The sequence below is a fragment of the Cnephaeus nilssonii genome (assembly GCF_951640355.1).
Source record: "Cnephaeus nilssonii genome assembly, chromosome: 10".
Lineage (NCBI taxonomy): Eukaryota > Metazoa > Chordata > Mammalia > Chiroptera > Vespertilionidae > Cnephaeus > Cnephaeus nilssonii.
In genome coordinates, this window is record NC_137081.1 from 35,095,208 (window position 1) to 35,166,003 (window position 70,796).

The window sequence follows — 70,796 nt, forward strand, 5'->3', positions numbered from 1 at the left end:
TTTGAGAGGGAAAGGATCCTTACTGACTTTAATGAGGTTTCACTACAGCCCATCAAACCACTGTCATATTTGGGCAAAGTCAGGTATGGAGCCCTGGTGAAGGTGAACCTTTCAGGAAAATTAAGCAAATATAGCAAATAAGCAAATCCAATTGCCTATAAAGACAGGGACTCCACAGGCCAGACTTGAGCCAGAAAAGCCAACAGCATTAATGGGACTGCAAACTCCGAGCCACTCGGCCCCAGCTTTGAACTGACCCTTGGCAACTAACTGGTCCAGGAGGAAGCTGTCACGGGTTCCCATCACGGCTGTAATGAATTACAAGCTTAGAGGCTTAAAACAGCACACACTTATGATCTTACGCTTCTGGAAGTAAGAAGCCTGAAGGGGGTCTCAGGGGACTAAAGCCAAGGTGTAGGCAAGGCTGTGCTCCTTCCTGAGGCTCCAGGGGAGAATCCATTTCCTTCATTTTCCAGCTTCGAGAGGCCGCCCGCATTCCTTGGCTCGCGGCCACATCGCATCATCTGACCTCGGCTTCTGTTGTCCCATTTCCATCTGTCTGACTCAGATGGCCCTGCCTCCCTAGGAGAAGGAGCCCTGTGAGTACAATGGACCCACCCAGAAAATCTAGGGTCCCCTCCCCATCACAAAACCCCCAGCGCAATCACACCTGCAGTTTCTCTTGGCCTGGAAGGTGACCGTTGTGGGTGCTGGATGTTAGGTATCTCAGGCCATCTTTCTGCTTCCCCAGAAACAGTGTTCTCAGTGCAGGGCGGCGGGGCGCCTCTGGGGGGACTCAGGGGAAGCGAAGCTCCGTGTTAGTCATAGGCCTGCCCGGGATTACTTGTGGAAAGGGAACAGGGTCATTAAAGGCAGGGCCTAGAAGACTCGAGGCAGTACATGTGAGAATGAAAATGAGAACAAACCTAACTCTGAGAGTGATATCTTTTGCATTTTCTTAATCATTACTACAGCTTATTGGGGTGCACACCATTATCATCCCGATTTACAAAAAGGAAAAATTGAGCCTATGAAAGGTTGAGTCACTTGCCCAAGACCCTATCCCTGTGTCATCGGCCAGGGTGCTGGTCTGAAGACACACTGAGGCCTGGATGGTGAGTTTAAGATTCAAGAAAGCAGAGGCTGTAGCTAATGCAATAGGCAAGAAGATGAAATAAAAGGCAGACGAAGCACACTCTCACTCTATGATCCAGCAAGCAAACGCCTTGATGTTTATCCAAAGGACTTAAAAACTTTGCTTCACACAAAAACCTGCACACAAATGTTTATAGCAGCTATATTCTTAATTGCCAAAACTGGGAGTAACCTAAATGTTCTTCGGTCGGGAGTGGATGAATAAACGGTGGTCCATTTATTATTATTCAGTGCTAAAAAGAAATGAGCTACCAAGCCATGAAATGACCTGAAGGAAAACTCACATGCATATCACTCAGTAGGAGAAGACAATCTGAAAAGCCCACACACTGTGGGATGCTAACTTACGACATTCTGGAAAAGGCAAAACCATGGAGACAGTAGAGAATTGGGGGGTTGAGGTGTGAAGGATGAACAGGCAGAGCAGAGAGGATTCTCAGGGCAGTGACACTACTCTGTGTGACACCACAATGATGGACATATGTCATCATGCGTTTGTCAAAACCCAAGAGTGACGCTGGTGTCAACTATAGCCTCTGGTGATGGTGTGGCCACGTTGGCTCACCAATATTAACAAATACAACAAATGCGGGATTTGATAATGGGGGAGACTGTGCGTGTGTGCGGGCAGGGGTAATGGGAGATCTCTGTACCTCCCTCTCAATTCTGCTGCGAACCTAAACTGCTCTAAAAAAGAGAAGTCTTAAAAACAAAAGAACCATGGAAAGGGGCGTCTTTCATGACCACGGGAAGGAGCCACTGGGTTAAGAGCCTCCGGTGCTGGAACGGAGCATTCGCCTGTGATGGGAAGATCTTTGGCCCGTGATTCATGATGCCAGCGATTCCCTGCGGACCCTCCAAGTCTAAATCAATCTGACAACGTGTGTTCTCCATTGCATGTGTGCTTCAGACCCAGTGTCTTCACGGGGCCATGCTTCATGATGTAAGCGAGAGACAATGCATGTCTGTAAAGTGTGATTAATGTGCCATGTGTCAGCGGGAAGATCAAAGGTTGTGCGTGTGCGTGCTCCAACATGCTGGGCTGGCCTTCCAACGCTCGGGGCTCCCTTCCCTATGGGAACAGGCAGGGGGAACACAACTCCCCTGAATAAGAGGAGAAAAAGTCACGGGGAAATTTACACAGTAGGAAACATTTTCATGATCCGAAAAGATATGTTGGGCTGTAAGAAGAAAAGCCAAAGGACCAGCAAGAGCTGCCAAATGGTCAGCATCGGCCACTCCTCTCTGTTCGTGTGGAAAGAAGTGGAGACATCCATGTCCCCGGAGTCTTCACAGAGCCCCAGCTCAGCGGTGCCCTTCAGCATCTGACCTCGAGCCGTACAGATTCAGGATAAATCCGCAGCTGCAGCTGTTCACACAGACCCTGGCTGTGAGCGTTCTGCTCTCTGGGCTCTGGGTTCTCTGTGCTGTGCTAAACCAGCCCAGACCTGGGTCCGGGAGAGGCCCCGGCCATGAGCCAGTGCCAGGGAGGGACCTGGGGGCTGGTAAGATGGTCCCCAGTTGTCACACACTGGCCCTGGGGGGATCTAGGGCAGGGGACTGTGTCCCCCCTGCAGGAGTCTGATGGTATGAGCTGGGTGGCTGTATGGACTTAGGTTTGGTTAGACTGCACATCAAAGGCGTGTTCTCAGGCAACTTGTTGGCTATCTCCAGGGATTTGCTCACTCTGGGAGGGGCAACCCCTCTCTGGGTCTATAGGACCCCAAGATGTCCAAGCATCATACAATACAGAAAATTAAAAACGTGGTTAATAGACCCCTTTCTCTCAGCCCCCGGCTTTTTGTCTGCTTTCTGTCTCTGTGGGTTTGCTTATTATGGATAGCTCATATAAATGGAACCATATGATATGTGACTTTTTCCTGTATTGTTTCATTTGGTATGTTTTCACATGGTCCATACATGCTGTAGCATGTATCAGTACTTCATTCCTTTTCATGACTGAATAATATTCCATTGTATGGCCATGCCAAATGTGTTTATTCATCATCCACAGGTGGATATGGGGTTGTTTCCATATTTTGGCCTTTGTGAATAATGCCGCTGTGAACATTTTTGTTTTCAATTCTTTTGGGAATATTCCTAGGAGTGGAATTGCTGGGTCATGGGGTCATTCTCTATTTAACTTATCGAGGAATCACCAACCTGTCATTCAGAGCAGCTGCGCTATTTCACATTCCCACCACTGTGTGAGAGAGTTCCCATTTCTCCACATCCTTGCCAACACTTGTTACTTTCTGTTTTTGTTTTTGTTTTATCATAGCCAGCTGCAGCTGAATATTTTGTAATATACTGGTGAGGGGATACAGGTGCGTTTCCATAATAACTTGTTTTCGCATATGCTGCCTGCTACGAGTAGCACATAAGAATTTGGGGTGTGGAGAAAGGCTTTAGATCTTTTCACAGACTTCTTAGGATTGCAGCTGAATTTTTATGTATAGTTGGTGGGAATGCAAAATGGTTCAGGCATTTTGGAAACCTGCTTGGCAGTTTCTTCTAAAGTTAAGCATGCACAGGACTCAGCGATTTCCCTCCAAGGTACTTACCGGAGAGAGAAGAGAATTTGCTCAGCAATGACCTGAGTGCAGCTTTATTCACAACCACCCGAGCTGGACACAACCCCGATGTCCATCAATGATGCATGGGTGAGCAAATGAAGGTGTCCATATGATGCATGCTCAGCAATAAAAAGGGACCAGCTAGAGATGCATGCGGCAAGCTGAGTAACGACATTCGTCTACATGTGAAAAGCCAGGCGTAAGGCTCTGTCCTGTATGACTCGGTTTGTAGGACTTTCTGGGAAAAGCAAAGCAGGCACATAAATTACATCAGTGGTTGCTGGTGGCCAGGAGGGGAGGCGACCGCCTGCAGGGGGCACAGGAAGCATTCTGACGCGACAGACAGGCCCCTGACTGTGGAGGGAGTTCACGTTTGTCAAAAGGAATCAAATTTCAATCTTCAAATGGGTGCGTATCATACCTTTAAAAATGTTGATTAAAAAATCGAGAATGAGACCCCGCTCTCCATCTCATACTTAGAGCCCTTTCCCCGAGGGATAGAAAAATGCTTGCCTGCTGGCTGAGGGTCTGGTGTCTGGAGACAGACAAGGGGGGAGTTGGCGGGAGACGTGACCATGTAGGAGGCAGGGCCAATTTCCCACTGACCTCAGCAGCGAGGACTCGCAGACTCTTTTCTGTTTGTTTCTTACTTGGTGTTATCAGCTCCTTCACCTTCCTCTTCATCGAGTTGACCATTTTCCTTAAATCTGAACATAACTATAGTGCTTTGAAGGTTCTCACTACTTGCCTTGTTATTGATTATATACCACAATATCACTCGTGAAATTTTCCTAAAAGAAAATACAATATTCCATATTTCTTACACAAGCCACTTTTAAATATTAAAAATGAGTGCAGACATTTTCTTCCCTTTACATGGCAAACTTCTCTGCAGCCCGGAGATGAGGGACTGCGATAAGCCGCCCAGGCAGGAGCCGGCGGCCATGGGCTTCGACGTGGATAAGGAGTGTGGGCACTGATCCCAGTGGGAGAGCCCTAAGGACAGAACACATTCCGGGGCCAGGGAAGCAGGTGACAATTTCGTCCTCACGGGGAATGTATCAGACAGAAAATAAAATGAAGCCAGGCTGGGTTCCCTGTATTTCAGAGTTCAGTAGGCATTTCCTCCGAGGTGAGGGCCCTTGTGGGGAGGGGGAAGGAGAGCCACCAGGGCCAGAGAGGGAAGACAGGATGGGGGGTGGAGGGGTGGGGGGGTGGGGGAGGAGCCTGGAAGCCCTTAGTGGACTCCCAGCTGGAGGAAAGCAACACCTCCATTTTTGAGGTGAGGAGGGGAATGAGGTGGGGGGAGAGGGGGAACTCTTGGGTTGTTATTTATTTATTTTCCCTGGTAGAAGATAAAGAAATAAAGTAGGAGAATAGAATTAAGTGAAATAATTAAAAACCTTTTGAAAAATGTGTAGCCCAGAGAAGAACACACACAGACCCTGAGGCACTTTCCTCTTTAAACCAGGACATCAGCGCGCTCTCTCCCGGTCCCCCAGCCCACTCCCCATCGCTCCCATGACCCCTAGAAAAGGGAAGGTTCCCACGCACCCAGAAGTGTTCCCCCAGAAGGTTTCATTGATGCATTTTTATACTCAAGACATAATCAGAGTTTTAATACACAAGTTTAATTCCACGTTTATTCCTGCAAACATTTTGGGTTAAACCTGTATGTTTATTTAAATCAGAGCGCAGGACTTTTTGAGTCAGATTTTCAGCTCATGAATTTAGGGTTTTCTGAACAACAATTTAAAACATGTAGTGTACAGGTTTAATTTAAGATCTGCTAAAACTCAAAAGCGCCATGTGGAAGAGAGAACCTACTTTCTCATTATGAAGGATTGGGGACAATAAATTCACAGGACCTTCTCAGGAAGGTTTATGGCCAGGCCACTGCAGGGCAGGGACTTTACGAGGGGTCAGGGCACGCGCAGTCACCAAAGGCTCCCTGCACATTATTTAGATTAAACAGAGTCATACTCTCAGCAGACCCTCCCCCCGCCCCTTTCTTAAAAGCATCAAAGTGTGACATGATGCCAAAGTCCCCCAACAGCGACTTAAGTTCTGCCAATAGAACCAACATCCTCCTAGGAAGGGGATCGTAGGGGTCATTCACCCCAACCCGCTATTTCACAGAGGGGAAACTGAGTCCCGCGGAGAGGAAGGACGGAGGTCCTCTCCCATCAGGGAAGGAACACAGAGTGCTGACCCCTGGCCACCGGGGTCTGTTTCTGCTCTTCGCACAGCCTGGTGCTGTGGCTGGGTTGTGTTAATTCATTTTCTTACGTGAAAAAAAGCCGCATTTGAATTGCATGCCTCCTAGTTTCCAACTAGAACATCTAAAAGTGAAACATAACTACAGGCAAGAGGAGAGATGGGTGAGTGCAGCCTCCTTAGTTAGTCCCAAGCCTACGCCCAGGCCTTCACAATCACCCTAAGAGTCAAATCCTGCAGCTTCTCCACCCCCGATGCCCTTTTGCTCCCTCCACACAGTCCCTGTAGCTCTAACCAGCACGGCATCTCCTGAGCTCTGGTTCCCTGGTTCCTGATTCCCTGGCTCCCTGGTTCCTTGGTTCTCTGGCTCCCTGATCCTTGGTTCCCTGTCTCCTTGGTCAGCTGGCTAAGCTTTTGAGACTGCCGCCTATTTGACTATCATCTTCCAGCTTCTCTCAATAAAAAGCCAGTCATCATGTCCTCCCTCGGAACTCTCCTGTTGCTCCCATTGCCTCCAGAAAACCCAAACTCGGTCGCTGGACCTGGGAGACCCTTGAGAGCCTGGTGTCTACCTTCCTCCATGCTGCTGTGCACGCTGCAGGGGACATGCCTTGTTCATCAGCCACAGCTCTCCCAGCAGGGACCACCCCACACTCGGCCCCAGCCTGCCCTCGGGTCCCGCCCATCCTGGGAGCAACCACACAGCTGGTGGGTCAGGGCCCCAGCCCCACATGCCGAAGTGCAGCTTGTCAGGGTCCATGCCCAACTTCTCTGCTGTTCCAGGGGGCAGGAGGGCCATTTGCAGCAAGAGAGAGTGAGGCTCACATGCAGAGAGAAGCCGAGCTGAAGGATGGGGAGGGAGAAGAAGGACACAACATCACTGAAGGCCCTGAATCCAGCGGAGCCCGAAGCCAGCCTGGGCCTGAGCATCCCAAGTCCTGAGCCAACCGTTTCTGCTTTGTCAGGCGGATTCAGGTGGCACTCACATCACCTGCAAGCCGACGGTGCTGGCCCCGAGCCCCTGAGCTCCAGCCACGGGGGGACCCGTCGAGGGGACACCAGTGCCCTCTTCGCCCTGTGGGTCTTGACAGCTTCTCTTGTCTTCGTCTGAATGCTCTTCCTCCCTCCTCTGCCTGGAGGACTTTCCCGGCGCCCAGACCCTGCTGCTCTCGCCATCAGTCTGCCCTCAGCCTTGCTTCCCAACCGCCTGGAACCCTCGGCCGCTGGATGTGAAGTACCTGTTTGTGTGGCTCCCGCTGCCCTCCTTGCACATGTTAACACACAGCTAGTGACCGTTAATAAAGAGGCCCCGTGTTAACAGTCTCTCCCTTCTTCCCACCAGGTACAATAAAGTGCACATTCTCCTTAGGATAGAACCGCAGTACGCGGCGAGGAGCGATGTCAGCCACGTGTCCTGTGATCTCTCCAGCATTGGGCTCCACAGCATGTGCTGATCTCTGAAGAGTAGGGGCTGGAGCCGGGGAGAGAAGGCACGAGATGTGAATTACAAAACTGAAGATTAAACATAAACTGGGCAGGACAGTGAGAACTATTTAAGCAAACGTCTGTTTGAATTACATTAAACAATGGGAATGAGGTTTCCACGTGGGTAACCAGGATGCGAATTTATGTGCCTCATTCTTACAAAGGGGGGTTGGAGGGGCGGGGAGAAATCAAGTCCTCCTGATTCATGCATTAACATGAGTGAAGTTGAACCCAGCCACTCCTAGGACAACCTTGGATGGAACACGGTGAGGCCTTCCCAGCAGGACCGGGATGTGGGCGTGCGGGGAGCCCAGTGACATCCCCATCCGGCATGTGGGTGACGGTCAGCTGATGGGAAAAGGAGAGAGGGAACAAGCGCTCCCACAGCCTCGGTTTTGCAAGCCTTCCATGGTGTTTCTCCCACCCTGAGGGGTCAGTAATGAGCCACTGCCCACCGGAACCATGTCCACGGAGGAGGTCACAGGGCAGCCTGGATCCCAGGCCACCTGGAGCCCGCCAAGCCACCTCAGGGCCTGCTGTTTCTGCACTTGCGTTTTCGCTCTTTAATGGCAATTTCAATGAAAAATGATGGCTTGCACATACTTGTTTACTTCTGCTCTCTCCCTTAAATCCATCTAAAATTGTACTACAGGAACCGAAAAAGCAAAAAGCCAGCGCTCAGAGAGAACAGGGAAGGAGTCGACGAAGAGATACCTGGGGAAGTGGAAGGAGGCTAAGGAGGTGACCAACTCCGGGACACAGCAGCCAGAGTGCAGGCCGGGGATGCCACAGAGAAGCGGGCTGGCCCAGGCCCCCTGCAGGAGCGTCCTCCCCTCAGTCAACGTCAGGAGCAGTCGCTTCTCCTGGATTCTCCTGTCCCATTCCACGGGGCCAGCCCTCCCTCTGTGGTGGAAGGAGTGAAGCTACTCTGGACGATTGGAGCCGGAGCGAGCTCAGACTGGGGGCACCGGCAGCACAGAGAGAAAGTGTGGGGGACTGTGTGAGCACAGGGTGAGCCTGTGGGAATCCACGCTCAATGACGAGAGCTCTGCCTAGGCCTCTCCCCTCCCTTGGCGCCCAGAACCCTGGGACCCAGGCTGATGTCCCAGAACGGGACGTGGGAAATCCCCTCTGGAGAGAGTGGCCAGCCACAAAGGAAAGAGGACAAATACTAATGACTGGGGCTGCCCCCCGATAGGACGGGCCCCCAGCTAATCATCTTAAAGTAAGTCTATGGATGACAACAGGCCCCCTTCACTAACACACACACACACACACACACACTCAGAGCTGCCAATCAAGTTTTTAATGCCAAGCTCTTGACATTACACTGTTGGCCATGTGACTTACGTTAGCCTTTGGGACATTAGCAAATATGACACGAAGGACGGCCTGACAGCTGTGCGTTACCCCTTGCCCTTTGCCCTGTGGTTGGAGTCTGGAAACCACAGAGAGAAAGAGCGTACGCCATCCTGCTGGAGAAGCCACGGGGCCCTGGCCGACAGCCTTCCGACCACCCACCTGTGACTGAGGCCATCTCAGGTGGGAGCCATGAGATGACCGCAGGCACAGGTGACACCAGGCAGGATGTCAGAAAACCCACCCTGCTGGGCACAGTGCCACCTGCCAGCCTGCGAAACGGCGAGCAGATGGAGGGGGTGGTTGGTGACGTGACGGAATCTGAGACAGACTTGAAGGATGTGAGGAAGTCAGCCACATGGTCATCTGGCTGGCAGAAAGCTCCAGGGGGCCCTCGCAGGGGCACGCACTGTGTGGAGAGGAGCTGTCCTCCGGGAGGCCAGCGGGACAGAGCCTGGGACAGAGCCTGGGACAGGAGGGCAGAGCCAGAAGGGGACAGTATCATCACCAGACTGGGCAGGCCTCCAGGTCCTGGTCAAGAGAGGTTTTTACACCAAGAGAGATGAGCCCTTTCCAGGTCCTGAGCAGGGGAGGGGCCCGATAGACCATATCCCTACGACGCCATTCAACCTGTCCCAGGATGTGCCCTGGGTTTCCTGGAAACATCGCCTGAGCCGCAGGTGGGGTGACTGGGCAGGAATCCTTCCCAGGTGCCTCAGGGCCCCACCACCAGGGCCAGGAATCCTTCCCAGGTGCCTCAGGGCCGCACCACCAGGGCCAGGAATCCTTCCCAGGTGCCTCAGGGCCGCACCACCAGGGCCAGGAATCCTTCCCAGGTGCCTCAGGGCCGCACCACCAGGGCCGTGCCTCTCGCTTGGTGATGTGAGTTACCGGGATGAGGTTGCAAACCAGTGATGCAGCCATGTTACCCTTTAGCCTCTATCTGTTACCCAGAACACACCTGTGGAGCAAACGCTTTCCAGCAACTCATGTCCCTCTGGGGTATAACTTGGTAAGGAAGGCTGGTCATGTGCTTGAGCCTTTCCTTCTATTTACCAAGTTTTGGAATCCTGAGTCAGTTTCCAATTATCAGCCAAAGGTGACCCATAAGTGTTTTCCTTGATGGATGTTATAAACTGGTGGGTTTTTACCACAGCCCATGGGTCCATCCTTTGCAGTCACTGTTCTTATACAGATACTCATCCCTCGCCTTCTTTGGCCTGTGGGGGCATCTTTAGGTTCGTTCCTGAGTCTCTCCAACATGGTCCCAGGAGTCACCGAGAGCTTCCTGGCTTTCTGCATAATAAGGTGCTCCGGGCTTATCTCTCGCGTGTTTGTCCCAGACTGTAAGCCAGCCATTTCTTCAAGGGGGGCTACGATCAGTCTGGACACTGCGGTGCTGACTGTCACTGGGTCGCCCAACGTTTCTGGTCTTTTCGGTGGCCGGGGCCAGGAAACACATTGTTAAGAGAGAAGATGCCATGAGTTCATACTGATCTTTCAACAAATTCAGAACCCCATGGCCTTACTTAACTTTCTTCACTTCATCCGTGCATCTCTTTTCTTTCAGGCTGGAAATCTTGATTCCCAAAGACAAAAACATAATTACTTATTTGCCTTAACTTACAGTTTCAGGATAACAACAGCAATATTGTTACAAAAATGTGAATACAGTTAATACAGCTTACGCCTTTTTGGTAAATATTTTTCCCCTTTAGAGTATGTCCCAGTAGAGGTGTATAGTCAAATTATAGTGTTTTAAAGCTCTCTTAAATTATTTCTGTCCGCAAGGTTAAGCCACCGAACTGATGCAAAATTAGATGCATTTGTTTGACTTTGTTTTTGATTTTTTAGGGATTTCTGTTTTGTTCATTTTGACTTAATTTTCATAATTTTGCATTTATATCAATTCCAAAAATCAAGTCTGTAGGTTTTCTGCAGAGAAGCCGGGCTTCTGTCACAGCTCCCACACCCTGCTCTCTCCCATTCTCCTTATGTCCTGGTTGAGCTTTCCATTGTTTTTATTTCTTACATTGTTGTGTTTGTGTTCATTGAGATTTGGTATAAATTCCAAGCCAAAAAAATATCATGAGTTTGTTGCAAGAACCACTTTGATTAAGTCTTAAAGGCATTTATCAACGTGTGTGAAAGGCCAGCGTGAGCTACACGTGACAAACGTGAGTGATGTCAAGAAGACAGCACACCCTCCAGGTCACAGTCAGAGTGGGGGTGTCTCGGTTGGGGTCTGCTGCAGAGAACAGGACTCACACTGGCCGGTTCAAGCAGGAAACAACTTATCAGAGGCCCTGGTAGGATCATGTGGAGCTGAATGAACAGGCTCCGGGTAGAGCTTTGGGGATTGACTTCCGAGCTGCACTGCAGACTGGAGCCTCCGGAGGACGAGGGTTCCAGAAGTGCCCCGAATAGAGAAGCTGCTGCTCCCAGCTCCCAGCTGTGCCACTGCTGCTGAGCTCCACTCAGAAGATGCATGTTCATACCCTGCCTCCAGAGCAGTGACCGGACACTGTGCTGCCAACTGGACTTAACGAGGACCCGGCAGAGGGGGTGGCCCCTCCTCCCTTCCGCACCCACAAGAGTGCATCCTACAGACCAGGGTTGCCAGGGTCTGAGGAAGGTCATTTTGAGCTTCCCACCCCCTGCAATTCAGAGAGAAACAGCACAGGAAGAATGGAAAGGAGAGTGGGCACCCACCACGGGACATTCGGAGAGAAACGTCGTGGTACCATTGTCCTGTGTGCAATGGCAGAGCCAATATAGCGAAGGCCTGTCATATGCCTCCCTGAGCCACCATTCAAGGAGAAATCTTTCAAGGGGCGTTTAAAAGGGAATCTTGCCTGCCTGTGATGCCAGCCCTTTCTAAGGGCACCTGCACCATATCGCTGTAGTTTAGGCTTAGTCCTGACTTCCAGGAAGTGCTCTGATGCTCATCACCAGTAGGAGAGACAGACACAGGGGAGTGGAGCAGGCTGCGCGCAGGCAGGCTCCTCTCCTCCCTAAAAGCTGGTTTGGGGCGGGGAGGGATGTCACTGGGCTCATTTAAGCTGGACAGGCAACGGAGGGTCTAGGTTCTAGGCCCCCCAACCCAGTGACACATGGAGTTAGTAAAGAGCAGCAAGCCGCCGCTGTTGGCTCTGAGCGAGCCGGAGCACACCCTGAAAGGCAATCCCAGTGCCGCAGGCCCATGGAGAGGCCCAAAGCCCAGGACGGAAGTGTCCCGGCGCTGAAGGGACCACGGGGGAAAGGCTCCTCTCGCTTTTTGTTCCTGAAATTTTTATTTTAGCATTTTAAAGAAAGGGACATCAGAAAGCTATGTTGCTGTGCTGGATAAACCGGGGCCTTCCCAGAGTGGGGACAGGAGGTAATCCAGCGGGTGGCGGTGGTGCTGGGCAGGGCGGCTCCAGAGGACCCTTTAGCGATAGGACTGCGAAGCCCGCGGGTCAGGAAGAAACTAGAAACAATTAGCCCTGCTGGGCAGCCAGGTCTGTGTGAGGGCCTGCTCTTCTCTCGCCGACTGCTGGGGAAATGTCCCCTGGAACAGCCGGCCAGCACAGACCTCCCTCCTCTCGTTTGGCCAAGGCGAGCGCTCTGCAGCCCCGGGTTCAACTTCAATAAAAGGGCCCGGCCCGCCCTTGATCTCGCGGCTTGCCTGACAGCCCCGCTCAGGCCCGGGCCTAATTGAGCTCGGGTCACCTGGGAATAGGTTCAAAGGCATCGAAGCCAGTAAACCACCTCCAGGCCTCGAGCCAGAGCGGCCTGGGGAACAAAGACCCCCCCCCCCCCAACCACTTCAAACGGGCCCGCGCTCGGCGTCCAGATGGCGCAGGGCCGGGGTCCCCGGTGTCGCCCGCGGAGAACGCGCCCTGAGCTCCCGCCGCCCCACGCCTTCCTGCCGGAGGCTGCCTGGGCGCCCAGCACCGGGGAGGACGCGCAGCAGCCCAGACGCCCTCTGTTCACTGCCCACTGGCGAGGCGAAGGGGGAGCGCAGTGACGGGGTCCGGCACCGCAGACCTAGCGGGCGCCCTCGGCCGCACCCCGCACCGGGGCAGGCCCGCGCGGGTGGGCGCGGAGGGCGCCAGCGCCTCCCGCAGAGGCTCGCTGTGGCGCTGAAGTTTTAGGGCACTTAGGAGGAGGGTGTGCGAAGGGGTCGGAGCCACGGCTCCCCAACAAGTTGGGCTGAGAACCGGTTTCCCCTTCCCGCAAGGTCTGCGCAGAGCGGTCGGCGACTGCAGAGGTCCTCCAAGGTGCGTGGGTGGGGAGCGGCATCTCCAAGGGCGCCCGAATGTCCCTTAGCCGGAGGCGCCGGGACCCCTGCCCATGCTGGTCCCCAGCCTCAGGCCGAACGTACAGGCCACCCCGAGTGCTCGCTGCACGCCCAGGGGTAGCCAAGGCGCCCACAGGCCCGGGCGCCCCGGAGACTCCCCGCCCAGTCCTCACCTACTGGGCGCGCATCGAGGGTAAGACTCGCCACCGGTGCCCCTCGCGCCCCGGGAGAGATCCCGCCGCCCAGCGGGCCTGATCTCCACGTTAAGGAGCTGACAAAGCCAGGTCGGCTGAGCCCAGGGCGTGGGCAGCCGGAGAGTGGCCAGAGCCCGGGTGGAGGTGCGGGCGGCGCGGCGAAGGCCGGCCTCCGGGGTGCCCGCCGCGGTCAGGGCCGAAGGGGGAGGCAAAACTGAAAGTGCCGCGCCGGGGGGGCGGGGGCGGTCGGCGAAGGCCCAGAACTTGTCCGGCCCCTGGCCGCGGCGGCCAATCAGCGCGCCGCCTTTGCTCCTGACAACTATTTAGCAACCCAGCCCGGCTAGAGTTTCCAAAAAAGTTAGAATAACTTCCTCTCCCGGAGACCTCGGTTTTGCACAAGCCGGCCTTGAAATCAGAAACTCCGAGAGCGTGTGCTCGGCGACCGCGGGCTTGGCCAGCGGCGCGCGCTCGGCGCCCGGCGCCCCCAGCCCCACGCGCGCTGGGCGGGCGCCATGGAGGAGGGCTCCAGCTCGCCCGTGTCCCCCGTGGACAGCCTGGGCACCAGCGAGGAGGAGCTCGAGCGGCAGCCCAAGCGCTTCGGCCGGAAGCGGCGCTACAGCAAGAAGTCCAGCGAAGATGGCAGCCCGACCCCCGGCAAGCGCGGCAAGAAGGGCAGCCCGAGCGCGCAGTCCTTCGAGGAGCTGCAGAGTCAGCGCATCCTGGCCAACGTGCGCGAGCGCCAGCGCACCCAGTCGCTCAACGAGGCCTTCGCCGCGCTGCGCAAGATCATCCCCACGCTGCCCTCGGACAAGCTCAGCAAGATCCAGACGCTGAAGCTGGCCGCCAGGTACATAGACTTCCTCTACCAGGTCCTGCAGAGCGACGAGATGGACAATAAGATGACCAGCTGCAGCTACGTGGCCCACGAACGCCTCAGCTACGCCTTCTCCGTGTGGCGCATGGAGGGCGCGTGGTCCATGTCCGCCTCCCACTAGCGCCGCGCCACCCACGTCCGGACCGGCGCGCCAGGGTAGGTGAGGTGCTGCGCTTGCGTTGGGCGCCCTCCACCGCGGGGGGCGGATGGCGTGACCCCGCGCATCCCTTCTCTCGGAGGCCGGGCTGGACCCGGAGGCGCGATGGGGAGCACTTTTCCTCCTAGCAACAGATGGGGGTCGGTTGGAAAGCTCCCATCTCCCAGGGGCGCCCTGGGGCCTTTTACAAACTTCCTTGTAGGGTGTCAATCAGATAAGGGCAGACTGGCAACGGTGGCATTTTCCATTCTTGGTGTCGTGGGGTCTGTGGGTGACTTTGGGGGGAGTGAGCATCAGAAGAACCGCCCGGGGCGGCCAGGGGCAGAGAGGTGGGGACCCGCTGCCCTTTGGGTCCCTCCTGGTGGTGGCGGTCGTGCAGGGTGGTGGCTTCTCGCTCTTCTTGGGAAGCGAACACCCAATTCTCCCTGGCAGTCCTGTTCTGCGGTCGGCGGGTCCGGTGGGCGCCGGGGTGCGCAACCTGGGCCCCCAGGTTTGCCTGGAGAGGGCTGGAGGGCACTGCCCCATGCTGGGGGCTCCGCGGCCGGAGCAGCCCAGGAGCCGGGATGGCCTGGCGTGGGGAGTGCGGAGGATGGGCCGAGGCTGATGCGCGCAGATCGAAGCGCGGGGGCCGGGACAGACACCGCTGCTGGGAACCCGGCTCCCCGCGGGCAGGTGGAGCGGGCTCGGAGCTGGGAGCCTCTGTTCCCAGCCTTGAACCTGGTCCGTCTGGGAGGGGGCTCTGCCCTTGCCGCTTCCCCGCGTCCAGCCTGCGAGGAAGCGCCCGGGGGTCCTGGCAGGGAAACAGGTTTGAGGGGAGGGAGGGCCGGTGCGGGTCGGTCCCGCGGGAGCAGGTAAAGGGGACGCAGCTGCCCAGAGCCCCGGAGGTCGGCTTCCCCTGGAAGAGTGTTCAGGGGCCGCCCGGCGCCTTTTCACCAGACACCTTGGAAGTCCCTTCAGACGAGCTCTAATCGCGGAGGCGCCGCCTTTCCAGAGGACTCCGGGCTATGGCTCCCGCGGGCCATGGAGGGGTGCAGGATTTATTTGGGGGGGGGGGGTGTTAAAAAAATCCTTCCTACTCTGTATGTTTAGTTTCTTGCTCACCTTGCAATGTTTTCTTATAAAAGTCTCTGCTTCGCACAGAAGGAATTTAGATCACCCAGGAGCGAGCAGCCGCCCACTCTCCCAAACAGATCTATTTCTTTTTTATGTGGTTCTGTAATATCTGCAAATGTGTTTGTTGTGCCCACGAAAAGCTGATATAGCTCAGTTGGATTTTATTTTGTGTGTTTTATTTCTGTGCCACCGAGAATTCTGATGATATAGCCCTCGAAAGTAATGATCGGTTTATAGGTCTTTAACAACGAATTTCAGCAGAGAATAACTTATGGGAAACTGCTCCTATCTTTGTCAAAAGCAGATGGAAAGTGTCTCAATCACATATTTCTCTGGGAAAGAGGGTTTGGATTGGCTGAGTACTGAAATGCTGCAGTGGGACAATACATTAATTCTGGGTTTTGCTGCCTAAATTATGAGCTCCCATTAGTCAATTCCATTTACCCTTTAGACCATCCATAGTTTATAGCACAGATGAAATAAGAACAAACAGATGAGGAATGTCATCTTTTAAAAATATACACACATAGCTTTGTTTAAGGAAAATGCCAACAGGATTTTCGTTAAGATTCTCCTCCAGAAAATTATTAAAAACAAATACCAGGAGATATACCTCGATGCAGAATTTAGTAGGGTCATTTAAGATTCATTACAAAATAACTGCATTCCTAACACTGACATAGATCACGATGAAAGATTATATAAAAATAAAAGGCAGTACTTTTAATCAGTAAATGATAAGTGCTAAGAGTTTGTTTGGGAAAAAAAAATCCTTAAAAATGTAACAGATAACACATTGAGCTGGAGGGCAAATGATCTCTATGGGGCCCATTTATTTATATTTTTATGAAATTGAATCTAATTGACCAGTTTCTTCAAGTAGATAGATACCCACCCTGCCCGAGAAGAGGGGGCGTACGGGTGTTCTTGAAGTAGGAATGATCTGGGCACACCTTGTGTTTGCTTGCCGGGCATTTTAAGCAAAAACTTAGTCTTATTTTTGCTTTGAACCCATTAGTCTCTATGAGAATAAATGCAATCACCCTTGGTTTGATTTCCTGAAGATGTTGCTAAATGCCGTTTGTTATTTACCTGTAACATTTTAAAGAAACACTAGTTATATGTATCACCAAAGAATTTCTAGACTTTCAGGAAATGGTATGTGATTTTAATTTCTAATGTGAGATGTTTTCTCCATATGTGTGTGTGTATGTGTGTGTGTATGTGTGTGTGTGTATGTATATATATATATATATATATATATATATATATATATACATATATATATTTAAAAAGCTGTGTCTGTGTGAACAGCAGCAACGATAAAAAGTCTAAATTGCCCCTTGATATAAAGAGAGACACAGGAAGTCGTACGGCTGGTGCTGATATTTACCCTGACTTTCTTCTTTGGCCTGGCATTTAAAAACACAGACAGACAATAAATCAGGTGTCTTTGGGCAATCAGCTGGGTTCATCTAATGGAAAACTCTCAAAGGAGTTTTCAGTATTTTCATTAAATGCCTGCACTTCAGGAGCAGGGTCCGAGGCGCCTGGTATGGAGGGTGTAGGGAGGTGACGATTACTTATCGGACATGGCCCCTTTTGTTCTGTTTTGTGGTTAAAGAAAACATCTTCTCTAAGTTCTGCAAAGTATGTGCAGATTTCTAGTGGGTTACCATACTCAACAAACTAGCTTTTCTCTGAGAAGTGGTAGTTACTTTGGAGGGCAGAGTACGACCCTCTCAGTATCCAGTATGCGTAAGCCTTTTCCTCCCTTCTGTAAATTCACTTCTTGGAGGTGTTTGCTAACTGCTATAATTGGATTACTAGCTGGTTTCAAAAGAAAATGAATTCCTCGTGGAGAACGGAAATGCAGAATTTCAGTAGAGCTTTTGATTGGTCAGAGGAAGCAGAATGAAAGACTGAACTACCTGAATTATACACGACGTTTCCTTATAAAATACCCATCGGTAAGATCCAGTGTAGGGAGTTGACCTCAGTCATGTGGCTATTGTTCCTTTGAATGTCAGTAGAAAGTCTGGCGATCCATCGGGCCAGAGTAGGGGCTGGAGGGTGGCTGTTTGAGGTCCATTGAAATATAGTCCTGTATTGAGCTTTACTAAAAGCTGCATATTTTCAGACAAGTCTTGAGCCTGAAAAAACTGAGTTTTCATCATCCCCACTTCACTGTATTCTGGACAGACGGCACTGATGCCGGATTCCTTTTGCCTGGCAAGAAGCTCATAAAGTAAACTCTGTGAGCCGAGCACTATAACTCATAGTTTTAGTTTAAAGCTGGGTTTAAAAAAACAAATATTTTAATAAGCCAATTTTAAAGGCTGAACTTTTATGACAGTTTTTAAGCTTCGTGTATATATTCATCTATTCTCACTGGTGTCTTTAAACCCATGAATGCACGCTGGAATGTCTGTTTATATTTGTGTCTTTTCATGGGAAAGGATAAATGTGCTGCAAAAGGCAAACCAAAGACAAAGCTCTGCACCAGCAGAGAGTTCACGAACGAGGCAATAAAACTCCAAGATGAGATGAACGTGTGACTGTAGCCAAGGAACAGAAAGCCATAAAGAAGCAATAGCATCTAAGAGATATAGACAGGGGTGCAGTCAAGATGAAATACTAAAAACAGAAACTGCTTAACAAGGTGTTCCACGTGGCCACCTGAGGCTGTGCACGTGATAGGATTGTATGGGAAGGAACACACACACACACACACACACACACACACACACACACACACGGTGCATGTAAAATTGGAGAAAGTGGAACAGGGTCTGGAGATGGTGTAATGTCAGTCTCCTGGCTGTGACATTGGATGGAGTGCTGCAAGGTGTTAGCCCTGGAGAAACTGAGTGATGAGGATGACGGGATCTCTCTGTATTATTTCTTACAACTTCATGCGAATCTGCAATCATCTCAAGTAAAAAAATTTTAAAAAGTTATTCCACAAGGATTAAATATTTTTTCTATATTCAAATGACCAAGTTACTATATCTTATCTCAGAGTAATAGACTAAAAATACGCTTTGAGAAAATATCCCTTTTTTCCTGATGTCATTTGTATTATTACTCTTCTTTTCAGAACATGAGGAATCTCAACACATTTCCAATATTTAATCAATCAGAAGTGTTTCTTTGTAATTCTTTAAAGAGTAGAATTCCAGAAATCTGAGAAAAATACCAATCAATATTTATTCCTATTCTAATAAAGAATATATTTTTCAAAGAAATGTTAGGAAATACTTACCTGAAACTGGCACATTTGCTTTTAGCTATTGACTTACATCACACACACAGACACACACTCTGTTAAAGGCACCAATTCATAAAAATTATTTGTTACACAGTGTAGACTCTAAAGTTTTAGTATTCAGAGCCACACACAGTTAGAAGGAGGGAGGAGAGAGAGAAAAAGAGAAAGATCAAATCCTCAATTCAGTCGTGGTTATTTTAAATTAATATTTGTCCTGGGAACATATTTTGTATTTGGTTCAGCAGTAAACCTCTGAATGCAATTTAGTTGTATTAAATGTGCCTAATTTCATGTTAGTGCTGGAATGAGATGCAGGGACATGTGACGGAAGAGCAGTGTGATTTTCGTGCTGAGGTAAACCCAGGCACAGTGGGATTTTTCTCCAATGATTACTAACGGTTGTCACGTTGAAAGGAGACTTGAATCAGAAACTGGAAAAGCCAGCATGTAACTTTATTCTGACGGGAGAGACATTTTTAGTGGTTAGTTGAAAATAGAGTCATTTTGAATCAAAACAGTGTTTTACATGCTTGGAATACCTATATTATTTTATCCGCAACGCGGCTGCTTGGAATCGCATGCTCCTGTGATTATGTGTAAGGAAGTACATGAGGGGTCTGAGCGCGCGCTGTCTATCGAGGCTGCTTGGTGTTCACCCCGTTTCTCATCGTGACGCCTCTGTTATCTGACCAGGGAACGAGTTCGATGACTAGCTTCTCACGAAGCTTCGTGTGGAATTGTAATTTTACTTCTCAAGTCCTGAGAGCAATGCCTTTAACATCAGTCACGACCCTCCTTCCTTTAGGTCAGAATTTCTCCGTCAATTAAATGAAGGGCAGGGTTGAACCCAGAGAGCTTTCAGTTTTCAAATTCAGTTATTCTGGAAAATATCACTTCCTTTTAACTCACATTCAGCCTAAAAAAAAAAAAAATAGCCACCAGGATCTTTTGGGGGGCTTGTAAATTCAGTGATGTTAGGCATTGGATTCGTCGTTCTCACTGTTTAATTCCATGGTGAGCTCACATTTGTTTTTCTGGCTGTGCAGGTCTGGTGTGTGACTGACGGGAAAGATCTGGGCAAAAACCTTGGTTTTTATTAACCCTTTGATGGTGACCAAGCATCAGACCCCAACTGCATGGCTGAGGTTTGTGGTGTGGTCGCCCCCAGAGCCCTTCCCAAGTGCCCGTCCGCGCACCTCAGACCGGACACGGAGGGCTGGCCTTTGGCTTGTAGAGGGGCGGCATAGGGAGCCTTTATTGACTTCCCCATGGAGAGCAGATGCCCACACTTTTGTTGTGAATGCTGCTTTTCTGTGCTATACAAGTAAACTGCCCGGAGCCTTTCTGTTAAATCTCTGGGAGCATGCCTCTCTTCTTGAGAGTTTTCTGCCTGCTTCAGAGGCAAGTGGGGGCTCCAGGAGAGGCAGCTTGTAAAAGAAACACACTCCCTAAAGGAAAACACGGGCCCGGGTTTACAGCCGGACTCGGCGGGCGGCCGCGCGGGTTCTTTGTGTGTTCCACTCGGAACGTTCTGTAAGTCACAGTGCACACAGGCAGCGTGTGCCTTCAGTCACGAGATCTGGAGACAAACGTCGAGTTGCTCTTTCCTTCTGTGAATCGCAGTGCTTCCAGTAGCGTTGGTTTGCAGGCGCGCAGAAGGCTCAGAAGTGAAAAGCCTCGGGCTCTGTGTGCCTTTCCGGACCTGTGGGTGCGAAGGTGCCTGCGCCCTAGTCCTTGCCGCCCCTGCCTTTAACTTGGAGGAGCAGTAGCCAGGCCAGCAGCCTCGCAGGGTTAGCAAGATCTGTGCCCTCACCGGGTCACTTCCAGAAAGCGTGTGTGAATTTACAGTCCTATTTTAATGAGATTGCCTCGGTAACACACGTAAAGCACTGGTCACGCCTTTGGGAATGCCCGAGCCCCTCTGCATGGGGAAGGAACGGAGGAAGAATGTCTCTGTTCACCTGACTGGGTGGGACTGATGAACAACGTCTTCATTGAAGAGTGACGTCCCTGAATCGACATCATTCCAAATTGCGTGCTGCGTCCATATTGGTTCCTGATGAGGTTTCAGAATGCACCCAGCACCTGCCTCCCCCGTTTCCTGATACCTGTGAAAAGGAGGGGACTTCAAAGAGCAGGATCTGACCCTGTGTGCACCGTGTCTGTCTGGAGAGTGTTCCTTCTCCAGCCACCCCTCCCTGCCCCCGCCGAGCTCTCGTCTTTTCTTCTTCTTCTTCTTCTTGTTGTTATTGTTAACCAAAGTCCATGTAGAGTTTCGCATTATAATGAGTAACAAAGAATGAACACAGAGCCCAGCATCTGATCCCAGCACCACCACACAGGGAGTAACATGCCATCAGGATTCTCGGAGCCCAAAATTTCTGGGAATTCTGGGATTTCTGGGATTTCTGGGCAGCTCGGGAATAGATGCGCCCCCACATGCGTGCTTGGTGAATCCTTAGTTACTATTTTCTAAGAAAATCGTTCCACTGATACTAGAACAGAAGTGCCCCAAGGTGTATCTGCCCTGGGAAACCCGGTGTGTTGTTTGTGATGATTTCTCTTGTGCAAAATGACCTGCTCGGATCACCCACCCCCACGTGGCTCGTGTGGGGACTCCGGGTGTGTCCAGGCCCCTCTGGTGTAATTGTGTAACAGAGAGTCACACAGTGAGATCTTTTAAGGGCAAAATTAACTTAAGGCTGTTTTGCTGGGTGTTAAATTATTGCCAATTCCAAAACTCTCGCTTAGACTATTTTTTTTTTTGAGGGTAGAGATTTTATTTTAATTAAACAATAATCAAAAGCCATGGACTATGATGCATTTACCTGCTCGTTTTAACTATTGCTATTATGCTATACCCATCTTTGTTTTATTACATTCCACAAATGAACCATTTCATAGAATTTCATTGTCAATCAATGTAATCTCCTTGTGTGTCTCCAGTGACTCTACTAACCCATCATTTACAATTTATAACATGAAAAAGGCAATTTTCTCAGGAATGACAAAGTAAAAGAGAAAACTAGGATGTGGACAGGAAAAGGGGTGCGTGGAGAGTTTCACAAGGAATGGGCAGTTGAGGGGACCCAGGCATACAGGGCAGCCTGTCCCTCCCTCTGCTACCTGTTACAGGGATGGCCTCTCCCTCGGGCCCCTCAGACACCTGGAGGACAGAGGCTTATCCGGACAAGCGCCCTGCCTGCCTTCCCAGAAAAACGGCACTTTGTAAAAATTCCAACAGGCCACCTCATTGCTGCCGGGCGGTCACCTGGGCCATGGGGACTTGACAAGGACCCACCGTGCCTTCGCCTCTCGTTTCTTCCCAGGCACCCAAGTTTCCCTGCAAGGGGCATCGGAGGAGCCCCAGAGGTGCCCCTGCCGGCCTGCCACAGTCACCAGGTGCTTCAGGTGCCAGAGAAGGCAGAGCCCTGAGAGCAGGTGGTCGGGGTGCTGGGGGCTGCAGGAGAAGGGTGCTGGGCTAGCCTGGGCGCTCAGTGCCCCTGGGTGACCTGGAGGGACCTCCGATGGCCGTGGAGGGGAGCGAGAGGGAAGGCCCTGCGTGCTCCACGCCCTCATACTTCTTGGACCTCCGCGTGGACAGCCCTGGAGCTGCTCGCTGATCCGCCCTCAGGTCACGCTGCCGAATGTCTGAGCGTGAGCCCAGCGCGTCTCAGCGTTTGCCAAGGTTAATGGAAGGAAGTGATAACTCAGCATTTATTTCCTCCTCCTGGATTTCGTAGCTGTAGACATCACCCTACGTCAGATTCCTCTTTCAAAGCTTTGGCTCCTCTGAAGACAGCCGGCCTCCAGGAGAAGGCCAGCCCGCCCGCCGTGGGGTCTGCAGAGGAAACAGATGAGCCCGGGGCTCTGCGGAGAGCCAGAGACCACGTGTCCATCCTGGAAAGCATCCTCCTGCGTGAACGGTGATAGCATGTTACTTCCGCAGGTGACAAACCTGTTCTCCGGCTCGTTCCCGAGAAGCGTGTCCCTGTGGGGAGTCTGTGAACCGAGTTCTCGGACAGTCAGCCTGTGGTGTACGTTGTTTGAACGTTACAGCAACTAGAGTTGAATGCTAATTACATAATTTCACTTTTTCTAACCAGAAGGAAGGAGAGGGAAAGTGAGGAGCGCAGTTGGATGCTGGCGGCAGTGCGGGCTCCGGGGCGCCCTCTGTGCTCGCTGCTGCTCCACCCTCCGCACCGGAAAACACTGGTCCACGGAGGCAGAGCGCTCGCACGTGTGACCATGTGCAGTGGCTGGGACTCTCCACCAGGGATTTTGCAACTTATTGAAGTCATTGTTTCCAGAATAAACCATGTGTCATTCTTTCCCTTAGTAATGAGCATCTGTGTGATGGAGCGTTTGTCTATTTTGGGAAATTTTAATTAGACAGAAGCCAAAGGCTGTTGCCTTTGTAGGAGCGGGCCAGCCTCCCCGTTAGTCTGCTGGGCAGAACCCGTGGTCTTGGGTCCAGGGCATCCGTTCTCCGAAGCAAGACTCCACGGACGTTGGCCATGGCGTGGACAAAACTTTCTGCCTCTCAGTCCTTTAATTCTGTGCGGCCTTAGGCAAAGCCAAGCCTCTCTGGGCCCTGGTTTACGGACCGATCGATCTCTAAAATGACGCGTGAGTTTCGGACAGCCCCCCAGTCAGGAAAATCCTCAGCACCGGGGGCAGGGCCCTGCCCCTCGGAATTGAAAGCATGTGCTCCCGCACTGGGACCCTCACTACTCCCAGTTGCCAACAGGGCAGACCCCAGGAATGCCCGTCAGCGGAGGAATGGGCGCGTAGACCGTGGTGGCGCCGCGCGATGGACTGTTACTCCACCAGAAGGACGACGCTCATTCAAGGAGGAACCTTGAAATCATCGCGCTAAGTGGAGGAAGTCAGACACAAAAACCAAATATTGTATGATTGCATTGAAATGAAAAACCCGGAACAGGCAAAAGTGGACTGGTGGTCGCCCCGGGCCTGGGGTGGGGGAAGGAGTGGGACGGGGACGGGGACATGACTGCCTAACGGGTGTGGGATTTCTGCTCGGGGCCGGAAGAAGGCTCTGGAACTAGGTAGGGATGGAGTTTGCACAACAGTGAGACTTAATTCCACTGACTTGTGCACTTTAAAACAGTTGAAATGATAAATTATATATTTGGGTATTTTACCACCAAAAAAAAAAAAAAAATCCTATGACTCAGCCCGGGGGCCTCTCTGGTAACCGTAGGAGGTATCATAAGCCTTCAACTTTTCTCCACTTTCCACAGATGTTATCCAGTTTATCCACATGATTCAATGCTTATCAGATGATTCTCATTTAGTCTAGTTGTGTCTGAGTAAAAGCATTTCCTTTCGAAATCTATTTCCTAATGTGTTCATTAAAAAGCAAGTTCCCCAGACGACTCGGGTAACGCGGCTTCTGCTCCCCGGCGATCCTGGGGGCCTGTCCGTGGCGCCTCTGGAAGCCTCCCGTGGGACTGAGTTCTCGCACTTCGGGGGTCGGGGCCAGGGGCGGAGTGCCCCACGGTTCTGCATCTCTGCATCTGGTGGGGGTGGTCCAGGAGCCGATCACGCCCAGCAGTGGGCTCCCAGAGCCAGACCCGTCCAGGCTGGTTCCAGGCACAGAGATCCCCCAGGGCGGCCGCCCCCACCAGGGGTGATTCCTGGAAAGTGGGGCTCTGGCTCCAGGGCTCTCTCCAGTCCTGCTTTGCTGAGGGCTGGGACTGGAGCCACGCACAGTGAGTGTGCTTGTGGGTGCTGCCCCCAGAGAGAGGGAGAGGGTGACACAAAACCATGCAGGGCGCATGGAGGGTTTTCTCTCCTTTGCTCTTGTTCTCTCCTCCTCTCATCACCTCCCCCTGCCTCCCGAGCCACCTGTGTGCTAGGACCCACCTAGAGGGATGGGCAGGACAGTGCCTCGCCTGTGTGTCCTGGGCCGTGATTTAGCTCGTTCTTTTTAAAGCCCATGACCTTCCTGGCGTCGAGAAGTCAGCACTGTGGGACCCTCACAGCCACCCAGAGCGTGCGCTGGGCTTGAGGAATCCAGACAGAAGGGCCCAGGAGAACTCAGAACAGACCCCGCAGAAGCTGACCGGGAGGCCAGTGGCTGAGGTTGCTGCTGCTCCCCATTCCCGGTCCTCTGGTCCCGGCAGAGACACCCGCTAGGGAGGCGGGAGGGGAGACAGACTCCCGAGAGCTGCCGAGAGGCTCCTGGTGGAGACAGAGGCTGGTTGCCGCCACTCCCCTGGTTGTGGCAAGTTGTGCCGTGGTCTGACCAGAGGCTGGGTCACCCCGCAGGTCAGACACGTCTTGTCTCGGGGCCCATTCGTCATTGCCGCTAGCCTCCCGGCAGCGGCAGAGCCGACACACTTGGGTTCGTGGGTGCTGCTCAGCACACGCGCTTTCCCAGGACACTGTCCCCTCCCTGGCCACTCTGCTTCTTAGTAACCGCGCTGGGGCTCATTCGTGCCCACCGCCGCGTGCCCGGACCCTGCGGCCAGCACACCAGTCACGACAGGGTGAATAGCAGGGGAGCTCTGTCCTTTGACTGTCCAGCTGGCTTCAGAAATGCCATCGAGGCGCCATGAAGAAAGCTGGTACCCTTGAGTGTACCGCATGCCCCCTCCCACCGACCCCCATCCTTCTCAGAGTCCCTGAAGCTGGCTGGGCACGGGTGTCGCCATGGCCACCCACTCACCTTCTCCCTTAAAACATCTGCCGCCAGAACCAATAGGAAGCAGGCTTCCTGGTGGATGTCAGCGGACACCTTGGTTTTGTCCCATCGAGGTCCCATGGCCCCGTCTGGTGGGGACCGACTGCAGCGTGTGGCCCCACAGGGTTGGAACGTAGAGGGCCGCCCGGGATGCTGTCCCACAGAATCCGATGAACATTCCGGAACTGCTGTGTCATTTATTGCTGTCACTTCACAGCTCTGGATCCTAGAGGCCTTCCAACATACAGCGCCAAGTCAAAGAAAAAGAAGGATTCCCACCACATTAAAATTGTAAGCTTCTAAATACCAAAAAAGAGTCTGATAATCAGAATTTTACAGGAACCAGGAAGTATTTATGATGTTTTATAGGGGATCAGTACTGTAACTAGACAGAGAGTCCTTCAAAACTCAAAAGAAAAAAGGCAATTGTACCGCAAGAAATAAGGGAAAATATGGACTTGCAAAAGAAGACATTCATTTGGCCAATAAATATATATAAAAAGTGTTGAACTTCAACAACAACCAAGAAGTTGAAAATAAAACAGGACGACACTATGTCTTATTAAATTGGAAAAAGTATGAAGATGAACCCCGGGATTGAGGAAGGAATCTCTTCCTTAGAGATTCTGATAGACAAGAAAAGATTTTAAAATAGGACACACCCTTTGAGGGCTAATATTACTGCGATGTCCTGGGAAGTTGCTTGAATAAATTGTGGTTTATCCAGATGCTGGGACACGATGCAGTCAGCAAAATTTGTATCATAAACAAATATTTAATAACATGAAGGGGAAGGTTACGTGGGGGCAGATCACACGGTCTCAGGTTGAAAATTCCAAGTGTGCGCTCACACGCGTGTGTTTCTCTCAGAGAGGTGAGAGGGAAGTCTCTAGGTCAGCGATTTTCACCCTTCTTCATCTCATGGCACACAAACTAATTACTGAATTCTGCGACACACCAAGAAATACATTTTTTGCTGATCCCATAAAAAGAAGGTATACTTTGGACTCATTCACACCGGACAGCTACGGTTGCCTAGGCTGTTGTCATCGTTTTGTTTGACAGCCTACGGGAAAAGGGGTCTGGGTCCCTGGCTAAAGAGGCAGGTACTGCTGTCCTAAACATTCCTGCAGCACACTGGCTGAAAATCGCTGCTCTAGACCAAAATGTCAAGGAAAGATCTTCCTTTCCTTCGTATTGGTCTTATTGCTTTTCTTTCTTTTCCAAATTTTCTGCAAATGCCTGGCATGGCTTTTGAAATTTGAGAAAACAAACCAGTGCTTTTTAAAGAAAGAGTGGGAGTCACATCCCAGCCATCCCTTCCTCTCCACTGTGGCTCCCTCTGCCCCCAAACCTCCCCAACCCAGTCCCTCCCAGTGGATCAGCGAGTGCTTTTGCCTCTCCCACCCCACCCCCACCTCAGAGAGATGCCTTCCCGGGACCTTTCTCCTGTGGGAGGCCTTTGGTTCCGACTGAAGTCATACAAGAACGAGCCTTACAGAATACAGCCTGTGTCTCCTGCAGCCCACACTGAAGGCCCTGCTTCATTTACATGCCGCGCCTCGGATGTCAGGGAAATTCAACGTGTTCTTCCAGAACGTGGCACCGGGCGGCCTGGCTCCCTCAGGGACCCACGGGCTGGCCTCTGCACACGGCCTTGGTTACAGGACTCATCTTCCTCCCATGCGCTCGCCCTGCCCTCCGTCCCCGCGTCCTCGTTTGTCTCATTTCCTTGTTCTTCTCCATGTATTCAGGGTTACATATTCTTCAGTGTGAACCATTTCCCATCGGTGGAAGCGCAGTGAACTCACTAACTCTTCCTCTACCCCTCCTCACAGGGCAGGAGGGCAGGAGGGGGGGAGGGGGGCAGGGGCACAGGAAGACCCCCCCCCCCAGCCTTGGGAGGGGTTCATATGCACCAGTCACTGGGAACAAATGAAAATCCCTACTTCCTAACTCTGGCCTCCCGGGATGAACGGAGGGTTCAGGACTGAAGGTGGAGATGACCCCTCCTGACCCCGCGGTCAGGTCTCCAGAACCTGGCCCCTCTCCTCCTATAACGTCTGAATCACACCTGCACCTCTCGGGACCCACCTCCCTGTGTCTCCAGGCAGAACCCAGGCTCCCGTCTCGCTTCTTCAGATTCTCGGGCATGTGATTTGCACTGGGCCTGCCTTCTTTCACACCCTGGCTGCACTTGCTGTGCTCTTCTGGCACGCTCTGGGACCACGCTGGCCGGATGACCAGTCCTTTTCAGGGAGAGGACTGAGGTGTTTGTCAGGCTCCATCAGGGCGGGGAAGCGGCCGGGGTTTCCGGGAGGGAAGGCCTGGGCCCGTACCTTCCCCGGCACCGAGCTGAGCGTTCATCCTCCGTCCCGGCCACAGCTGCCTTTTGCTGCAGAGACAGCAACCATGAGGTGAAGGCCGGGTTAGTCCCCGAGTGGGCCTCCTGCATGATTCAGCCCGGGGAGCACAGTGACTCAGAGCCACGGCTTTTGTCTTCTGGCTGCAAACAAACAGAGCAGGGAGGCTTTCATGGGACGCCAGGACTCCTGGAGGAGGCAGCTCCCAGCTCCTGAGGGCCAGCCTGGGCGCAGGCGGTCGGGACCGGCTGGATCAAGACCAGGTGGGACCAGGGCAGAGAGGCTGGTGCCCGCTGGGCAGAGCAGGGCCGAGAGGTTGGGGTTGGAGGGCAGGCCTTGGCCGCTCTGCAGAGATGTTGGGCCAGCGTCCACCCTGCCCCAAGGTCCACCCTGCTCTGGGGTCCACCTGCCCTGGGCCCACCTGCCCTGAGCCCACCTGCCCTGGGCCCACCTGCCCTGGGCCCACCTGCTTGGCCTTCATGGGTACATGCAGAGCACTGTCCCACATCCTGAAAGCCACACCCTCAGGATGTCTGTCAGGCACAACCCCATAAGCAGTGTCCCTTCTCTGAGCTCCTGCTCTCTAAAGAAGGGGGTCCTTGGCGGTTCCCCTCTTCAAGACCCTCCTCAAGGCCAATAGTGCGAGGCGTGTGGCAGGGCTGGGCCTGGGGATCCGTGGAAGGGCACGGGCTCTGACAGGCCGCTGGGAAGCCGAGGTGAGAGCAGGGTCAGGTGGCTGGGTGGGCGGCCTCCCGCTCCGGGCCTGGCTGCGAAGTGGTGTGAAGACCTCCTCCCTCCCCTCCACATGGCAAAGAGCAGAGAAGGAGTGGCAGAGCCGCCCTGCCCGGGAGAGCACGGGGAACAAAGACGAGTGAAGATGCCGCGTGCTGACAGCTGAGCTGGACGCCGACCCTTCCCTAATCCCAGCACTTGGCAAAGAGAGTTATTTTAATCCCGAAAAGGGCCCCAGGAGGGGCTCGTCGTCCCATTTCCCCGACGGGGAACCTGAGGGCTGAGGTAGCTCAGCTAAGGGTTCCAGCGAACAGTGGCAGAGCCAGGAATTGAACCCAGGCTGTCTGTGCCCAAAGCAGATTGTCCAAAACTAAAACTGCCCTCTGTGACTGAAGGGGCCCAGCTCCTGCTGCAGGACCTGTCGCTGCCCTGGAGATCTCTGCCTCGGGGCGTTAGTGATCCCCACACCCACAGGGCGTCTCCAGGGGGAGGGAGCGAGAGGCGGGCCTGGGGCCTGGCTAGGCACCTGGGCATGTCCTATGCCCCCGCCCCCTATTTGCAGGGGGCCCAGCCGGTTCACCACTTCACCCCACACACCTGGGCGTTTCTGTGTGTCAGGATTCAGCAAGGCAGGCCAGACACAGGTTAGCCGGGACACAGGAGCCCCGGGCCCTGAAACGGCCGGGGCACCTCCTGACCACCCACACACCGCAGATCATGCCTTTGGATTTAGAGGGCCCAGGGGACGAGACGAGCCTCGGGTTGTGCAGCATTTAGAGTCTGCTGGTTTGGAGTTGATCTTCCTGCTGCGGTCTGAGGAATGCATTCCTCCTCACCCACAGGCCCCTCACTCCCTTGAAACGTGTGCTGAAAGTCCTAAGCAGACTTAATGCTCTCGATCCATAAGGCGCATCCCCCACCCACACGCCAGTGAGTGAGCAAATGTGAACCCCGAGAACGGAACATTTCCCATCACCACACAGTGCCCGGTGGGGGCAGAGGCCCTTCCTCCGGGCCTGTCTCCCGGGCCCTGCTCACAGCCAGGCACATGTGCAGGGTCGCAGGAGGACCCCGTTTCCCTAACGACAGACAGAACTTAGGCTGTGTCTGTGGTACAAACACACGCCTTCTCTTGTGACAGGAAGTGCCTGTGTTGTATAATTCCCTGGCTGCCCTCTGGGGGACACTCCTGGCAACTTGGGGCTCCTGGGTTTGCTGAGAGCAGAGTCAGCCTCATCTTATAGGGCCTTTTCCATCCTAGAAGCCAGCGGTAGTTTGCAGAAAGGGAGCTATGAAATTGGAAGAACACACCTGAATTGCTCTCTGCCAGAGGTGGCGTGGGGGGGGGGAGGAGAGAGAGAGAGAGAGAGAGAGAGAGAGAGAGAGAGAGAGAGAGAGAGAGAGAGAGAACGGCCATAGTACCCCCTAGCAGGGGGCAGAGATACATCCGAATCTAGGCGGGGGAGTGTGTGTTTTGGGGAGTGAAATGCTGTGCACTGTGTGATGTTATCTCCTCTGCCACACACACACACACACACACACACACACACACACACACACACACAAACACACACACACAAACACACACACACACAAACAAACACACACAAACACACACACACACACAAACACACACACAAACACACACACACAAACACACACACAAACACAAACATACATACACACACAAACACACACACACAAACACACACACACAAACACACACACACAAACAAACACACACACAAACACACACACACACACAAACACACACACACAAACACACACACACAAACACACACACACAAACACACACAAACACACACACACAAACATACACACACACACACACACACACACGCGCGCGCGCGCGCACACACACACTCCTCAAACACCCATTTCTCACCAGGCTGTATGTGGTGGCTTTGGGAGTGGGGGCAGCACCTGGGAGCACGGCCAACCTGAGCGAGCCCTGGATCATCAGTCATCGTTCCTCCATCACGCCATCACTCGGCTGGCCCTGGGGAGACAAAAGGTGCCATTTCCGGGGCGGGCAGCAGAGCAGCCTGGCTGTGGCTGTCTGTGAGACAGCATGTTCTGAGCTTGGTGATTCTGCAGGCCTGGGAATCCCACGCTGGCTCCTCGGGCTTGGCAGTGGAGGCATGTTCTGAGTGATCGTCACAGTATGGACAGGGCATATTCTGAGGGCTCAGCAAGTATTGGGGGACCCACTGCGTGCCAGGCACAGTGCATGAACTTACAGTCATTAAGTCCCCAAGACAGTCCAGCGACAGGGGTAGGGTTATTCACGGCCTTTTCTAGAGGCAGGTATGGGTCTCAGAGGCTCGTCATGCATCAGGCCCAGTCCAGGTGTCGACGGGTGTCTGGGCTGGGATCCACCTATGCCCTCCGACTCCGTGGTGGTGCCTCCGCCTCTGTCCAGCCTCCAGGATCCTGTGATCTGAAGAGAGAAGGTGCCCGCCCTGTGGTCCCCGGGGATCCTGAGGTTCGCAGGGTCCTGCTGGTTTGGAGATGCAGGGGATCAGGAAGGACCACATTCGATGGCCCGTCGGGGCTGCAGCTGCATGCTCTGCCCCTCAGGCCCAGCTGGCCGGTGATGGAGGGGGTAAGGTGTGGTGAGGCCTGATGGATGGTGGTCCTGGTGGTGCGGGGACATGGGGGATGCACATGCTGACAACGTAGGTTGTTTCTTGCAGGAGGGGGCCAGGAAGACATGGGTGTGTGCAAAGCTCACTCAAAAAGTGAGCAGCGTGGCCTTGTTTACACAGATCGGGGAAGCATTTCAAGGGAGGCGAGGATGGCTCTTAAAGAGGGATTTCACGAGAAGCCCTGGCGCAGGCCACCGCTGCGTGCTGTGGAGATGGCTTCCTGCTCGGAAAGAATGGTCTGTCTGGGCTCTTGCACAGGCACCAGCAGCAAACACACACAAATGGGGCCGCAGCGCCCTGCGGATGCCTGTGCATCCAAGAACACGGTGAGCAGAGCGGAAAGGCAACCTCCTGACTGGGAGGAACTATTTGAAAACCATGTGGCTGAGATGGGGTTCATACCCAGGAGATAGAAGGAACGTCTGCACTTAACAAAACCCCAAATAACCTGATTCACAAATGGGCAAAGGACTGGAACAGACATTTCTCCAGAGAGGATCCACAGGTGGCCAACACGTGCGTGAAAAGGTGCTCAGCATCACTGATCATCAGAGAAACGCAAATCGAACGGCAGTGAGCGGGCACTGCACACCTGTTAGGATGGCCGCTGCCACAAGACAGAACACGGGTGTGAGGAGGGTGCAGAGAAACGAGCCCTGTGCGCTGCAGGCGGAAATCCGCGTGGCGCAGTCGCGGGGGAGAAACGTATGGCGATTCCTCCAAAACTTAACAGTAGAATTACCATGCGCTCTAGCAATCCCACTTCTGGGTATAAACCAAAAAGAACTGAACTCAGAGTCTTTGGAGAGATACTTGTGCACCACATTCATAGCGGCATCATTGACATCAGAGGTGGAAGCCACCTCGCTGGCCATTGAGGGTCGAATGGATACATTGTGGTCCATTCACACAATGGAGTCGTATTCCGCCTTGAAAAGGGAGGAAATTCTGACACAGGCTACAGTATGGATGCCCCTGAGGACATCACGCTGAGTGAAATAAGCCAGGCACAAAAGGCCAAATACTGTATGATTCCACTGACAGGCGGTGCCTAAGGAAGTCAGATTCATAGAGACAGGCTGGGTCAGGGAGAAGGGGGAGTGGTGCAGATGTTTGGTTTTGCAAAATGAAAAGAGTTTTGGAGATAGATGCACAACAAGGTGAATATTAACCCTATAGAACTGCACCCTTAGCAATGGTGAGGATGGCGAATTTTGAGCTGTGCGTTTCTTGCCATTTAAAAAACGTTATGGGTGTTCTGAAACCTCCTGAACCAGAGGTCTGTACTAACTGGAAGAGGAACAACGTGGGCAGCGGGTCCCCACCACGGGTCCTGCCTGCCCCAAGCCAGTGGTGTCGCCTCCTGAAGGTCCCTCCCTGGGGTCCTGGGTCAGTTCTGACAGTTCAGGGCGAACTTTTGGGCCCTCAAACTTGGAGGCTGGCCCAGGCACCGACCATTCTGGTGCTCATTTGACCCTAAGCCCAAAGGAGTGGGAGTTCTCTCTGCCCTGATGGGATGCGTATACAGCCCTGAGGATGCCGGGTTCCCAGCACCTGCTGACTGGATGTGATGCTCACACATTTCAGAGAGAAGGCTGAGGCTAAGCGCTGGTGCCCATGCGCATTTTTGTGTTTGTCTGTATTTAGATTTCATGACTTTTTGACCAATCCTATGGAGGGAAGGAGGATGCTCTCTCTTTTCTAAGAATTGGGTTAAATGCCTATTAATCGGATACAGATATGTGTCTTCAAGGTCATTCAGACAGAAGGCTTCAGGACTGTGAATTTTGTCTTCGGAGCTGAGTTACGAAGCAGCACGTGCCCGGGGGAGGGTGTCCTCGCAGGGAGGCAGGCACACAGGAGAGGCCCAGGCCCTTTTGGCACCCAGGCAGCCGGCTGGACAGATGGCCAGTGCTTCCCCTGCTGCAGACGGACATTGCGGAGGTCCTGGGTGTATGGCCCGGAGCCCACACTCCGTGGGGTTCGAGTCGCTGGTGTTGTGCATGCGCTGGAAGCCTGGGCTTGTCCTCCTAGTCAGCTGCCCGGTCCCCAAGCCCTTGCTGGGAATGAGGATGCCATGTGCATGGGCTCAAAACTGCTGGAAACCCAAACGCGCCGATCCACATGTCTTCACGGGAAAGGAACGATTCACTTGTGTTCTACATCGAGTTGAGATGAGGTCCATGTCTTGGAGACGTTAGGGACTGGTCCGGGAGACTCCAGGCCGAGGCAGGATGGCGATGGGTGGGTCATCTTCCCAAATTCGGAGGCCCTGAGGCCGGTAACCAGGGGATTAGCCGCTACCATTTTTCCAGGAAAACGCAGCAACTTGGGGGAACACGACTGCCCAGACTCTTTCATTAAAATCTCTGTGTTACTAAGTCCAGAAAATGGAAACCTGATTTGCTTGAAAGTCTGGACTCTCCTGCTGTTTACCTTAATTGCACACGCAGGAGTCCTCTTCAGTCTCATGTTACTGGGGCTCACAAGGTCCAATGTAGTCACTCGATATTCCTCTTTCGCAAAGGAATGGGGGAAATGTAAGGGTGCAGGCCCAGGGGCATCTACAGGGAAGGCTGAGCTTCCGTGATGGGGTGTGGTGGTTAGACCATAGCCCACAGGCTTCTTCCCTGCTCCATGCCAGTCCCCACCAACCCCCGCCCCAGTCCACTTCCAATAGCCAGGGCTTTTGTCTAAGGACCAAACGCTGGCCCTTCGGTCCTCTCCTGAAGAACCTACAAAGGCTCCTCTCCCGATGAGGCTGAGGTGAGCATCCTTTAAATGCCCCTGAGCATCCTTTAAATGCCCTCAGGTGGGCGGGTTGCTTGCCCTGGGCTCCCCCTAGCACCAGGTTCAAGTGAGCCTGCAGGAGTGGGAGTCTGTGTCTCTCTCTCCCCCGCACACTGGACCCCTCTCTGTGGAGCACCTGTCCTCACCCGTGGAAAACCTGTCTGGAGTACAAGAAGGAATTGGAATGAAGGGAGGATGGCAGAGTGGACCCACCTCGAGGGGATTTGTTTCCTCTAACTACCAGAAGACTCAGGAAGCAATGCAGAAAATGTGAACTACATCTGTGGCTTCCCTGCTCTTAAATGCTTTCAGACCTTGGTCCAGGCCTGGTCCAGATGGGACATCTGGAGACCGTCACTGTCTCGGGCTGCAGGGGACCGAGCTCTGTCTCTGCTCTGGGTGGGACACGGTGGACACTGGGCCCCTGGGAGAGCCCTGAGGACAGAGGAGAGGGAAGGACCAGCTGCAGGTCTTAGCAGATAGGAAGGCCACTTCCAAGACTCCCTGACAGTGCCACCCACTGTAATAGACCCCTTTCTGTGCCTCCAGCGGCCGCCTCCGCGGGGAACATTTATTTACCCAAAGAGCAAAGAAGAGAAAGTTAAGCCTCTGATACAGCCAAGCATTCTGTATCCGCGTGGTTGGTGCTTGTCTGTCAGGAAACCGCAGAACCGCGCAGCACCTGGAAGCAGGGGGTGGTGGGCTTGCAGCGAGCTGGACGTTCACAAACACATGGGTGCCAAGAAAATGCTGTGAACTTTGGCCCCCTGACCCAGGTCACTGGAAGGCCGTCAATCAGGTCAGACAAATTCCCCCGGTTTGGTGTTAGTCACTCGGTCCAGTTTCTGGGGGGTCACAGATTTCTCCCCTGCCCCCAAGTACCAAAATAAATAAATAAATAGGTGGAAAGGTTAGCTCCAGAGCCTTGGCAGAGACCCCTGGAATCGCGCAGCTGAGTGTTTACTTCAGGAGATTCTGATGCAATAGAGAAAAATAAATGAGACCAGGGAACCTGTTTCTGGTGGGGCTTCCCCATCTGGCAGGGCTGCAGGAGGGCACCAGGGTGCAGGCGTGGAGTCTGAGGCCCCCAGGCAGGCCAGGGTCAACTCCTCGCCCACTTACTGCCTATGGGCACAGGGCCAGCAGCCTGCCTCTGCCCTGCCCGGGGTGGGTACGGGAGGGTCGCCAGTGCCACCCAGGAGGTGCAGCAGCAGCTGAGCCCTCGCCGTATGGAAATCAGGTCGGGCACCCAGGCAGCCTCTGCAGGGGCACAGGGGGCTCCCGGTGGCTCATAGCTTGCCTTATGTAAGAGTTTTGAAATCGGGCAGAGCAAAGCCTAGGAAAAAATGACTGCGGTGTTTCAGGAACTGCCTCTTGGAGCGACCTGAGGCCCCAAGGCTGTCCTGTCTGTGATGCCCTCTTCTTTCGAGGGCCATCAGGGCAAGTAATTCGGCCCCCTGGGTGTCACCCCCCCCAGGGGACTGAGGAAAAGCCCCTTCCCTTTGGGGACAGTCCCAACACGATGAAACCAGGTCAGAGAAAAGAAAACCTCTCCGAGTACTTGTCATAGTTACGATCCCAAAGCCTGTTGACGTTAAAAAAAACACAGTCCCATTTCCTAGGAACGTAGATCAAATTCTAAGTAAAGTATAAAAAGAATAAATAAATTCAGCCATGTTTCAGAAGCATAGGCACACGCAAGGAGGTTTTATTATGGACAACAAGAGGAGTTTAGCATCCAGGTACCTGGGCCAGGGTTTTGACACGCTGGCAACGTGTCCAAAGCGTTAAAATTATTCATAATCTTCTCCTGAATTATGCAACTTAGTTCATCCACCATCAAAACAGAAAATAAACATAAGCATCTCGGCAGATCCTGAAAATACCTGGCCACGCCCCTTTATCAGAGCCCACCTGACACCTGTGGGCAGGCCCACTTGCCTTTCAGAATCACACTTACACTTAAATGCCCCCCAAAGTTCTAGTCTAGGGTTAAATGGCAACGAGACTGCAAACGAATTGCAGAGTGTCATGGGAACAAGGAGTGGGGCCTCGGAGCTGGCTCAGCCATGGGACCCTGTGGTCCCCCGTGTCCCTCAGGCGCCCTCCGGGGGTCCTGGGCTGCAGGGACGTGGCGCCCCCTGTCTGGGATGCTGGCAGTGCAGGTGGCAGCTTGATCTGTTTTCCAGGTGAAGTCTCAGTCCCAGGTGATGTGGAGTTTGTTCCTTCAGGAGGGAACACAGACGAACCGTGTCTCCGGGGCAATAGTGACTGCACAGGTTTAACGTGCCCGCGGCCCGGGGCCCCTGAGGCGGAGGCAGGTTTAGTGGCGAGAAAGGGCGCTGGGCCACCCGTGTGGGTCTGTGCTCTCAGCTGGAAACCCCGTTACGCTCTCCTTACAGCACCGACCACCATTAGGAGCCGACTTTCCTTTTTTTAAAAAAAATATATTTTACTGATTTTCTACAGAGAGGAAGGGAGAGGGATAGAGAGTTAGAAACATCGATGAGAGAGAAGAAACATCAATCAGCTGCCTCCTGCACACGCCCTACTGGGGATGTGCCCGCAACCAAGGTACATGCCCTTGACTGGAATCGAACCTGGGACCTTTCAGTCCCCAGGCTGACGCTCTATCCACTGAGCCAAACCGGTTAGGGCCTCCTTTTCAATGTTTCATTTACATGCTTACGTTGGAGGCTGCGTAAGAATCCGCCTACTACACACGCCAAGTGAAGGCACGTCGTCCCGTAGAAGAGCTGAGACAACCAGGGAATGAGAGTGAGGCCGTGATTAGAGCAGAATTCTCACCGTGTAACAGCGAGTGGCAGTGTGTGGCAGAGGCGGGAGGGTCGCCGTCCTGGGTGGGCACATTCCTTCCCAGCTCCCTCCCGCTGCGCCTGTGTGCTCCCATCCGGCTGGGCCTGTCCTTGTCGTCCCTGAACCCCAGCACCTTGGAGAGTGTGCGGTTCATGTCCTTGGTTGAGACCAGCAGTCAGGGCTCTATGGGACTGGGGGTGGGGGGACACAGAGCATCAGAAAGGGCTGCTGGTTGACCAGGTGACCGTCTCTGCAGATGCCCAGGACTGTCCAGGTTTGTTCCTATCCTCCGAGCCTCATTATTCACAGGGTCCCTTCTGTCTCAAAAGCGTCTCACTTTAGATGCTGCTTCATGTGGTCTCCTATCCAGCATAAGCAGGCGCACATGTGCCCACACATGCACATGCATACTTGTGCATGCGCGTGCGCACACACACACACACGTACACACAGCCATTCTCCACAGGGGAGGGGTGCATTAGAAGCACCCCTGGAGTTTTTCCTCTCTCTGCCCTGCCATCCTCCCCATCCACATGCCCAGCTAGGGAGGCCTGTGCTGAAAATCACTCCCTGTGACTCTCATGGGCTGCCCCAGCCAGGGGCTTGGCAGGACCCACTGGCTGTCCTGGGCCAAGCGCCAGCCCCTGGCTGTGGACATGCCATAGCCCTGTGGCCTTGGCCCCCGTCGGCAGTGCCTGTGGGAAGCACACTGGACTCAGAGAGGGGCTGAGGGTCAGGTAGGGCTGCCTAGGGCAGGTGACACTCGACCAAGCACTGGAGGTGAGAGAACGTTCCCCACAGAGGGAGGAGCAGTGATGACCTTGAATGTGGCTCTTGTTGGTGGAGGGCCTGCTAGTGGCCACAGAGGTCTCCACGTTGGAGACAGACCGGTGACTCAAGGCCCCGGGGTAGGGCGTGCAGTCCCCCAGGAGGGCCTGTGCCCTGTGGGCAAGAAGCCTCTGACTTTGATCAGAGCCCTGGGGCCACCAGCATGTTAGGGCGTGGGGAGAAAGGGTTCATCACTTGTTATTAATAACTTTATTATTAATCAGATGAGCAGTGGGCACTGCTGTCACCTCTTTCCAGTGAGCCCTGGCTGAGTGTTTATGTCATCTAATAGGGGGTTCGTGGAGAGCAGAGTGAGTCCTCCCCCGCACCCCCCGCTCATTCATTCATTCATTCATTCATTCATTCATGCCCTCAGCCGGCCGGGCACAGCGACCTGGTCCCCAGCAGCAAGGAGAATTCCTGGTGGGCTTCTGCAGGGCTGCTCTCTGTCCCTGAGCTGGGCGGCTCCCTCTCCTGGAAGTGAGCGCTCCCCATCTCAGCTGAGTACCCTCAGCAGCGAGGTCTGAGCACGGCCCCTGTCTGCTCCCTGTGCAAGCGGCAGAGGAGTTCTGTGTCTGTGAGGTGTATGCAAGGGAATGCTTGCTGGGGAGCCTCACAGCTCGCAGGTGGGAGCTCCGGGCACACAGGGAGGGGGAGGGGGGAACACCCACCATCCACATAAACTCACACACACAGTCTTGCTTAGGGGCACACAGCAAGTCAGGATGTAAGTCCAGGCCCCAGCTCCGAGTCTCGGTTCACACACCAAGCCTCAATGCTTCCCTTTCCCTTACAGCAGCCGCCCCAAGCCCACAGGCACTGTCTTGAGGAACTCAGCAGCTCAGTGCCCCTAAGAGTGGGAGCCCGGGCCTTGCTCCGGCCGGCGCCTCCATGGCCTCCTCCCCGGGCGGTAACTGGGATGGCAGCTGGATTGCACATCAGCTCTCCACGTCCGTGCTGTGGCCTGAGCAGAAACGCAGGCGCCGTGTCCTCCCCATGCCAGTGTGCCCGCCTCGCATGTGTGAATTTAATTTGGGCTAACACTGACTCATGTTATTACAATTTCAGAGCCGCTCGGTCCAGCCTCCGATTGGTCTTCTGAGACGGAAGCCACCGGCACTTCAGCTCAGCTTCCTCCTTGCTCAGGCCTCTGGCCACGGAGTTAATGATCTGTGAAAACACTTAAGTTCATGAGGAAAACTCCTTGAAAGGAGCAAATTAGTTTGTCACTCACACATCCATCTTGTCCCGTGGTGAGGGAGCTGGCTGAGAGCGTGTGCTCGAGTCCTGTGCGGGATAACTCAATTCCAGGGCTCCGCTGAGACCAAAGCTTCTTTCTGCAAAGCAGAGGATACTTTCTGAGGAGCCCTTCAGACACCCGAGACCGTCCCGGCTGCTCAGAGCCAGGGCAGCAGCGACGGCAGCTCAGGGACAGGTAGACTCGGTCCAGGTGTGCGCCCAGATGGGCAGAGCTCTGCCGAGAGCCAGGCTCCCAGGTGCCGAATGCCTGTGCCCTGCTGGGTGTGAAGGCAGCTCCTGACATCTTTGCCTCACGTTTGACCAGCCACGTGCACTGGGGTGGTCCGGCCAGTGCGGCCCCAGGAGCAGAGCCCGAGACCGTGTGAGCAGAATGTCTATCAGTCAGAGCTGCCCTGAGTGCACACGGCCGTCCCATCCTGAGGCCTTGAACCCTGAGGGTGTTCAGACAAGGCTGGACCACCTCTGGTCAGCGTGGCCCCAGAGGAACCGGACAGGAGGGCTTCTGCCGGGATGGACGTGACCATGTCCCCCCAGCCTTCGTTTTCCTGCTGGTTCTCCTGGAGACCCGAGCCAGGCTTGTGCGTGTCTGGGCCTCCCTCTTATGCTCTGTCCTCCCTCCTGTGGTCTAGAGGGGCCCCGGAGGAAGCACAGCGGCTGTGGGGGTCCTGGTCTGTTACGAGGACGGGTCTGGAGACTGTTTCCTCCACGGTCACCCCTGTGAAGCTCGGGACCGGGAGCACCGTGGGGCCGGCACAGCCCCGCCTCGGCGGAGACGGGGCCTTCGCCACGTTACTCATTTTAAAATTCTTTGCTGATTTGAAATCCACTCGAGCTCGTTTCTGCAGCTGCTACTCTCTGAGGAGCTGGGCTGGCTCACGACATTAAGCAGGAGAAATAAGGAGAGAAACACAGAGAGCGAGGGAGAAGGGACAGGACGCAGCAGCTGAGGGCGCAGAGGTGCCAGCCCTCCCTCTGCCCCTCACCGGCCTTTACTGCTGGTAGGAGGAGGAGGAGTGGGACTTTGAAGACGGAGCAGGGACAGTGTCCAGCATTGGAGCGGAAGAGTTTTCTGGAAGCCTGGCCAGGGAGGAGCTGAGCGCACAGAGGGTGGGATGAGCTGTGTCCCAGCTCCAGGCGACAGAGAGGCCGGGGTGATGAGGAGACTCTGCCTCGTGGGAAGGGAGGCGGCTTTCAGGAATGAAAAGCTACGAGGTTCTGGGCGCTGGTTTCCCAGCTCAGGACCGCGGCCTTTCCCTGCTTGGGATTTGCAAAAGTCTTCAGGAACTGAGGGTCCATAAGAGGCCAGGAGCAGAGAGAAGTCTGGTTTCAGTCCATCGCAGGGAGGGAGGCATTAACCGCGGGCGGCCCTCCCTGGGGTTGGTCTGAATCCCTTCCAGCCTCCTGTTCCCTTCAGAACTCTTTCCGTTAAAGCAGGCCCCTTCCCACGAAGGACTGTGAGGACTCACGGTGCCGAGCATGTCCTGGGGAAACGGGTCTCACACCTTTAACCGGTTCTTGAAGGAGAATTGTCAGAAGCCAGCTGCACCCCCAGACGGAAGGTGTGGGCGAGCGCTCAGATCTTGAGAATCCAAAAAATTATGAGACCCCCTCCCCAGGACCATGGAGACCCCTGAGCCATGTCCCCCACTTCTACCTGGGAGAGTCCAGTTTGAGGATGAGCTGTGACCAAGATCACTCAACCAGCAGGTGGCAAAGGGGCTTAACCTGGCCTGAAGGCACCTGCCTAGGCCAAGAGCCTCACACCTGAGGGCGAGTCCTCAAAGTGGAGTCCTGAAGGTGCTCCCTTCCTCCGCCTGGCCACGCCACAGGTGTCCAGATGGAACCCCAAGGCAAGGGTGAGATCAGTGAACAGGCTCGCACACGCCACCAGACAGGGCTGGGGGCGTGGAGGGTGCACAGCACCCTGGTCCCTGCCTGGGTGCTGAGACGTGAGACAAGGCTGAGGCCGATTGGAGCATGACCTGTATTAGAACTGGAGGCTGAGATAGAGGTGCCCGGTCAAGCAGACTCACCCCAGTGCTGGACCAAGCAGGCCTCCCCCCAGGCTCGCGTGGTGGGGAGCCTGCTCCCTGCAGTCGCTCCTGCTCCTCAGGGAAGATGCCAGGGCTGAGTCCAGCACACTGCTCTCTCCCAAGTTCACCATGGGGCCGGGCCGGCTCCCCTGGGTGGCGTGATCCAGGCCAGGGCCTTCAGCAGCTGTGCTTCCTCCGTGGAGGAAGATGTCCCTGTGTCGGGCCTTCCTGCAGAATGCACATGGAGACGGGCCACCTGAGAAGCTCAGCACATCCGGGGTCCGTCCTGGCTCATCAGAACCTTCCTCAGCCTCCCGAGCCTCTCAGCTTTCCCCTTCCGAGCGGCGGACAGCAGAGAAGCTGTGTCCCCGTGAGGTGCCCCCGCCTCCCTGGTCTGCAGCTCGGCCTGCCAGGAGGGCTGTCGGAGGGCACGCTGCTGGATGGTAAAGTCCCTCCCCCGGGCCGTGGGCCCTCGGCCCCATCCCTGCCCTCCCAGTGCTCTGCCCAGGTCTGTTCTGTGTAACTCAGGCAGAGAGGGGGAGACTGAAAAGCTGGCCTCCTCGGGTATATTGTGCACGTTTGTCCAAGGGAAGAACACAGCCGAGTAACCAATTTCCTTACCCGGCCTCTCTGGCATTCTTAGTGTCTGTGGCGTCAGCCCACAGCCCGGCAGGTGTTTAGCCTGGGCACTGCCCCTCCTAGGTCTTGTGGGTTGGTGCCGGTGGAGCAGGTGAGATCTGTGTGGTGGTATTGAGGACAATGGTAACAGTTTACCATGGAGATTGCCTAGTGTCCTGCAAACCACAGTGTAAATGCCCTGCACAGCCCGGGGGTGGAGGGCATGCCACGGGGACACTGCAGGGTCATTTCCACAAGGGAGCCCCGGTGCTCCCCACACCTGTGAAGTGTGTCTGTGGCCTTGGCTTACCAGTGACTTCCCCACTAAGACACAAATGTGAGTGGACCTTATTCCAAAGACCAGCAAGACAGCGCCCCCGTTTACTGCCCGCCAGGACCTCCTCAGGGGTTGGAGTCCCTGCTGCTCGTGAAGGGACTTTAACCCCTGCGCCCCTGTAACTATTCAAGGCCACGGCTTTACTTAGAGTTAATTATGTCTTGAGCTCAACAACGAAAATGCCTGGAACTCAAGCTACACTATATGGGGAGCAAGTGGTTTCTTTCTGCATCCATTGTTTCACTACATTTTCATTCATGGTTCTCCAGTCCCTACTACAAGGTCTGGAGGAGAATTCAGTTTTGTCTCAGAAGATGCCACAGGGTGGCTGGTGCTTTAAAGATAAGTGCCGTGTAGGTGGTAATCCGTCATTCAGCCCCGGGTTCCTCTGGCTCGTAACTGGGAGTGCGAGCCTGCGGACTATTCTCTGAGCCCGGGTGTTGTGTGGGGTTGCTCCAGGCCGCCTTCTTGGTGTGAAACACCTTTAGTCCACGGGTGACCGGGTGACGCAGGTCAGAGGGAGGCAGGAGGGATGTGGCATTGGAGGGTCATGCATGATCAGCAAGAGGCCTGCTCTCAGCCCACATTCCCAGCAGCAAGAGAAGCTTCTGTGGGAGGGAGATTTCAGGCGATCCTCCCATGGCCTTGTGTCCCAAACGGTGCCGCTACAAGCCAGTGGGGACTCTGCCAGCCCGAGTCCTGAGTGACTGTGTGGAGCGGAAACGAGCAAGAAGAATGAGCAGACAAAAGGGGACCCTTCTTAGACAAGAATGTGTGTGTGTGTGGGGGTGGTATGTGTGTATGTATATTCATATGTGTAATATATGATGTTTGATATATGCACACACACATGTGTACACTATGTATATAAAATATAAATACCAAATATCTGTAAACACCCAAGGCACCAAGCCACTGCCCACCTGTCCTGCTGTGCCCACCCTGTGTTTCCTGAGTCCACAGCAGCCTCCATGCACACCCGGGAATGGCAGACATTTGTGGTAGAACAGTTGCATTTCAAAGAAAACTCTGTTTGTATTTATACCATAAAATCAGGCCGCGTGAGTTCTTTAAACTGAGCGTATAAGTCACCCCAAACCCAGTGAAGTCGGTCCCTGTGGCAAAGAGCAGGGTCTGGTCCTGCTCCCACCGGTGGCCACACTGCTGAACCTGAGTGTTCACTGCTGATTCCTTAACGCTGAGTGAGCACCCACCTTGTGCAGGTCCCCTCTCACCTGCCGGGCAGTTAGGACCAGCCCATCTCATAGACAAGAGAAGTGTAGGCCAGGGAGACAGGACCAGCGGTGGCTCAGACACTGACCACAGGTCTGCAGGATGTCCCAGCGTCTGGCCGGGGCCACACCCCCTGCAGCAGAGCCAGGAGCCGGCACATGTCAGCACCTCCTGGCATGACACCTGACACTGGGAGGGGTTTGTTTGTTTTCAGAGGCTTTGCTCCCACAGTCCTCAGCGGGGAGGAGCTAAGAGCCAGCGAGTCACAGGCCTGTGACACAGACGAGCGCCCTCTCAAGGCCACACGGCCTGGGCGACGGCCCCCCTCGGGCTCCTGTGGAACGTGAGCGCGCGCATCATTCCTCAGCGTGCCACTTTCCGTAAGAACTCTCTGTTTAGGAAAACACTGAGTGATTCGGGTGTTGTTGTTTTTTTACTATTCAAAAAAAGTTGAAAACAAAATAAATTCAACAAGATTCTTTTAAATAAACTGTAATTTGTAAATGTGGGGTTTTAACCCAGGAATATTGAACCTTTTTAAGTTGAGCGAAAACGAGCACAATTCTGTGTCTCTTTACTTGGTCCTGGGGCTGAGCATGCCGTCTGGGGCGAGAGTATTACTCTAAACTCTCGAGTGGAGGTCACAGCTGAGGGGACTCCAGGGAGCATCTGCACCCGGGGACCTGCCCTCCCCAGATGAAGCCACTCAGCTCACCAGTCAGGACACCAGGCCAGCGGAGTCCTCTCCGACGCCACAGCGCATACTCACACAAAGGCAGGCGACACGCTGCACCGAGGGAGGGAGGTGACACTGCAGGTCACTGGTGCCGCGCGCCCACCCCCCTCACAGATCCTTCTAGATTCAGTGCAGACAAAGGATGCCGCTCAGTTTGCTTGCATTTGTGTCTCATGAAATTAGAAGCTCCAATCTCAAAAGCAGAATGCTGGGAGGTACAGGTTCCTTTTGGGAAGCATCTGATGGACATTCCTTCGGGGAGAAAATATCTAACCCATTTCCAGAGGCGACACCAGCCCCCTCTGCTTTAAGGTGAGCATGGTTCACGCTGACCGTCCGAGGGCAGGGACTCCTGGGAGGCCCCCACGGCTGGCTGACAGGGTCTCCCTGTTAACACCACAGGGAGCCTTCCTGCTGCGTGGTCCTGCCTGTAGACCAGGGGGCACCTCTGCGGCATTCTTCTCAGTAACAACTCGGGTCTCACTAGCATAACCGTGCAGGTCTGGAGGCTGGCCTTGACTTCTGTGTCTGCTGTCCCTGAGCCCTGGGGGCTCCCAGGTGTTGGAGGTCATCTGGGGGCTGAGTCGGAGGGTGAGAGGAGCGGTCTTTCAGATACCCTTCCCCCGACTGATCTATGACCACCTCGCCCCGCCCGCAAGAAGGAGGGCCAGAGATAAGACAAGATGGAAGTTCACAGGTTGGGGTTTGGCTTGGCTGGCTGATGGCCCCTCACTCTGGGAGTGCTGGGGCCTGGAGGAGAGGTGCCTGCACGCTTCCCAGGAGGAATGGCCCGTCCCGTAAGCCTCACTGTCCTCAGAGTCTGCGCTGCCTCTCACTCTCCACATTGGCCCTAGACAGCCCGGGGTGCTTGTTCTGTGGAGCTCACCAAGGTGTCCTTCGGTCTGGATCAGCAGGAGAATCAGACTAAAGTGTCTCTAGTGTAAGGGTGGGAGGGGGGACGCTGAAATTTATCAGCAAGGTTTGTTCATGGGCTGTTTGTCCATTCCTCTTCCGCCGGTCCGTCAAGCCGGTCATTTCTCCACTCTTCTGCAGCTCTTGTTGGTCGTCACGCACTTTCTGACTTCCGTCCTCAGGTGGAGGGGGTCGCCTGTGCCCTTGGAGCCCAACCTGCAGACTTGCACCGCTGCCCTTGGGACCCCAGGGCCGTGGCTCCAAATGGGCACCTGCCAGGTCACCACCAGGATAGCTGGTCCTTTCCTGGCCTGGACACTGACTACCCGCAGCCACACCGCCTGTCGAGCGGGGTCGTTCTTTCAGCCAGTCATGCTTCTTGGAGCCGATTTTACCTGAACTGGGCAGAGCCTGAGTGTGTGATAGTTGATTGCTACGTGTGACATGTTTCCCAACGGAGAGCAGTCTTAGTCACATGGGGCTGAAGTTTGAGAGTATGAATGGGCTGAAAGTAACAATCCAGAGCTTGGGAAGGAGGGGCCTGGTCCTTGTTGCCAAAGGGGTGGGCTGGCCAAGCCCCCAGCCACCCAAGAGCTGGGGTATCGCAGTGCCTAGAAGTAGACCCTCTACGCCAGGGCCCATGGCGCTGCTGGCTTTTCTAAAACAACCACGTCTCAAGCGTCTGCTGCCACCAGGATTCCCAGAGATCTCTGGGGCTGGGGAGTAGATCCTGGCAGGATTTTCCCAAAGCTTGGTCAGGTGTCTGCATTCTTCTGAAAATGCATGGATATACGCAAATATTTCAGAAGTAGCGTGCTTTATCTGGGTCATTCGAACAAGAGTGCCTGCTAAAATAGATGCAGGTGTATTTGTTTCTGTAAGCCGTTTTGAATTTTGAAAAGTGCTTACCTTTCTGAGGCTACTTTCGGGAACTAAAGCTGGAGGCAGTGGTGGAGTGCTCGTCCTCAGAGCACTGCAGGGAACAATTTCCTACTCCCTTTTTCATCGTTCACAGGAAATGGTCTCAGAGCTGTCCTTCGCACAGTGCAGCCTCTGTGCCCCCCACGAGAGATGGGTGGCCTGCTTCAGACCGGGGCCCTGGGGCTGATGCCCATCTCGTTGCCCCCTGCTGTGATGCCCAGAAGCCTGCCCCTCCCCGAGCTCGGTGTGTCCTTGCTGAACATGTGGGAGGTGAGGGTGCCTCCTGCAGGAGGTTTTTGAGAGCCTGCAGTGAACTCCATATAAAGCGCACGGGGCCTGGCACGCAGGGTGGGAGGGGTGGGCCACCCTCAGTCCCAGTTCCTGGCACCCTCGCTGTCTCTCTACACGTATGGAAGACTGTTCCCAAGGGGCCCAGGCCTTCCTGAGGTGGCCCGGCGACTCCTCATTGCCCAGTCCAGGTCCTGTCTGTCCCCTCTGAGGGCGGTCCTCCCTCCAGCAGGGGGCACTGCCAGCCAGCTCTGCATGTGCCCCTCACCGACTGTGGGCAGCCTCCCCAACATCCTCTCCCTCTGGTGCCCCTGAATGTCTCTACCCCCAGTTCTGTTCGGGGGGGTGAGGGGGTGGGGGGAAGGGAACAGGGGCGGTGCATCAGTCTCCCTCACAAGCTGCCTCTGAAGCCCCCGCCCTCTTCTGTACATCCTGCTGAGGGCATCCTGCGCTGTACAGCCTGCTGAGGGCATCCTGAAAACACCGACAACCCGCCCCGCCAGCAAGGCTCTTGTTATGCCCCCCAAAGCACCTTCTCTCATGTCCCTTCCTGTTCCTGGGGTCACGACCCCTGCGTTGCCCCAGCCGGGCCCCTCGGCCACCACAGCTGATTCTCCAGCATGCTGTTGCCTTCCTGAGGCCCTCGGCCCCTTTCTCCTGGACCACAGCCGGGGCCGCCCTGCCCAAGGCCCGCGGGTCCTCGCCCTCCTGGCCGCCCTGGGTGCGCCCACAGCTATCTCTGCAGAGCAGACCCCAGCCGGCCAGAGCCCCTCGCACTTTTCACGGCCTCGGTTGTCTTGTGGGGTCCTGCCAGGCTCTGGCCCTCCCAGGAGACACTGCTCCCCGTTACCCCCCAATCCTAACCTTCCTCCAACCCACCTCACATGTGCCCTGTGCCTCACCTCTGCCCACAGGCCCTTCACCCCACAGCCCCGGACCAGACGTCCCGGAAGAGCCAGCTCCCACCCCGAGCCTGCGTAGAGCTCTCCCAGCCCCTGGAAACGTAGCTGGTGCCTCCTCTGTGCTTTTGCCATGCACCTTTTTATGCCTTTATGCGAACATCACGTGGTGCCATAGTCACTCATATTGATGATACACATTTTATAGCGAAATAGTCATAGCTATTGTGAAACTTATTGTAGCATCATTAGAACACATCCCATTCTTGTTAGGACACGTGACTGTGACTGGGGTGAGGACAGCGCCTGACTCGCCGACCTTGGATCTCTTGAGCCAACCCTGCTGTCCCTGGGAGCAGGGTGTCTTCTCATTTTTTTGCTGTAGGAGGTCAGGCCCTGGCGTGGCGCTGTGTGGCAGGTGCTGTGGGAGGTCAGGCCCTGGCGTGGCGCTGTGTGGCAGGTGCTGTCGGAGGTCAGGGTCCTGGCGTGGCGCTGTGTGGCAGGTGCTGTGGGAGGTCAGGGCCCTGGCGTGGCGCTGTGTGGCAGGTGCTGTGGGAGGTCAGGCCCTGGCGTGGCGCTGTGTGGCAGGTGCTGTGGGAGGTCAGGGCCCTGGCGTGGCGCTGTGTGGCAGGTGCTGTGGGAGGTCAGGCCCTGGCGTGGCGCTCTGTGGCAGGTGCTGTAGGAAGTCAGGACCCTGGTGTGGCGCTGTGTGGCAGGTGCTGTGGGAGGTCATGCCTCTGGTTGGTGCTGTGTGGCAGGTGCTGTGGGAGGTCAGGGTCCTGGCGTGGCGCTATGTGGCAGGTGCTGTGGGAGGTCAGGGTCCTGGCGTGGCGCTGTGTGGCAGGTGCTGTGGGAGGTCAGGGTCCTGGCGTGGCGCTGTGTGGCAGGTGCTGTGGGAGGTCAGGGTCCTGGCGTGGCGCTGTGTGGCAGGTGCTGTGGGAGGTCAGGGCCCTGGTTGGCGCTGTGTGGCAGGTGCTGTGGGAGGTCAGGCCCTGGCGTGGCGCTGTGTGGCAGGTGCTGTGGGAGGTCAGGACCCTGGCGTGGCGCTGTGTGGCAGGTGCTGTGGGAGGTCAGGGCCCTGGCGTGGCGCTGTGTGGCAGGTGCTGTGGGAGGTCAGGGCCCTGGCGTGGCGCTGTGTGGCAGGTGCTGTAGGAAGTCAGGACCCTGGCGTGGCGCTGTGTGGCAGGTGCTGTGGGAGGTCAGGGCCCTGGTGTGGTGCTGTGTGGCAGGTGCTGTGGGAGGTCAGGCCCTGGCGTGGCGCTGTGTGGCAGGTTCTGTGGGAGGTCAGAGCCCTGGTTGGCGCTGTGTGGCAGGTGCTGTGGGAGGTCAGGCCCTGGCGTGGCGCTGTGTGGCAGGTGCTGTGGGAGGTCAGGGCCCTGGCGTGGCGCTGTGTGGCAGGTGCTGTGGGAGGTCAGGCCCTGGCGTGGCGCTGTGTGGCAGGTGCTGTGGGAGGTCAGGACCCTGGCGTGGCGCTGTGTGGCAGGTTCTGTGGGAGGTCAGAGCCCTGGCGTGGCGCTGTGTGGCAGGTGCTGTGGGAGGTCAGGCCCTGGCGTGGCGCTGTGTGGCAGGTGCTGTGGGATGTCAGGCCCTGGCGTGGCGCTGTGTGGCAGGTGCTGTGGGAGGTCAGGGCCCTGGTTGGCGCTGTGTGGCAGGTGCTGTGGGAGGTCAGGCCCTGGCGTGGCGCTGTGTGGCAGGTGCTGTGGGAGGTCAGGACCCTGGCGTGGCGCTGTGTGGCAGGTGCTGTGGGAGGTCAGGACCCTGGCGTGGCGCTGTGTGGCAGGTGCTGTGGGAGGTCAGGACCCTGGCGTGGCGCTGTGTGGCAGGTGCTGTGGGAGTGAAGACAGTTGTTGGGAGGAGGCATTCAGACCGCCCAGGGCCAGCTGACCTGGGTTCTGGGGTAACTCCACCCCAGCCTGGTGACCAGGGTAAGTCACCACCAACCCCGTCTCTGAAACGTCGTCATCTGATGGGCGGTCTTCAAAGGCACTGCCTGCCCCACCTGCTGAGGTCAGCCCGCAGCATGACAGCTTATCCCGCCCTCTCCCACCCGTGAGTGTGTGTGGAGCTGAATTTAGCGGCTCCTGCAGAAGCAGCTTGCCGGTGGAAGGAGTTCTGGGTTTGGAGGCCGCGTCCGGGAAGCGGCGGCTCCCCTGCTATCTGCTTACTCAGGACTGCAAGCCTCGCTATCTCGAAACCCATTTGCAGAGCCTGTGACTCACGGAGAAGAGATGGGAAGGCCTGGCCCGGAGGAAGGCAGGAAGGCGGGACGGGTCAGCACCGAGATCGCCAGCGCCAGCGGGAATGCCGGCTTCCTGCCCAGCTCCCCGGGATCCAGCAGCTCGCCCGGAACGCCTCGGGTGGGGTCTGCAGGGCGGGTCTCTCCGAGGCAGGGACACTGCGGGGCACCAAGGAGAGGAGACCCGCTGGTCCCCCAGAGGCAAGCTGCCTCTCCCGGCTGTTCTCAGGCTGACTCCTCCTTGGCAGACAGGCCGCTCCAGGCACAGTCAGCCTGACTCACCGAAGCCGAAGCCCAGCCCAAGGAGAGAGAGAGAGAGAGAGAGAGAGAGAGAGAGAGAGAGAGGGAGCGCCCAGCTTCCAAGTGGGCGTGAAGCTCTCCCTCCCCTCAGGGGCAAGGCCAAGATTCTGCTGCAAGCCACCAGGGAGCCATAGAAAAGCATCCTTGGCATCGTAAACATGGCCATTGCACACAGGACTCCTCTTTCTCACGCACGGATGGCGGGAGCTGGGGTCACGGCCTGAGTCGTGGGGCCAGGGGACAGGGACAGCCTGTCCTTGCCTGCTCTCACCCTGCCCGCCAACCCAGGCCCCGCGTGCAGGGCCCACACGGGGGCGTAGGTAGGTAGGTAAGCACAGGCCAGTCGCGGAAGCAGAGGGTGCAGAGAGCTCAGGAGCTTGGTAGCACCGGCACACATGGGCACAGTTCCCCGGGGCACACACCAGTGCCGGCCTCAGGGCAGCCCTCCTGAGAGTCACCAAATGCACCAGAGCCACTGGTCCTGGAGACCCGGTCACCTCGAAGCTGTGCAGCGCGGCAGCCTCTAGGGCAGGGGTCCTCAAACTTTTTAAACGGGGGGCCAGTTCACTGTCCCTCAGACCGTTGGAGGGCCGGACTATAGTTAAAAAAAAAAAAAAACTATGAACAAATTCCTGTGCACACTGCACATATCTTATTTTGAAGTAAAAAAACAAAACGGCAAAAACACCCGCATGTGGCCCGCGGGCCCTAGTTTGAGGACGCCTGCTCTAGGGCGTTTCCTGCAGGCTCAGCAGGCGCCCATCACCCCCTGAGTGTTCTGGGAGCTGTGCGGGTGGGATGAGGGCATCCCGCCCACTCAGCCTTTCTCGGGAAAGCTGGGCCCTCCGGGGGCACTGAGGTGGGCCTGAGGAGGAATGGACAAAGGGCAAACTTTCCTCCCCGGGGAGACGTAAGTCAAGCAGCAACTGGCCTTGTGCGATCACTTCATTTCTACAGGGTGCCCCAATGGCTGTGCCCTGGCTGCTTTGTCCCGGTTCCTTCCCTCCCTGGGGGTGAGGGGTCCCTAATCTATAAGTGGTCCTTGAACCCAAGAGTGGCTGTCAGGCGGGACGCTCTGGTCTCTCTCTGTGGGCCCCTGTGCCCTTTTTGAAGAGTCAGACAGAGGCCACTGCCATGTGAGTCTCAGGCCAGCGAGGTCACCAGGCCAAGGCTGCAGGGCGCTGCCCATGGTGCTGTGCAGAGCGGGTCCGTCTCTGATGGTTCCCTTTCCTCCAGGGTCTGTTTCACTGCTTGGCTCCCATCGTTTCGACCTCCACAGTTGGGTTATTTCTAAAAAGCCCTTTTCTTGCTTCCTGCTTGTTCCTTTTCTTTCAAAGCAGATTCTCCTCAGGTTGTGGGCGCAGACCCCTCTGGCTTCTCCCGACGATAAATGCCCATTTTTGCCACCTCTACTTGGCACCTTCCCTCGGCTCCCCGGGGGTAGCTGGGAGCCCAGGAGTTGAGGGCTCTTGTTTTATGGGTACTGAGAGAGGAGAGGAGCCACAGGCGGTGGCAAGAGCAGACTGGCAGGTGGTAGCCCCTTTGGGTGAACTGGGCAACTCCAGGGTCTTTGGAGGCAAAGACTCCATCCCTCTCCGTGCTAAAGGGGTCGTGAACGGGCAATGCCCCAGCCGCCTGCTCTGTGCTCTGGACGATGGCCACACCCTGTGGGCACTTCCTGGCCGCCCTATCCCCACCTTCCACCTTCCTGTCTTCAATGGCAAAGTCTCTGTGTGTGTGTGTGTGTGTGTGTGTGTGTGTGTGTGTGCATGGGCTTGTGTGTGCGCACACTCGCTGTGTCTGGAAGAGACCTCATGTCTATGCCCATCCCCCTCAGCCCTTATTCCCTACCTGCTTCTCTCTCTCTCTCTCTCTTTCTCTCTCTCTCTCTCTCCCCTGAGGATATTTTTCCCATTGCTTTTCAGAGAGAGGGGAAGGGAGGGAAGGGGGAGAGAGAGAGAGAGACATGTGAGAGAGAGAGAGAGACATGTGAGAGACACATCGACTAGCTGCCTCCTGCATGCACCCCACTGGGGGCAGGAGCGAACCCACAGCTCAGGTATGTGCCCTTGACCAGGAATCGAACCCAAGACCTTTTGGTCTGAGGGCCGATGCCCTAACCACTGAGAAAACTGGCCAGGGTCCACCTGCTTCTCTTGACAGTCCAACCAAGTCCAAGGTGCTGTAACCCTTTCCTTTCTGGTCGCAGGGTCTCACCTGCACTTTCTTTTAAACGTTGTCACTGCCTGCCTGTGTTCTAGCTGTTTCCCTGCATGTGCTTCTCCCCTGCTAGTCCTTGGGCGTGTGTCTGAGCTTTTTAAACAACGAATGGCATTCCTGGCACACAGGCACAGGATCGGTGCTCAGTACACGTTGGAAAGATGGGTGGATGGAAGGAAGGGGGAGAGCGATCGAGGGAGCAGGGCCAGGGGACTGGGTATAGGAACCTGGGTGACTGGTTGGATAGGTAGATGGGTGAATGGGTGGATGGATGGAAAGCCTCATAGGAAGCCCTTTCCCGGTAAGCCCAGCGCAGCCTCACTTTCTGGAGAATGTCATTGATGTTTCACTCCCTGTGTCAGGTCCTGGGGATGCAGAGTTGTGTAAGACCCTGCAGTCTGGTGTGGGGGAGGGTAAAGGCTCCAGCTCCGTCCACCGCCCCCTCCTGGGCTGTCAGGCAGACGTGGACGCACACGCACAGGGTTTCAGGTGGCTCTCATGCGCGGGAGGCGGCCTGGGCCCAGATGGTTTCCATTTGTTGCTGAGAGCGCTGTCCATGTCAGCAGACATGGCCGGGGTCAGGGTGACATCGAGGGGCCGGGCCCCGAGGCTGTCAGTCAGGAAGACTAATGAACCCGCCGCTCGTCTCTGCCCGGGCCCTGCGCCCCCACGGGCTTGTGGAGCCAACCGTGAGACCCACCGCTGCGTGGGGCTGGCCTCGTCACCTCTGGCTTTTCGCGGATGAGCCTGCGTTTCCCCGTGGAGGGCGGGCGCAGCTCATATAGCAGAAACCTGGTGATGCCCCGCCCACCAGGGAAGGGTTCCACTGAGGCTTCTCTAGCCCCCCATTAGTTATCTAATTACAACCACCTTCTCCGGAGAGCGGCCCGGACTCCCTGCCCAGGGCCACTGAAAAAGGCTTCAGATTCGGAGCGCTCTGACCTGGGAGAAGGAAGCGTGTGTGTGTGTGTGTCTGTGCTCTCGAGGTCTAGAGAAGATGTCTGAATCTCCTCAGACCTGTCTTCGTTCAGCAAAGGTTCTAGACTTCCCTGGGGGGTCAGTGTGGAGCTCGGGGTTCCGCGGCAGGAAGCGCACCACCTGCTGCCCTCAGCCAAGCAGCATCCGGGTCAAACCGACACTCACACTGACACACACTGACACACTCACACTGATACACACTCACAGGGACACACACTGACACACTGACACACTCACACACTGACACACACTGACACACTCACACTGATACACACTCACAGGGACACACACTGACACACTGACACACACTGATACACTCACACTGATACACACACACTGACACACACACTGACACACACTGACACACTCACACTGACACACTCACACTGACAGACACACTCACAGGGACACACACTGACACACTGACACACTGACACACACTGACACACTCACACTGACAGACACACTCACAGGGACACACACTGACACACTGACACACACTGACACACACTGATACACTCACACTGATACACACATACTCACAGGGACACACACTGACACTCACACTGATACACTCACACTGACACACACTGACACACTGACACACTCACACTGACAGACACACTCACAGGGACACACACTGACACACTGACACACTGACACACACTGACACACTCACACTGACACACTCACACTGACAGACACACTCACAGGGACACACACTGACACACTGACACACTGACACACACTGATACACTCACACTGATACACACACACTGACACACACACTGACACACACTCACACACTCACACACTCACACAGACACACATACTCATACTCACACTGACACATTCACACTGACACACTCACACTGATACACACTCACAGGGACACACACTGACACACTGACACACACTGATACACTCACACTGATACACACACACTGACACACACACTGACACACACTGACACACTGACACACACACTGACACACACACTGACACACTCACACAGACACTCATACTCAAACTGACACACTCACACTGACACATTCACACTCACACTGACACATTCACACTGACACACTAACACTGACAGACACATACACTCACATGGACACACACACACACACACACACACACTCACAAACATCGCCCATCACTGTATCTTTACACATCTCCTCCCAGGACCTGGGGTACCTCTCCTTGACTTCTTGCCCCCGCCACTCCTCCCCCCAGCAAACTCCTCATGATGGTCTGTCTCCCACCTCCTCCTTGGTGAATCCATTCCTGACTTCCATCTCTGTCCCCCAGCCCCCACCCTAGCCACTCTGCAGACCTGTGGGTACTTAGATCCTCTGGGTGAGGGCACGCACACCTCGCATCGGGTCACCCAGAGCCAGCATGGCCCGGTGCAGAGAGGGCCTCAGGGACCTTCATGAATGGCCCACCTCCTTTGGGGTCTGATGGTTACGTGTGTCCCAGTCATGGAAGTGAGTGCCGTGTGCACCAGCCTGAGGGTGGGCACGTCACCCCCGAGGGCTCACAGGCCAGGCTTGTAGGACCCCTACTAAGCTCAGGCCCCCTGGGAGTGAAGATGCCACACAGCAGGGTTGGACACAGGCTGGCTGGACTGGGTGGTCAGCCTGCAGCCCCCAACAGCAGGCGACAGGCCAGGGGCCACAGTCATCTCACTTCCCTGGATCCTCACCTCCCCCTCACCTCCCCCCTCACCACCCCCTCACTGGCTGGCCCACCTCACAGTCTCATGTCATTGGGGAGCCTGCAGAGCCTGCAGGGGAGAACCCTTCAGTGGGTGCAGGAGCTGAGGGTGTTGGTGGGGGACAGTGCTTGGCCTGGGCCCCTGGGTGCAGGTCAGCAGCTTGCAGATGCCTGGTGGCCCTGACTAGGCCACCTGTCCAGCTTCTGCTGGGGAGGACGGGAGGAGGCACTGTCCGGTCCTGTCCGGGCACCCTGATGGGAGGTAGGAGCCGAGGGAGGGGGTGGTATCTCACTCACCCTCCTCCTTGTCTTCCAGACTGTCCGTGGGGCTGAGGTGCGTGAGGAATGGGGATGCGTCCAAGCCTGGAATTCTGAAACCTGAACAACCTCAAGGAGGCCGCCCACGCTCCTCTCCAGCAAGACCCCAGACAAGGGGACGGCGACAGCGTCGGACGAAGACCCGGCCCGGCACCCTCTGCCCCAGCGACGGTCCCCACAGAGCAAGTGGCACTCACGGTCCTTCTTGCTGGTGACATGCTCGTTGTCACCTTTGCCACTGTTTGGATATTTCTTCTTGGTTGTTTTTTTTTGGGGGGGGAGGGGGTATATTTTTCTGGAAACCTCTAGATTCAGGAACACATTTATGAGGATTTGGATTTTGGATTTGTATTTCCCTCCAAGTACCTTTGTGTAATGTATATTTTTTTAATAAAACAGAAATGCATCCCTGTACCCTTCTATCGAAACTGGACCAAGGCTCTCAGAGAGAGACCCCGCGCCCGCCCCGCCCTGCATGCTGTTCCCAGCAACCCGGAGCTCCGCCCCCTGCTCCTTCTCTCTCCACCATTCGCTCAGTAACCAGTTTTTTATATTTTCCGTTTCAGTGTATATGTTGCTTATTTGTTTTATTTATTGAGATATTTTTAACAAGCTCAGTGACTGCAACGTGGCTGTGTATACTCCCCCCTCCCCACCCTCCGCCCTGAACAATAAAGACGCGAGCAGCCCTGGTCTTCTGTCTGTGCTCTGCTTTCCCTCCACCTCGCAGCTCGGGGAACCACCCGAGACAGTTCCCACAAAAATGACTGTCGTTTCACTTTAAAAGGGACAAGAAAGGATGTGAGGCATTTGATGCCACACATATCCGAGCGTTTTCTAGGAACTTCCATCTCTGTGTGGCTGAGAGTGTTCACAGACCCAGGCCTGGGAGAGCAGGTGAGGTTGGCCTCAGCCCCTCCCAGCTGCCCACCTTCTCAGCCCCCACCCCCAGCCTCAGAGCTAGAGAGTGTGCTCCCAGGCCATTCCCTGTTCCTCAGACCACACGCACCCGCCCGTGTCCCGTCCCTGCTGCCCAGGGTCAGCACTAGCCAATGCCAGCTCCTCAAAGCCCCCGCTACCACCCGGCCCAGGCGGGATTCCTGGGTCCCAGACAGGACATTCATGCTGCTCCTTCCCGCTTCTCCCCACGGGTCACTGTCTGTTCTGAATACACCCAGCCCCAGCACCTGCATGCACAGCTGTGTGAGGTGAAGGGGGGCACACCTGTATAAGCAGGTATGTTCAGGGTGGAGCCCTGGCCCAGAAACCCAACAGGTCCACCGTCTGCCAAGGGCCACGATGGAGCCAGTGGCTGGGGTCTGGGGAAGGGGCAGACACATTTCCATGAGGGGTGGGAGTCCCTCGTCCCACCTGCTGGACTCCTGACCATGTCTGTGGGCCCTAGTGGGGTTGTGGTGGCCCCAGGTTGAAGGCTTCCAGCTGGGGAACTGTGTGTCACCAGGTCGCACCATGAGCCAGAGCGGCGGGGGGGGGGGGGGGGGGGGGGGGGGGCTGTGCAAGGCCACACAGACCCCGCCAGCTCCCAGACAGGACTCCGGGAGGGGCGTCTCTGGCAGGACTGTGCTGGCCTGTGACCCCTCGTCCCCTGGTCCTCCTCCTCCCTGGCTCACCGAAGGGCAGGAACTCCAGAAACGCCAGCTTCCATCATCGGGCTGCTCCCAGGAGGGACCTGATGCAGCCCAGCTTCCCTGGGGCTGGCGCCAGCTTGATGGTTCCTCTGCTCCTGTCTGGGGCCCGGTCGCTGCAGCACGAGCCCAGCCCCCACTGCACACAGCAAGTGAGTGGGCATGGGGACACATGCAATGCACATATATACATGCACACATGCAATGCACACATATACACGCACACACACCGAGCTCCCTGCGGAGGCCTGGGCAGCTGTGGTCTGGCAGCAAGGGGTCCCGTCCCGCCCTGCCCTGCGCTGTCCATCCTGCAGGGTCCTACAGAGGCCTGAGCACCTACACTGCCTTCGCCTGCAGTGATTCAAAGGAAAACAATACCAAACCATGCCACATAAAACTTCCAGAGGGGGTGGCCAAAAGCCCTTGTTTCTTGATTTCCAAATTGCAAAATTCAGAGCTGGAGCCAGTCTGCCTTGGGTCCCCACTGCGGTGACCCCGTCCAGTGAGCCACCCACACCCAAGTCCAAGGCGAGGGGGCTGTGCCGGTGAGGACACCCTCCCCTGCATGGGAGAGTCGAGTGGAGTCCAGTGGGGCCTCAGGCAGGGGACCCCGAGCCAAAGTCACGGAAAGATCTGAGGTCCTATCCGGGGACCTGGGGCACTCTTTGCCCCATGCCCTGTTCTCCAGCAGAAACACGCACACTCCTGGGAAGCCTCGCTCCCTCTGGTGCCCACCGTGAAGACAGTCCTGGTTAGCAGTGCCACGTCAGCTCTCGGCATGTTACCTCGGGGTCCTCACCTCTGCGCGTCTTCCTTCCTCGACCAACTCAGATATTTTCTCACTAGACATTAAAACCGCGGTCCAAAGAGCGCACGTGGAAGGAAGTGGGAGCACATAGGCCATTGGGAGCGTTTTCTGGGAACACGGCCATCTCCATCTGGGTCTCTGCGACCACAGGTCAAGATTACCATCCCAGGAGGTGCACTGAGCACAGGCCCTAGAGACGGCACGTGATGGGTGGGAGACACGGGATCGAGGGACGAGGATGGGAGGCAGCAGAGGGTGGAGGTGCCCGTGGAGAAGAGGAAGACCGAGGTGGAGACTTTAAGGGGCAAAATGGCCCCCGTTCTAGATTTTACTGTAAAATGCGTGCCCTTTTCTTGTAATCTTGCTCATCCCTGTGCATGAATCACGCGTGGGGATGTGGTTTTCCCGGCAGCTGCCGCGGGCACACACTGGCCCCCGGGAGGTTTTGACAGCAGGGAGGTGAGCCACCAGCACCACCAGCCTCCTCTCTGGACTGGGTGCTGGGCGTAGCTTTCCCTCTTGTGGTCTGGTTTCTTCTGACGAAAACCTTCTAGGCTAAGAGGTCTCCAGACATAACCCGTGGAAAAGACCCAGCCTGGGGCTCTGACAGGCTTGGGCTGGGAAGCCTCTCGCTGGTTTGGTGGCAGCCCAGCGCCAGGAAAGAAAGAAACACGTTGGCGCTGGCCCCACCCCCACAGGTTGCTCCAAACACACCTCCCAGCCTCTCCTTCCCCACAGACAGGAGAGGCTCCGCCCAGAGAGCTAGGGGCAGGGCCTCGGCCACGGCACCCACCCGTGGGTGGTCGGGGACCAGGTCAGTAGCTGCTCGCTGGGCTCGGCGTACCTGGAGCTTCACAGCCCCTGGCAGAGTGCCGGCGCCCAGCTGTGCTCTGCACCTTCCTCCTGCCGTTTTGGCATCGGCATTCGTCCACCTACTTTGTCCAGGTGTTTGGGTCTTTGCCCAGCATCACCATGCAGCCCCGTAACCTGCTGGGAAAGACACAGGTGGGAGCAGGCGAATGAGAGGCAGACAGAGCCCTAAGTGGTCATTCGGGGCGGGCAGTAGGGCCTGTCCCTCGGGGCTGCCTGACCTTCGGGCAGTGGACTTGCTGACCCGGGAGAGAGGGACCTCTCTGTGCTTCGAGCAGGGCCCCACTGCCAAAGCCAAGGTGGCCGTGCCTGTGCCCGAGAGCATCGGGGAGTCTGAGCCCTTCTGCTCAGGAGCCAAGACTCAGACTCCCAGTGCTGGTCCCAGAGGAATGAGGAGGCGGGGGAGACCCCTCCAGAGGGCTCCAATGCCACCCGCCCCGCTCGGGCCTTCCCTTTGATTGCCGCCTGCCCGGTCATGGGCAGTGATGGCTTCGATTCTGATTGGACTGGATTTTCTTTGTTCTTTTCCGTTGTTCCAAGGCTGTCATCTCACGTGTCGGCCCGTATCCTGGAGCACGCAGGACAGTCACTGCTGGACACTTAATTTGGGGTCTCAGTTTCCTCAGCTGTAAAATGGGGCTAAATCAACTCCACGTTCCTTGTGGGCTTCGTGACAATGACCAAGACAATCCATGTAAGAGCCTCCCCCAGAGCCCTGAGTGCCCTGTGAATGAGCCCCGCGCACACCGGGCACAATGGACCCCTCGCTCCTGAGGGCACCGCCCAGCCGTCAGAGACCTCCCGGGATGAGCAGACTTGTATGCCAGGTGCTGAGGGCTTGGCTTGTTTGGTGGTTGGTTGGGTGGGTTTTAGCCATGTGACTGATGAAAGGGCATGGGGTCCAAGCAGGAGAAAGCCTAGGCCTGTACCCCTCACACAAGCCTACTCCCACCCATTTGATAAAGGCATTCATGGGAAATACTTCTCCACACACCCCAGCCTCCACGTGTTCTTTAGTTTCTGTTTTAAAACAGGTAGCGTGCTACTAGCAGAAGCTTAGCTAAGCCGATGCCCTGGGTCCCCAAGATGGCTCAGGGTGAAGTGTCAGGTGGGGAGAGGCAGGGCCTCTGTGAAGACAGCTCTGCTCCGCCCCCCACTCCCTCCCACCCCTCCCCAGATTCTGGCACCCCTCTCACATTTAGGACAGCTCAGCAACCCTGCAGAACCCCCACCAAAACAGAAATTATTTAGATTGTTTGCTAAAAATTGCCATGCTTGCAGAGTTTTATGAGGGGAAAAAGAGACCTTTTTTGATATATTGGCGTCATAATAAGCCACATCGAAATAGACCCATGGATGCCCAGGAAAATAGAAGTTGTCGCCAGGTGTAAGGTTCTGGGGACACAGGTGAGCATGAGGGTCACCTCACCCCTGCCCAGGCCCAAAAGGCCCGTGGGCCTTCCTCCTCCCACTGTCGGGAGAAGAAGGAACAGAGTCCGTTTTCTGATTTGACAAAACACAGCACAGCAAACAACAGGCACAAATACAACTTGTGCTTTCATTCCCTGCCTGTGGGGAAGGGAGCTCCTGGAGAACGAAAATGTGACAGCACAGGAGCAAGGCAACGCGAAGGCCGCCGAGGGCGGCCCGGCGGGCGCTGGCATCACTGGGGGCTGGGATGCTTTCAGTGCCGAGCCTGGAGGAAAGCTCAGGGTGTCAGAGCTAAGCCAGCCTCCAGGTCCCTGAACTCGAATGTCCTGCTGAGGTCATGCAACCCGGGATCATGCAGGGACAGGTGAGATAAACATCCCTGGGGGTGAAGGCCTCGAAACCTGCCCGGTGGTCTTCCCCACCTGTAGGCGCCACCCCCATGGTCACAGCCCTCTCTCAGGAGGCGTGGACAGCACGCTTCCGGCCAGAACCTCAGTCCTGGGTCTGTTCCGAAACGCACAGCCTCACATGTTCAGGTCTGATGAGAGCTCTCTGCCCTCCGGCATGGGGTCGTGGGGGGGGGGGGGAGGGGACGGTGTCAAATGTTTACTCTGCACACCGCCCAGTGTTTACTCCCAGGTATGGATTGTTTGTTTTTTTAACAGACTTTCCACCAAACAGTGTGCTACGTTTTACTTCTTTAGTCTTACTTCTTTAACTTGTTACTTCTCTAGTTCTGTTCAGATTTTGAAAGCACATCATTTTGGTGCCAAGATGAACAAAACCTGGCTCTTTATGATGTTGGGAACTGACTCAACAATTCACATATTTTTTTTTTTTTTAAGGCAAAGCTAATCAACTTGGAAAAAGTTGCACATTCTGTTCGTTGATGGTCCCGCTGACCCGGCAGACCCGGTTCCTCCCACTGCTCATCTGGGGAGTTGTAAGAATTAATAAAAAAACAGAATGCGCGCTCCCTGCCTTCATTTCTATGTTGACAGTGTCTTCCTGCCCACAGCTCTTCTGGGTAAACAGCCGTATCCCTGCACAGCCGCCCCATCCCTCCCTGTCGGCTGGGGCTGGTGGGTGCTGACCCAGCAGCAGCCCAACCGCCAAGCTGCCAACCGCCTGGGCCATGGGTGCCCTGGATGTAAAGACGGGCTGGGCCAAGTAGGGTCCAAACTACAGCACTGAGGTTTTTAAAAAGGCTGCCTTCTTGGCACCACCCCCCGAAGCAATCTTCATGACAAAGCACTCTATCATACGGTCTCATATATTTATAGCCAAAGGCCCAGAAGGAAAAAGGCAGGGGGAAAAAAACCATGCCAAAAATGAGAACTTTTTTATCAGGAAGTCTGCATTGCATGCTAAAGAAACTTGTTTAGGCTGAAGGAAAATTATTCCAGTTAGAAAGATAAATCTAGACAAACAGACGAAAAGTGCCAGAAATGACTTACTATTGCCAGAGGCAGCCACTGTCTCGAGAGGCACCCACGATGGCGACAGGCAGCTACCACCAGAGAGGCGTGACTGGCGAGAGCGGTTACAGGGCGCTAACGTGGGAGGCAGCTGTTACTGAGAGAAGCAGCTACCGGGGCGGGACTGTGTGTCAGACAAGCGTCTGCACAGCCATTTCCGTAATAGTAATAGTAATAGTAATAGTAATAGTAATAGTAATAGTAATAGTAATAGTAATAGTAGTAGTAGTAGTAGTAGTAATAGTAATAGTAATAGTAATAGTAATAGTAATAGTAATAGTAATAGTAATAGTAATAAGGGGGAAATACAATAGGTCTTGAATGGAACCTAATTTTTGTTGTTGTTGGTTTTGTTCATTGAATTCCACATATGAGTGAGGTGCTGTGGTCTTGCCTTTCTCTGGCTGGTTTATCCATCCATGCTATCATAAGGGGTGGGATTTCCTTTTTTTTTTTTTTTTTTTTTTTAACATGCTGAGTCGTGTTCCATTGTGAAAATGTACCTAGTTGCTTTTTAAAGCAACATTTACATATTTATGTTACCTTTATGCATAGCAAAAAGTTTGTAAGAAATGGAAAAAAAAAAAGTCTCCCTAAAATCCGGAGGAGTTGGAAGCAGAGGTAGAGGCATCTAGTCCAAGTAGTAGAGGCCAAGGAGAGCCCTGCCCAGCCCAGCCCTGCAGGGATGGGAGCTACTACCCACCAGTGCCTCCCCTCACAGGCAAGCCCACTCTGGGTATAGGCAGCCCTGTTGTTAGAAGGATCTTTATTTTATTGAGATCAAAACATCATTCCCTATAATTATGACCTTTGGTTCATGGTTTGCATTAACATACATATGTCTAATCCTAAATGAATACGGTTCAGCTGGTTCTTAGTTGGTGAAGAATTAGCCCCCAAGGGACCTGAAAACCAGATTGGGCACTTTGTATGATAGAATAGCTATGCTAATTAAGAAGCCAGTCTCAACGAGACTCACATTTCTCGGAAATGGGCCTCTGTGATGCATCTCCAGCATGGTCGGCTTTTGATAGAATTTGCTGAATTTCCCCAGGGCAAGCAGAATGTAGGGAGGAGGGAAGAGGATATAGGAACAAAGAACTGCAGGTGAGAGCCAGCATCAAGGTGGAATCCCCTGGAGGTGCCTGACTCAACTTGACAGGGAGAGGTGGAGGCAACTAGAGAAGGCCTCAGCCCATTTTTTTAAAATGATCCAATGGGAGACAGCAAAACCTAGGCGACGTAAGAGGAAACAGATGACCCCATAGTACTCAGCCAATGAGGAACCGGAGGAGGGACTGAATAAATAGGCTGTGTTCGCTGCCCCAGGCGTGCCTGTGCAATCTGACAGACACCTTCTCTCGCTCTTGAGAACATATTAAAAGTCTCATTTTTGCCATACTTCTGTCTCTGAGTCCGTTATTTGAATTTGAACAGGTGAGAATTTCTCACAATTTGGGGGCTCGTCCGGGATGAAGAGGAGCGAAGGATGGCATCAGCTCTGGGGAGCCTGCAAACAGCAAAGGGACTTGAACCTCAAGATGGGCCAAAAAAGAACTCAGTGGGTCATCCCTACTTCCCCTGGTCTCTCCCACCCTGGCATCCTGGGCATCAGAAACAGCCCTGGGCTAGAAGTTAGGACATTTAGATCCGTCCCAGTCTATCTTTACTTGGGAAGATCACTTAAGCTCTTCATAACAGTTCCCTCATCTGTAAAATATGGTTAATGATGCTCAGTCTCTCCACTTTCTAGGACTGTGTTATGAATCTAATGGGATAATGCACGTGAGCTGTAGTAGGGATGAAGGGTCCTGGGCACAACTATCAGTAACATAACCTGTCTTTGCTTCTATTTTACTTTTCTGCCTTTAGTTTTGTTTACATTATGTAAAAACTTACTTACAATCTCTGTGTGGACAAAGAGGGGCCTGAGAGAAGCCCAGGGAAGGCCTGCATGGTGGCCTTGCAAACTCAGAGGCCGAAAATAACCACAAAGGAGGGTCTGCAATTAAAACTGTTTAACTAAAAGCAGCTTATGGCAGGCAGTCATGTCCTAGACTAGAAACTTCCCTGACAAAAGTCAGTCTTACCTTGACGGAGCCTGTCTATTAAGAAAGCACACCTTGCCCTGACTGGTTTGGCTCAGTGGATAGATCGTCGGCCTGTGAACTGAAGGGTCCCAGGTTCGATTCCGGTCAAGGGCATGTACCTTGGTTGCGGCACATCCCCAGTAGGGGGTGTGCAGGAGGCAGCAGATCTATGTTTCTCTCTCATCAATGTTTCTAACTCTCTCTCCCTCTCCATTCCTCTGTAAAATATATATATATAAAGAAAGCACACCTTTACACCTTTTTCTGGACCCATCAGGGAACAACCAGTGCACCAGGGCAAAGACCACAAACCCTACTAGCCTGAAACAAATTTTTCAGGTATCACTGCATCCCAAATGCTATCAGGCTAACTGCTTTTCGTTTAGCTTATCCACAACAGTTTCTACCTATACATTTGCCATTGTTTTGTGAGCACTTTCATACTCTTAGCAACATCAGCACTCCTGATGGCCTCTGTATGTTTTAAAATTGTGCTAATCATAGATTTATGGCATCAACAAAAGCTTTCTCTCTTTTGTTTATTGCCTGAGAGATGCTTTTTGTCATGCTGAGATATCAGCAAAAAAGGGTTGTCATGTCGAAAACTGAAATTTTGGTTGACAACCGAGACATTTTTTCCTGTGAACAACTTGGTGGAGAACCGAATTATTTGAGGTGGGAGATATTTGAGAAATGAGGTTTGACTGTAAAGAGTACATTGAATCATTCTATCACTGCAGTATTTTTATTAACATTTACTGATTTATTTATTGAAGTATAATTTATATACATTAAAATGCACAAATATTGCCTTTTACCTAGTTATGCATTTTACGTAGCAAATGCTTGCATTGTTTAAACACACCTAGTCAAGATGTAGACATTGAAAATTCTATTCTGCTCTTTCCTAGTCAAAGGATGCTCCCTCCCCCCACTATCTCTACACCTCCCTCGCCCCCCCATCCCCACCCCATATGCCAAAGAGGCAACCATAACTGTGATGTTACAAAACCAGAGTCCTTTTTCTGCTCCAGAACTTGATGAACACATACCTCTTGTCTGGCTTCCTTCACTCAGCATGCTTTTGAGATTCTTTTTGTGTTGCCTGTGTCTACTTCTGAAAACTGCAGATGATTAACTCAAAATAGAAATTTTATTTAAAAATTAACAAAACTATACATAAGAGTAAAAGTTTATGAAGAAAACACCCCAGTGTGAAGAGGAGCCTCTGGGTGGCGTGCCATTGTGGGAACAGCAGCTACTGGCACAGACAAGCTTGAGGCCCTGCGTCTGGTCATAGCTGCACCCTTAAGAGGGTATGACCCTTGCTGGTCACTGACCTGCTCTAGATGTCCCCCTTGTTAAGTGAAAGATGAAAGACCCCAAAATTTGAAAACTTTCCAAACGTTTTTCTTCTGTGTTGAAAGCACAGCTTAGGAATTTCTGCCTATTGATGCCATAGCAGTGTCTGTATCAGAGTCTGTGATTATGATGTCATGACTGTCTGTGTCAGGGTCTGTGGTTATGATGTCATGGCAGTGTCTATGCCAGGGTCTGTGATTATTATAGCAATGCTTCTTCATTATGTCCCTTTTTACGGTGTGAAAGGACCAAGAGTTGGAGCCTAAACTTGCTCTTCTGTTTGTCCACCAACTGCTGCCTAAAGCCTAGGGTCTGGCCATGTCTGCCATGATCCCTGCTGGTTCTCCAGGCCCTAGCATGGTGTCTACCATATTGGGCCTACTCAGTACAGTGTGGGATTGATTGACGTGTGTGGCAAGTCTATGTTGGCTCAGTGTGCCCGCCACCACTGCTGATCCACGGGAAGGACTCATGACAACCTGGGGGCCTCCCTGGTTTGTGTTCACCACGTTTTCATTCACACACAGCCTGTCCTGCTCCATCCTGGGCAGATCCATTATAAATAAAGAATGATGTGGGTCCGTTGCCAAGTTCCATGGTGCCCGTCTAATTTCTCCCAGCACGCTGGTGCTTGGCACCCACGGTAACCAGCAGGATGCAGAGTGCACAGGCGCAGGTGAGCACAGCGAGTCCCAGAGGAACACAGGGTGCAGGTCACACCCTTTCACCCCATGGTCCCCCGAGACCAATGTCCACCTCAGAGGGGCTTCCTGTGCATTCTCCCTCTTGGTCCTTGTCCCCAGCATGGGATGGCATCAGCCCTTCTCACACCTCCCACCAGCTGCCTTCCCCTCTGTAAGGTGAGTGCTATAATTACCGCAGCATTTCTGTGTCAGTCCGGGTTCTGCAGAGAAGCAGAACCACCGGGGTACCCAGACCTACACAGAAGGAGACTTGTAGACATCGGCCACATGATCACGGAGGCCGAGAAGTCCCACACTGCCATCTGCAAGCTGGGGATCTGGAAGGCTGGTGGTGACACTCAGTCCAGGACAAAGGCCTGAGAACCAGGAGGCTGGCGTCCGGGGGCTGGAGGGGGTGGCCGTCCCAGCTCGGCAGAGGGAGTCGGCTTCCTCAGCCTTTCCTCTGTCCTGGCTTTGGGGACTGGATGCTGCACACCTTCCCGGCTGAGGGCGAGGTTACTCAGTCTACGGAGTCGCAGGCCTCCCTTCGCCCAGTCAAACCGACACGTGAAACCAAGCGTCCCGATTCTTTACGTGTTAAGAATGTAAGATGCCTTCGTAACCATCGACTTTATTATGATCGCCATTCCTGGTGTTGGTGCCCCGGCTACAAGCTCATGCAGGTTTTGCAGTTGGAACGTGCTCCCCCGGGGACTGTTCGTGGTGTGAAACTTGAGGCCCCAGTGGTCCACACGGCCCTTGCCGAGTCCCGCCAGCCTGAACGTGCATCACGGAGCCATGACAGAATGCCTCCTGTGTGTGGGCTATGCCACCTCCTCCTCCAGCCCTGTATTGGTCCCGGTGGCTGGGACTCTCGCCATCCGGTCTGAAGGTAGAAGGGCTGAATCCCACACAGGTTCAGTTATGAGCCCAGAGCTGCACGGCAGACAGAGACGCAGAAACTCCTTGCTCCTGATCCCCATGCTTTCCTGCCTTGGTTTTTAACACACACTCACCAGCTGTGCATTGGCGACCCGCCCGTCACTCACAGTGTGGAGGAGACTAGGCTTCCACCTGCACCAGCTGGGTCTCCTCTGCCCTCCAGCTGCCCCACGTGCCCCACGGGTGAAGACAAAGGGCCTCGTGTGCGTGCGAGCCGTTTTCCATCACCCACCTGAGCTCTGTGCACACCAGCACACTGCACGGCCGGAGCTTCGCTGGAACGTCCGCGTGGGAGTGTGCTTTATAACACAACGTGACATGCGTCCGCCCAGCTCTGAACAGGGACAGTGGATGTGTGCACCCTCAGAGGAACCGCCACCCACCCCCCCCCGCCCCCGGTCCTTGGTGGCCCAGCCTGGTGGCCGTCAGCTCCGCAGCCTGTGTCCAGAACTTCCAGGACTGGAAACTTCTTGGAGAGAAAATACACATGTGGGTGTCCCATTGTTACACAACCCATCTCCGTGTCAGGATGCAAATGGTTTCTGCCTTGTCCACGTTCCCCACCACACTTCAGGAGTGAGTGACTGTTCTCCACCTCCCAAGCTTTCAAGCAAACGTTCGGTCAGCCAGCACGGCCTTGCGTGGTCGGTCCAGCTGGACGAGAAGACTTCCAGCCCGTGGTGGCGGCTGAGTCGGGAGCCCAGCAGCTCCCTCGGCACAGGCTTCCGCTGTTTTCCTGGGAATCTAAACCCCAGAGTGTCCAGCGGGTCCATCAATCTCCCGCAGCGTGACCCCACCAGGAAGCGGGTCTGCCAGATGTCCCTGCCAGTGTTTCTTGGGAACACACACCCAGAGCTGGTGCACGTGTGTGCACATGCACACACACACACACACACACACACACACACACACACACATTAATCAGAGCCTGTCTGCATTATCTCCCTGACCTCAGCCAGAGCCGCCTTGATCAGGGCGATTCCCATCGCATGAGGACTGCGGATGCTTTCCGAGGGCTGGGAGGCTTTTTCTCAGTTGGGTTCTTTCCAGCATGAGTCACTGTCCGCCTCTTCCCCTTAATTAGTGCTCTGGGAGTTGCTGGTGTAACTCTGGTGAAGTCTAGAGAAATTAATCAGTGTGTATCTTACACTTGAAACACAGAACCACCATCCAGCAAATCCCCCAGCACTGGCACACGGACAGTCGAGCCTTCCCTCCTCTTAGCTTTTTCAATTTTTTAATTAGCTTGCAATTTCCCACATGCTCAACACTTGCCTTCCTCCCTCAATCTGGCAATTTCTTCTTCAGTGTTTTGTTCTGGGAGGTTTTTTCATTGTTTTCTCAACCGCTGCAATTTCTCAATCCACTACATACCATTTGTCTCAATAAAACAGTTCTCACGGCACGGCGGCCCAGGAGGGCCTGGGCACACGCCTCTCCTGGACTCGCCCCTGTGAATCCCCGAACTCCCTGTGCAGCCCAGGAACTCTGACCCACAGCCTGCAGCAGGCAGCCCAGAACACAGCCCCTTGTCTACAGTAACCAGGCTCGGAATCCACCCCTTGTCTACAGTAACCAGCCCAGGAACCAACCCCTTGTCTACAGTAACCAGCCCAGGAACCAACCCCTTGTCTACAGTAACCAGCCCAGACACAGCCCCTTGTCTATAATAACCAGCTCAGGAACTAACCCCTTGTCTACAGTAACCAGCCCAGGAACTAACCCCTTGTCTACAGTAACCAGCCCAGGAACTAACCCCTTGTCTACAGTAACCAGCCCAGGAACTAACCCCTTGTCTACAGTAACCAGCCCAGGAACTAACCCCATGTCTACAACAACCAGCCCCCCACTCCTGCCTGCCTTGAGTCTCTGCCCAGCACCGTGACAGTGGCCAGCCCTTTGCTGCTGCAGCTCTGAGTGAGCAGGCTCCGTCTTCTCAGTGGGGTGGTCTTCGTCCTTTTCGACACAAGGAACACCTGACTGAGTCTATTTCTCCAGGCACACACGGTGTTCCAGGCATTCCTCAGGGGCATGGGGCTTTGACCCTCCGTGTGTTCATCTGTAGCCAGGAACTCCCTCCAGGAGCCATTCTGTGTCCCCAACTGGAACACTCCTGTGACCGTGGTCCCTCTAACCCGCTCTCTAATGTGTTTGGAAGGGGATCTGTGGCTTTGTAGACCTCACTTGGTGGCAGGAGGCCAGACAGTGGGACTCAGGCTCTCCAGGCTCTGGGTTCTTGGGTCATCTGGGCCTCCTACGGCCCCTGTATGGCACCTGTGACCACTGGGTTCCTGCCTCCAGTCTCAGCCAGCCCCTCCCCTGCCGTATGTGCTCAGCACACCCTGCTCTCGCCTGGCTGTCCTCAGTCTAGTCCCCCTTCTGAGATGGCCTCCTGCCTTGTGCACCTGGCCACTCTCTACAGCTTCCAAGACTAGCGATGGTGCCCCCTCTTCCAGGAAGCCTGCCTGAGCTCTGAGGCTCCCCCGACACACACACACACACACACACACACACACACACACACACACACACACATGCGGGGATGAACACCGTGTTAAAGCCCTTCTACCCAAGAGGCTGAAGCCCCCACAGGTTAAGATCACCCCGTCCGGCCCCCGCCTGTGCCCCAGCCCCAGCAGGTCCAGGCCCAGCTGGCATTGACACATGGGGTGGAGCTGGCTCCCCAGCCAGAGGAGACCTCGAAGCTTTTACACAGAAATGTCACGATGCAGCCTGCTGTGCAAATGCAACTCCCGTGTCATGTGGCAAACAAAGGAGACGAAGAGGGTAGAGTATTGGAGGGAAGGACAGTCTTACAGGGATGCATTGAGCCACAGGGGCCGGGTGCGAGTCACCAAGGACCTGCCCCGTATATGGAGTCTCTTTAAGAAGACAGGTGCCGCCGAAACCGGTTTGGCTCAGTGGATAGAGCGTCGGCCTGCGGACTCAAGGGTCCCAGGTTCGATTCCGGTCAAGGGCATGTACCTTGGTTGCGGGCACATCCCCAGTAGGGGGTGTGCAAGAGGCAGCTGATCGATGTTTCTCTCTCATCGATGTTTCTAACTCTCTATCCCTCTCTCTTTCTCTCTGTAAAAAATCAATAAAATATATTTAAAAAAAAAAAAAAGAAGAAGAAGAAGACAGGTGCCATGTGACCTTGAATATCTCTGCAAAATGGCCCTAAGTGTCGCCAAGGGCTAGTGCTTAGAAGGATCGAGTTTGCCAGCTGCCTTGAGAGGGTTTCTGCAGCCAGTGCCCCCCGCCCCCCCCCCCGGCATGTCCACTCCACGGGTGGGAGTGAGCACAGAGGTTTTGACACAGCGGGTCACTGTGACAGTGGAAGGGTGGACTGACAACATGGACATCACCAGAGAAATAGGTGAGCTGCTCGCTGTGGTGTTAGATGCACCATGGGGATGGTTGAAAAACAAAAACAAAAAAACAACAACTCTGGAAAGTGAGGCCCATCAAGAGCATGGGAGAATGACCTGTACATGGGAGGTGCTGAGGCCACAGCCCAGCGCAGCCCAGCCAAGTGCCTCCCGCCGTCCTGGGCGAGCCCTGTGCCCTCTGATGGACCACGAAGCCCAGGTCTCCAGGGCTTGTAGCCACTCAAGCTGGGTGGTCTGCGGGAACTCAGCCCAGCTCTGCCACCTGGGGGCCGGGGAAGTGGAGCCCCTCGGACACAGGCTCGGAGCTCTGCTGATGGGCATTGTCAGCAAAGGCAGCTGGGAACCCCCGGCAGCAGGGAAGGAGGAGAGCACCATCAGAGGGACCGGGCAGGAGATGACAACCGTGGTGGACAGACCCACCAGCACAGGACCAGCCACAGGGCTTTGTGACCGGAAGCCCGCCGCCCAGCGCTGCCTACATGGAGTGGAGGCGCTTAGTGCTGCTCACCAGTGTGGCTTTACTGGGGCCCGAGTTGCTCACTCCCGGCCACGTTGGGGTGACGTGTTTAGAGCCTTTTCAGTTTAGAGGGTGCCGTGTTATCACAGATTCTATTGTCATTACTTATTAACAAGAACCATTCTTCCAGCTCCCTGATCTCAAAGACTTGGGTCTTTCCCCAATTTTGCTTGAAAAGGAAACAATAAGTTTACCAGGCGATCTCTGCTCTCTCTCCATCCCTGCTGATCATAGTGCCCCCAAAATAATAGTCCTGGGCCTTCAGTCTGGCTCAGGTTTCCTTATCACACAACATGTATCTCAGAGGATGTCCAGAAACAATACACCATACAAATGATTTCTTCTCGAAAGGACTGGATCAGTCTGATTACATGGCCCGTACAAGGCTCTGTGGGCTGCTGATCTTCCTTCATTCCAGAGCAGGCTCTCAACCAGGCATGCTCCCAGGAACACTGGCAACCTCGGGGGACATTTTTGGCAATCACATCTGGTGGGTTGTTACCAGCAGAAGCATGGGGTACTGCTCACACCCTACAGCGCAAAGGCCGCACCCCAACAAAGGATGACCTAGTTTAAGGGGCCAGCAGTGCTGAGGCTGGGACGGCAGCTCGGGGTTAATCCCAAACAGCCTCTGGTTGGTTTTGTTTTGATGAGCTCTTGGCTTTAGTGGCTGATTTAAGCTCTTTTCATATCAATGTGACGTTCTTTCTACTATTAACACAACCTACATGTGTTTCTATTGATGTGATCCATTTTTATTATTTTCCCCTCCATTCTCCTCAGGCCTTCTCAAGATCATAGATTGTAGACTCAGTCTGGCCATTTTTTTTCTTTTTTCCTTCAATGTTTTAGATAAGGAGGCATTTTGAACCCTGAGACTCTCCCCAGGTGCAGCTGTGGCCACGTCCCTCCTATTTTTGTGTGTAGTTTTTCGTCATCTTCCAGCCCAAGCGGTGTTTTACTCTATTCTTCATT

General features: G+C 54.6%; 1 protein-coding gene across 2 annotated transcripts; it reads left to right on the forward strand.

The window, feature by feature from the left end:
* Nucleotides 1-13,645: 13,645 nt before the first annotated feature.
* Nucleotides 13,646-55,258, forward strand: TWIST2 (twist family bHLH transcription factor 2). 2 transcript variants are annotated; one of them, XM_079781806.1, is made up of 2 exons: nt 13,646-14,302; nt 54,601-55,258. In XM_079781806.1, exon 1 carries the CDS (start codon nt 13,781-13,783, stop codon nt 14,261-14,263), a length of 483 nt encoding a protein of 160 aa, XP_079637932.1. In that variant the 5' UTR covers nt 13,646-13,780; the 3' UTR covers nt 14,264-14,302; nt 54,601-55,258. The 2 variants fall into 2 exon arrangements, with proteins under 2 accessions (XP_079637932.1, XP_079637931.1); XM_079781805.1 differs by having other exon boundaries at nt 13,646-14,298.
* The last annotated feature ends 15,538 nt before the right edge of the window (nt 55,259-70,796 follow it).

Coding starts and splice junctions, on each gene's coding strand:
- TWIST2 (XM_079781806.1), top strand. CDS start 13,781: ATGGAGGAGGGCTCCAGCTCGCCCGTGTCCCCCGTGGACAGCCTGGGC.